At 39.8% G+C, this 60,948-nt stretch overlaps 1 long non-coding RNA gene across 2 annotated transcripts; it reads left to right on the top strand.

The window, feature by feature from the left end:
- The first annotated feature begins 1,453 nt into the window (after nucleotides 1-1,453).
- LOC107974319 (uncharacterized) lies at nucleotides 1,454-28,113 on the top strand. Of its 2 annotated transcripts, XR_010156607.1 has the most exons (5): nucleotides 15,828-18,741; nucleotides 19,648-19,727; nucleotides 20,209-20,436; nucleotides 24,698-24,857; nucleotides 26,715-28,113. It is a non-coding gene; the product is annotated as an uncharacterized LOC107974319 (long non-coding RNA). The 2 variants fall into 2 exon arrangements; XR_001716980.2 differs by lacking the exons at nucleotides 15,828-18,741; nucleotides 19,648-19,727; nucleotides 26,715-28,113 and adding exons at nucleotides 1,454-1,820; nucleotides 26,290-26,393.
- The last annotated feature ends 32,835 nt before the right edge of the window (nucleotides 28,114-60,948 follow it).

Raw genomic sequence — 60,948 nt, 5'->3', positions numbered from 1 at the left:
GGCAGACATACATTGATAAAGAAGGCATAGACAGACAGCGTCCTTAAGAAATATATGGGCTCCTGGGAGATAGAGGTCATAAATATATAATTTATTGCAATGGGATCAGGGGTAGGTATACACAATGCCTTAAAAGCCTAGAGAAGGGAACAATTACTTTTGTCTGGGGGGTCGGAAGAGACTTTATGGTGCCTGTCATATAGTAGCTACTCAATAAATATTTATCAATGAGAAGATGTTTGAGGTGATAGACTTTGAAGTTAGACTGCATGGAATTGGGTCCCAGCTTCATCACTTTATCAGCTGTGTAACTTTGGGCAAGATATTTAAGTTTTCTGTGTCTCAGTTTTCCTATCTGAAAAAAATGGGGTAAATTGTACTGGGGTCAACAGTTGTGAGGATTAAGAGTTAATGTAGATAAGGTACTAAAACAGTGTCTGGCATATGGTAAATGCACTGCATAGGCTTGCGGCTTACTGTGGGCATTGAACTGGAGTTTGCAGGGTACAGAAAAGAAGGACAGATAGTGCCTGGGATCCAGACTAAAAACAGAATTTTTCAATAACTCAGTGAGGAAACTTGCTCTGAGTGGAATTAAAGAAAAGGGGTGGGGCTTGGGGGGCAATGCGGGAGCCCCAGCTCCCTGTACTTGTCCTCCCTTCTTCTCTGCCTCTGGCCTCCTGTCATCTTCCTTCTCTATCTCTGATTTTTTTGTAACGTTTTGTTCTCCTTTCTTTCCTTCTCCTTTTTTTGACCCCAATTCCCTTTTCCTTCCTCCGTCTTTCATCTACTCTCTGCTTCCTCCTCCCCTTTCCTCTATCTCTCTTCAGCCTCCTGAGACCTGCTCTTTGCATCCTCTGTTTCCTCTTTTTTTTTTTTTTTTTTTTTTTTTTTTCGAGACGGAGTCTTGCCCTGTCGCCCAGGCTGGAGCGCAGTGGCGCGATCTCGGCTAACTGCAAGCTCCGCTTCCCGGGTTCACGCTAGTCTCCTGCGGAGTAGCTGGGACTACAGGCGCCCGCCACCATGCCCGGCTAATTTTTTTGTATTTTTAGTAGAGACGGGGTTTCACTGTGTTAGCCAAAATGGTCTCGATCTCCTGACCTCGTGATCCGCCCGCCTCGGCCTCACACAGTGCTGGGATTACAGGCGTGAGTCACCGCGCCCGGCCTCCTCCCCTTTTTAATTTCCCTGTATCCCTGTTCTTCCTCCCGCTGCCTACTCAACCAAGCTGGCTCTACAGATACTTCTCCAAGGCCTGAAAAACCAGACCTTCTTCTTCTCTCTGCCCCACTGCCCCTGGCAAGAAGCATAGTAATAGGCTTAGGACAGACCAGAACAGATAAGTAAATCTTTTTTGTTATTGTTGCTTCTCCGAGAATGATACCAGTGCTTGCCCCTTTGTTCCAACACAGCCAGGGCTCTCTTTATGACATGTGTAGCTTGGGGTGATCGTGGCTTTTGGTCTTCTAACTTCTCACTGTCAAACATTCTAACAGTTTTCAGGGTTTAAATGGCAGTCATTGATATGAACAGAACCACCCCTGCTGACACCCTGAAGGGGATAAAGCCGGAATCTTCAGAAGGAAAAATTCATGAGTTTTCTACACTCAGAAATTAATGCTCAGGCATGAAGAGTAAGCCTGGAGCTGGGGCAGAAGGCCTTTGAGAAGTCTGGCCTGGGCATCTCCTGAGAGGGGCTTTCATTCTTTTTTTTTTTCATTCTACAAATGATTCCTGCACATCGACTGCATTCAAGGGGATGCAACGTTGACAAGACAGACAAGGTCCTTGCCCTCCTGGGATGACTTCTAAGCGGGCAGGTAGACCATAACAAGTCAAAACATGAATAAGTTACATTTACATAATAGCGCTATAGTTACTTTGAAATTACTGGTGCTATAAAGAAATTAAGACAGTTATTAACACAGGGATTTTTATGGGGAAAGAATTTGCTTCAAATCACATAGTGAAGTCCTCCCCGAAGAGGAGCTGTTTGAGCTGGTTCTTCAATAATAGTAAGAAGCCACAGAAAGACCTGGGGAAGGGAATTCCAGCAGCCAGAAGGGCAAGTGCCAAAGACTGGAGATGGGAAGAATTTAGAGGAAAAAGACCCCAACAGGTGGAGAGTAGGGACTGAGTGGGAAGGGTGGTATGTGATGAAGCTGAGGAAGGAGGCAGTGACCAGGATATACAAGCCCTTCTAAGTCATGTGTGTAAGTCCATTTTGTAAGTGACAGAGACTGATTGGCTGATTATATTAGAAAAGTAATTTGTTGAAAGGAGCTTAGGTGTCCCACAGGATTGCCAGGGAAAGATATGGAAAAGAGATCAGATCACAGGCAGTAGCTGGGCACTTGCAACACCAGTGTTGTACTTCCACCCTTGTCATCACTAGACAGCAGCCTTGTTGCCTCTTCCCAACACCTGGATGGAGTGGTGGGAAGATTAACATTCGAATGTTAATCTCATTCAAAAACACCTTTGCAGACAAACCCAGGATAAATGATTAACCAAATATCTGGGCACCCATGGCTCAGTCAAGTTGACGTGTGAAATTAACCATCACAATGAGCAAATGCAGCTAATTGGCTGAGTGGTCATGAGCCTATTCCTTCAGAATGTGAAAGCCTGGGAAAGTGAGTATATAAAGTATTCTTGAGTGAAAAGCAAAGTCCACCACCCAAAACTCAAAAGGTGGGGAATTTCCCAAGGGTAGAAAGTGGATTAGGATTCTGGATAACCAAGGAAATGACAAATGTCCACTTTAACTTAGCAAGAGTTATCTTTTTATTTAAGTGCAATGGGAATTCATTGGAGGACTTTAAACAGGAAGTGATATAATCAAACTTATATTTTTAAAAGGTCACCCTGGTTACAAGGTAGAGAGTAAATTATAAGGGGGCAAGAGTGAAGTCAGGACTGTCCTGCAAGAGATAATGTTGAGAGATGATGTTGACTTGACCAGCATGTCTGCAGTGAAGGGGGTAAGAAATGGTTAGATTCAGGTTTATTGGAGGTAAAGTGAACAAGACTTCCTGATGATTTAAATATAAGGGATTAGGGAATGGGGCTAATCAAGGGTGACTCTAGTTTTCCACTTAAAAGATTTGCTGGATGGTGATGCAAGCTACTGGGATGGGATGGGGAGAAAGAGGAAGATGGGGTGAAAGAGGAAGGGAAAAATCAAGAGTTCACTATTGACATGTTAATTTCGACATGGATGAGGTTCCTATTAGTTATCGAAGTAGTGATATAAAGTACATATATAGATGTCATAGGCTTGACTCGGGAGAGAAGTCAAGGTCAGAGATAGAAAATGGCAGGATGGGCTTTAGAGCCAGACAGCTTTGCTTTGACTTTTGCTTCTGCAAATTACTAGCTGCATAAACTGGAGCAAGTTGCATAATGTCTTTGAGTTACAGTGTCCTCAACTGTAAAACAGGAGCATATTAGTTTTATCAGGCTACTGTAACAAAGTACCACAAATTAGGTAGCTTAAAACAAAAGAAATGTATAGTCTCACAGATCCGGGGGCCAGAAGTCCAAAATCAAGTTGTCAGCAAGGCCAGCCACCCTCTGAAGATTCTAGAGAAAAACTCCTTCCTGGCAATCATTGGTATTTCTTGGCCTGACGCTCCAGTCTCTGACTCTGACATCGAAGGACATTCTCTTCTCCCCTTTCTGTTTGTTTTTGTGTGTCTGTGTTCAGTCTCCTTTCTTTTATAAATATACTAGTCACTGGGTTAGGGGCAACCCCAATTCAGTATGACCTACCTCACCTTAACTTCATTACATCTGCAAAGATCCTATTTTCCAAATAAGGTCACGTTCAGGACTTCAACATATCTTTGGTGGGACACAATTCAACCCACAAGAAGGGATATCTATTTTAAGTGCCTGCTACCGAGTTAATTGCTCAATAAATGCGTGCGCTTATTCTTAAAAATTTTTTTTTTGTTTCCATAGGTTATTGAGGAACAGGTAGTATTTGGTTACATGAGTAAGTTCCTTCGTGGTGATTTGTGAGATTTAGAGCAGACATCACCAGAGCAGTATGCACTGCACCCTATTTGTAGTCTTTTATCTCTCACCCCCTTCCCACCCTTTTCTTCTGAGTCCCCAAAGGCCATTCTTATGCCTTTGCATCCTCATAGCTTAGCTCCCACTTATGACTGAGAACATACAATGTTTGGTTTTCCTTTTCTCAGTTGCTTCACTTAGAATAATAGTCTCCAATCTCATCCAGGTCGCTGAAAATGCCATTAATTTATTCCTTTTAATGGCTGAGTGGTATTCCATCATATATATATATATATATTTTATATATATATATATATAATCATATGTATATAACTGTGGGCATTTGGGTTGGTTCCATGTTTTCGCAATTATAAATTTTGCTGCTTTCGTATAATGACTTCTTTCCCTCTGGGTAGATACCAGTAGTGGAATTGCTGGATCAAATGATAGTTCTACTTTTAGTTCTTTAAGTAATCTCTACACTATTTTCCATAGCAGTTGTACTAGTTTACATTCCCACCAGCAGTGTAGAAGTATTCCCTCTTCACCACATCCACGCAAACATCTACTATTTTTTGATTATGGCCATTCTTGCAGGAGTAAGGTGGTATCGCTTTGTGGTTTTGATTTGCATTTGCCTGATCATTAGTGACGTTGAGCATTTTTTCATATGTTTGTTGGCCATTTGTATATATTCTTTTGAGAATTGTCTATTCATGCCCTTAGCCCACTTTTTGATGGGATTGTTAGTTTTTTTTCTTGTGGATTTTTTTTTATTTCATGTAGACTCTGGATATTAGTCCTTTGTCAGATGTATAGATTGTGAAGATTTTCTCCCACTCTGTGGGTTGTCTGTTTACTCTGCTGATTGTTCCTTTTGCCATGGAAAAGCTGTTAAGTTTAATTAAGTTCCAGCAATTTATCTTTGTTTTTATTTCATTTGCTTTTGGGTTCTTGGTCATGAATCCTTGCCTAAGCCAATGTCTAGAAGGATTTTTCCAATGTTATCTTTTAGAATTTTTATAGTTTCAGGTCTTAGATTTAAGGCCTTAATCCATTTCGAGTTGATTTTTGTATAAGGCGAGAGATGAGGATCCAGTTTCATTCTCCTACATGTGGCTAACCGATTATCCCAGCACCATTTGTTGACTAGGGTGTTCTTTCCCCACTTTATGTTTTTGTTTGCTTTGTTGAAGATTAGTTGGCCGTAAGTATTTGGGCTTATTTCTGGGTTCTCTATTCTCTTCCATTGGTCTATGTGCCTATTTTTATACCAGTAACATGCTGTTTTGGTGACTATGGCCTTATAGTATAGTTTGAAGTCAGGTAATGTGATGCCTCCAGATTTGCTCTTTTTTCTTAGTGTTGCTTTGGCTGTAAGGGCTCTTTTTTGGTTCCATATGAATTTTAGAACTGTTTTTCCCAATGCATGAAGAATGATGGTGGTATTTTGATGGGAATTGTGTTGAATTTATAGACTGCTTTAGGCAGTATGGTCATTTTCGCAGTATTGATTCTACTCATCCATAAGCATGGTATGTATTCCATTTGTTTGTGTCATCTATGATTTCTTTCAGCAGTGTTTTGTAGTTTTCCTTGTAGAGGTCTTTCACCTCCTTGGTTAGGTATATTCCTAAGTACTTTATGTTTTTTTGTTTTTTGTTTTTTTTTTTGTAGCTACTGTAAAAGGGGTTGAGTTCTTGATTTGATTCTCCACTTCGTTGCTGTTAGTGTATAGAAGAGCTACTGATTTGTGTACATTAATTTAGTATCCAGAAATTTTGCTGAATTCTTTTATCATGGGCTCTAGGAGCTTTCTGGAGGAGTCTTTAGGGTTTTCTAGGTAAATGATCATATCATCAGCAAACAACAACAGTCTGACTTCCTCTTTACTGATTTGGATGCCCTTTATTTCTTTCTCTTGTCTGATTGCTTTGGCTAGGACTTCCAGTACCACGTTGAAGAGGAGTGGTGAGAGTGGGCATCCTTGTCTTGTTCCTGTTCTCAGAGAGAATGCTTTTAACTTTTCCCCATTCAGTATTATGTTGGCTCTGGGATTGTCCTAGATGGTTTTTATTATATTGAGATATGTCCCTTGTATGCCAATTTTGGTGATAGTTTTAATCATCATAAAGTGATGCAGGATTTTTGTCAAATGCTTTTCTGCACCTATTGAGATGATCATGTGGTTTTTGTTTTAAATTCTGTTTATGTGGTGTATCACATTTATTGACTTGCATATGTCAAATCATCCCTGCATCCCTGGTGTGCCACCTTCTTCATCATGGTGAATTATCTTTTTGATATGTTGTTGGATTCAGTTAGCTAGTATTTTGTTAAGAATTTTAGCATCTCTTTTCATCAGGGATATTGGTCTGTAGTTTTCTTTTTTGGTTATACCCTTTTCTGATTTGGATATTAGGGTGATACTGGCTTCATAGAATGATTTAGGGAGAGTTCCCTGTTTCTCTATCTTGTGGAATAGTGTCAATGGGATTGGTGCCATTTCTTCTTTGACTGTCTGGTAGAATTCGGCTGTGAATTCATCTGGTCCTGGACTATTTTTTTGTTGGTAATTTTTAAATTACCATTTCAATCTCACTGCTTGTTATTGATCTGTTCAGGGTATCTAATTCTTCCTGATTTAAGCTAGGAGTGTTGTATCTTTCCAGGAATTTATCCATCTCTTCTAGGTTTTCTAGCTTATGTGGGTAAAGGTGTTCATAGTAGCCTTGAGTGCTCTTTTGTATTTCAGTGGTGTCAGTTGTAATATTTCCTGTTTTGTTTCTTATGGGGCCTATTAGGATTTTCTCTCTTCTTTTCTTGGTTAATCTTGCTAATGGTCTGTCAGTTTTATTTATCTTTTCAAAGAATCAGCTTTTTGTTTCACTTATGTTTTGTATTTTTTGTTTGTTTGTTTCAATTTCATTTAGTTCTGCTCTGACCTTAGTTACTTCCTTTTTTCTGCTGTGTTTGCATTTGATTTGTTCTTGTTTCTCTAGTTCCTTCAGGTGTGACCTTAGATTGTCTGTTTGTGCTCTTTCAGACTTTTTGATGTAGGCATTTAGGGCTATGGGCTTTTCTGTTAACATGCCTTTTCTGTGTCCCAGAGGTTTTGATATATTGTGTCACTATTGTTGAATTTTAGAATTTCTATCTTGATTTCATTGTTGACCCAATGATCATTCAGGAGCAGGTTATTTAATTTCCATGTATTTGCATAGCTTTGGAGGTTCCTTTTGGAGTTGATTTCCAGTTTTATTCCACTGTGGTCTGAAAGAGTACTTGTTATAATTTCAATTTTCTTAAATTTATTGAGGCTCATTTTGTGGTCTATCATATGGTCTATCTTGGAGAATCTTCCATGTGCTATTGAATAGAATGTATATCCTGCAGTTGTTGGATGGAATGTTCCATATATATCTGTTAAGTCCATTTGTTCCAGGGTATAGTTTAAATCCATTGTTTCTTTGTTGACTTTCTGTCTTGATGACCTGTCGAGTGCTGTCAGTGGAGTATTAAAGTCCATTTCTTAGGTCTGTTAGTAATTGCTTTATAAACTTAGGAGCTCCAGTGTTAGGTGCATTTATGTTTAGGATTGCGATATTTTCCTGTTGCACAAGGCCTTTTATCATTATATAATGTCCCTCTTTGTATTTTTTAACTGCTGTTGCTTTAAAGTATGTTTTGTCTGATATAAGAATAGCCACTCCTGATCGCTTTTGGTTTCCATTTGCATGAAATGCCTTTTTCCACCCCTTTACCTTAAGTTTGTGGGAGTCCTTATGTGTTAGGTGAGTCTATTGAAGACAGCAGATGGTTGGTTGGTGCGTTCTTATCCATTCTGCAATTCCGTATCTTTTAAGTGGAGCATTTAGGCAATTCACATTCAATGTTAGAGATGTGAGGTACCATTCCATTCATCATTATATTTATTGCCTGTATACCTTGGTTTTCTGTTTTTTGTTATTGTTTTTTAAATTGTATTTTTGTTTTATAGGTTTTGTGAGATTTATGCTTTAACGAGGTTATGTTTTGATGTGTTTCCAGGATTTGTTTCAAGATTTAGAGCTCCTTCTAGCAGTTCTTATAGTGGTTACTTGGTAGTGGCTTCTTTCAGCATGTGTTTGTCTGAAAAAGACTGTATCTTTCCTTTACATATGAAGCTTAGTTTTGCTGGATGCAAAATTCTTGGCTGATAATTGTTTGATTTGAGGAGGCTGAAGATAGGGCCCCAATCCCTTCTAGCTTGTAGCGTTTCTGCTGAGAAATCTGCTGTTAACCTGATAGGTTTTCCTTTATATAGGTTACCTGGTGCTGTTGTCTCACAGCTCTGAAGATTCTTTCTTTCGTCTTAACTTTAGATAACCCAATGACAATGTGCCTAGGGGATGATCTTTTGGCAATGAATTTCCCAAATGTTCTTTGTGCTTCTTGTATTTGAATGTCAAGGTCTCTAGCAAGGCTGGAGAAGTTTTCTTCAATTATTCCCCCAGATATGTTTTCTAAACTTTTAGATTTCTCTTCTTCCTCAGGAACACCAATTATTCTTAGGTTTGGCCATTTAACATAATCCCAGACTTCTTGGAGGCTTTGTTCATATCTTCTTATTCTTTTTTTCTTTGTCTTTGTTAGATTGGGTTAATTTGAAGACTTTACCTTCGAGCTCTGCATTTCTTTCTTCTCCCTATTCAATTCTATTGCTGAGATCTTCCAGAGCATTTTGCATTTCTATAAGTGTGTCCATTGTTTCCTGAAGTTTTGGTTGTTTTTTTATTTATGGTATCTATTTCCTTGAATATTTCTCCCTTTACTTCTTGTATCATTTTTAAAATTTCCTTACATTGGGCTTCACACTTCTCTGGTGCCTCCCTGATTGATTAGCTTAATTACTAACCTCCTGAATTCTTTTTGTTTTTTCAGATGGAGTTTCACTCTTCTTGCCCAACCTGGAGTGCAATTCTGTGATCTCAGCTTGCTGAAACCTCCACCTCCTGGGTTCAAGTGATTCTCTTGCCTCAGCCTCCCGAGTAGCTGGAATTACAGGCGCGTGCCACCACGCTCGGCTAATTTTTGGTATTTGTGGTAGAAACAGGGTTTCACCGTGTTAGCTAGGCTGGTCTTGAACCCTTGACCTAAGGTGATCCACCCACCTCAGCCTCCCAAAGTGCTGGGATTACAGGCATGAACCACTGCACCTGGCCTAACCTCCTGAATTCTTTTTCAAGTAAATCAGGGATTTCTTCTTGATTTGAATCCATTGTTGTTGAGCTAGTGTGGTTTTTTTGGTGGTGTTAAAGAACCTTGTTTTGTCATATTACCAGAGTTGGTTTTCTGGTTCCTTCTCATTTGGGTAGGCTCTGTCAGAGGGAAGATCTTGGACTGAAGGCTGTTGTTCAGATTTTTTTGTCTTACAGGGTATTCCCTTGATGTAGTATTCTCCCCCTTTTCCTACGGATGTGGCTTCCCAAGAGCTGAGCTGTAGTGATTGTTATCTCTCTTCTGGATCTACCCACCCAGCAAGTCTACCAGGCTCTGGGCTGGTACTGGGGGTTGTCTGCACAGAATCCTGTGATGTGAACCATCTGTGGGTATCTCAGCCATGGATACCAGTAACTGTTCTGGTGGAGGTGGCAGGGGGCTTGAAATGGACTCTGTTAGGGTTCTTAGCTTTGGTGGTTTAATGCATTATTTCTGTGCTGGTTGGCCTCCTGCCAGGTGGTGGCGCTTTCCAGAGAACATCAGCTGTGGTAGTATGGGCAGGAACAGGTAGGGGGGCAGGGCCTAGAAATCCCAAGAGTATATGCCCTTTGTCTTCAGTTACCAGGGTGGGTAGGGAGGGACTATTGGGTGGGGGCAGGGCTAGGCGTGTCTGAGCTCAGACTCTCCTTGGGCAGGTCTTGTCGCAGCTGAGTATTTGGGGTGTCTCCAGGGTCCTGCAGGAGCAATCCACTTCCTTCAGGTGGTCTGTGGGTCCTCTCAGGTTTCCCGATTTATTCCTGCAGTCCTTCCGGAGCAAAAATTCATAATGCAAGCCTCCACACGCTGCTCTGTCTGTCGGAGTGGGAGCTGCAATCTAGTCCTGCCTCCCGACTGCCATGATCCCCTCGTGCACTTACTCTTTTTGTCCTTTTTGGTATGGATTCCACAGGAAGCTGTTATGATAAGATTGTGCTGAATATATTAGTAGAGGGCAACAACAACAACAAATAAAATACATGCTTCCTTAGCATGGTAATTCTGGATCATTAAGAGTTAGGAAGACAGAACTCTCAGAGCTTTATTGTCTTTGTATACAGTGGTCATTTGGAGTCTATTGAATTGTATTAGAATTCAGCCAATAAGCATTCATAAAATAAACATTGTTTGAATTAGAGTGTTTTTATTTGCCTTTTTATGTTCCCTTTAGGAGTTCAGGTAGCATATATTTTCACTACCTTCACTGCCTAAAACAGGGCCTGGCACATAGTAGGTGTTCAGTGATTGAACTGACAAATCATAAGAAAAACTATGCAAGCGTCACTGGCTTTATCTCTCCTCGAACTTAAGGAATATTACAAATGACTTGCAAATCTATGCTAATTCCATATGACAGGAGTCTGACAGGGTTGCTGGGGACATCCTTCTCATTAAATCTATCTATATGGCTGGGATTGGAGTACTTCTCAGTAACTAGGTAGAATGGTCTGTGCAGGCTTTTCATTCATTTATTCAACTTATCTGTAACACTTGCAAACTCAAAAACCATGTCAACTAGTCTCAGTGCAGTGAAGTTGTCCAATAAACCAATGCAGTTTTTTAAAGTAATTTATTTGAAAATAACTTTTAACTTAGAGAAAATTTGCAAGAATAGGAATAGTACATAAAACACAACTAAGAGCCTTTACCCAGATTCACCTGTTTTTAATATTTGCCTTGTTTGCTTTCTATTTGTGCTTTGTCTCTCTCTCTCTATATATACATATGTGTATATATATATATATACATATGTGTATATATATACATATATATACCCACAAATACACATGTACATATATATATATACCCACACATACACATATATACATGTATTATATAATATATTTTTCTAAAGCTTTTGAGAGTAAGTTGCATTCCTCCTGGTTCTTTATGCCTAAATATTTTAGTGTACATGTCATAAAAATACTACTCTGTTGTCCATTTAGGTAAATCCATCCAATAATACCTTTTATAATTTTATTCCTATGTGCAGGATCAAGCATGATATTTAGCTGCTATGTCTCTTTAGTCACCTTTGATCCGGAATGTTTCCACAGCCTTGCATGGCATAGACATTTTTAAAGAATATGATTGTCTTTCCCTTCTTTAGATTTTTTTCCTCATTTTTGGTTTGAGTGATGTTTCCCATGGTTAAATTCAGATTTTGCTTTTAGACTGGACTGTTACATAACCAAAGTGATCTTCTCAAGACACACTTCTGAAGGCATAGGATGGCCATCTGTCCCACATTGGCAAAGCAATTTTTTAATAAACATTTTAATTGAAGCATAGTATATACATAGAAAAGTGCACAAATAATAAATTGACAGCTCTGTTAGTTATCACAAAGTGATCACACTCATCAACTTATCAGCTCAACTGTCCTTATTAGTAGAGTTTTTTAATAAGTCTGGATGTATGGTAAGGTAAGTTCTCTATATTTGAACTTCTTCAAAATTTTTTGGGGGGCTATTCTTGACCCTTTGTATTTCATATAAAATTAAAATTTGCCTCATTAATTTTTAACAAAATTGCCTGCTGGGATTTTGATTGGCATCACATTAAATCTGTAGATCAATTTGATGAGAATTGACATCTTTATAATATTAATCTGATTCATGAAAACTGGCCTAGCCTTCAATTGATTTAGGATTTTAAAATTTTTTTCAGGAACATTTTATACTTTTCAGCATATAGATCTTGAACAGCTTTTATTAGATTTAGTCTTAGGTATTTGACTGTTTTGATGCTATGGTAAATTATATTTTAAAGGTTTTATTTGTTTGTTGTGGCTGGTGTATTAAAATATAAATTATCTCTTGTTGCTCTTATACTCAGAAATCTTACAAATTAACTTATTATTTATAAAAATGTATATGTAGATTTCTTAGCTGTAGATACAAATCATGCCATCTGTAAATAAGAACAGCTTTATTTCTTGACTCTTAATCCTTTTACCTTTCATTCTTTTTTACTACATTATTGCATTTTTTACATTATATTGGCTAGGACCTCTAGTATAATGTTCATCAGAAGTCATGATAGGGGCATCATTATCTTGTTCTTGATCTCCGTGTTCAGTAGAATTTTTGCAGATAGTCTTCACCAGATTAAGGGAGCACATTTCTATTTCTAGCTTGCTACAAATTTTTATCCTGTGTGGCTGTTAAATTTTGTAAAATGTTTTTTCTGTTTCTATTAAGATGATTATATGATTTCTTTCCCCTTTGTTCTAGAAAAGTGGTAAATCACAGCTACTGATTCTCAAATGTTAAATCAACTTTGCATTCTTGGAATAAACCCAGCTTAGTCCTGATATATTTTCTTTCTTATATTCAATGTGCTAACACTCTTTTTGGAATTTTTGGAATTTTGCATCTCTGTGAGAGACTCTGGCCTGCATTGTAATGTGGTTCTTAGGATTTAGTGTCAAAGTATTGTTGGTCTAATAAAATCGGTTGGGAAATGTTTCATTTTTTCCTTTTCTCAGGAAGAGCTTGTACAAGATTGATGTTTTTTCTTCCTTAAATAGCTTAAATATTTGGAAGAATTCACTGATGAAGCCATCTGGGTTTGAGTTTTCTTTGCAGGAAGGATTTTACTATAGGTTCAATTACTATAACAGATACATGGCTGTTTAGATTTTCTTTTTATTCAAGGATACATTTTGGTAGGTTTTGATTTTTCTATTTGCTTTTTTCTTATTTTTTTACTTTATTGGCAAAAATTGTTCATGATATTCTTTTATTATATTTTCAAAGTCTGTTAGATATAGAATGACATTCACCTTTTTATTCTTGATATCGGTTATTTTACTATTACTTCTTTTTTCTTAATTAGGTTATCAAGAAGTTTATAACATTTTTTAGTCTTTTCAAAGAATCAGCTTTGAATCCTTTGTATTGTAAATGGCTTTTCTTTCATTAATTTATACTCTTATCTTTATTGTTTTCTTCCTTCTACTTTCTTTAGTTTTAATTTGCTCTTCTTTTTCTAATTAACCTTTTTACTCAATTTCTAAACATTTGAAGTTATTTTTATTATTGATCTCTAGCCTAATTCTTCAGTGGTCAGAGAATGTACTCCATATGATTTCAATCCTCTGAAAATTTTGAGTTTTGCCCAGCATTTGGACTCTAAAGAAATGCTCCATATGCATTTGAAAAGTACATGTATTCTACAGTTGTGTGTGTGTGTGTGTGTGTGTGTGTGTGTGTGTGTGTGTAGGTCAACGTATCTATTTATACATTTATTTATATCTATTTATATTTATAAATTAGGTAAATGTTATTAGTAGTGTTGTTCGAGCCTCTTATGTCTGTATTAACATTTAGTCTGCTTATTTTATCAATCAGAGGAATGTGTTAAAATCTCCCACTTTGTTCATGAATTTTCCTGTTTCCTCTTTTAGGTGGGTCAGATTTCGCTTTATGTATTTTGAGAATTTGCTTTTACTTCTGCAGGCAGTTACGGGGATTGGATCATCCTGACCCAATGAGCTGACTTGAAGCTGGATCTTTGTAAGAGCTGGTCTGTTCCTATTCATCCTCCCTGCTTAATATTCCAAAATATAAGATTGTTCATACATGAACAATACTTCTTGCATATCTACTATATACTAGGTACTATAATAGGTGCTGAATCATCTGTGTTATTTTAAGGGTTATGAAGAGAAAACAACTGTCTCTGAGAAGGAATCACCACCACTAAGGTACTTCCTATTTTGTCTCCTAATTTCTCAAGGTTTACCACTTGAATCCATCCTACAGTCTACTGCCAGACTAATTTCTCAGAAGCCACTTTTTTACTTCATCACATATAAACTCAAAAACTTGCCTTTGTTTTCTAGTACCTGAAGAATAGAAGTAGAATGGAAGTCTTTTTCTAGTCAGATGGGAGGATATATGAGGTGCTACCTTATATTTTACCAGGGGTCTTAATGACTTTCCTAGCCACATACTTGATCTGAATTTACCCTGAGGCCATTTTAACTGGTAGTGTCCTAGATTTGGTCTTTGCTTAAGAACATCTCTTAATTTAAGAACCTCTTTTCAGACTATAAAGACTGTTCTGAGCTTTCTATATTTCTTTAAATCCTGCGTGAGAATTAGACAGTTCTTTCTTTAGTTAATCTCTCTCTTCTTATATGTTATAGGCAGCTAGATAAAACAGACTGATACTTTTAACATTCTTTCTGGAAATTTCCTTAGCCATAACTAGTAATTAATTAAATATCTTTTCTGTTTTCTCAGTAGCTGTGGGAGACAGTTTTGGCAAACTTTCTGTAATTACATAACAAGGGTTGCCTCTTCTCCAGGCTCCAATAACATTTTCTTCATGTCTGTCCAGTGTTTACTGAAAGTATTCTCAAGGCCTTCTTAGCTTCTACCTGTCATTTGGCCCCACTGCCACATATTTTAGCTTTTTGTTATGGAAGCATCTTGCTGGCTGTAGCAACTTTTATTTTGATTTCTGTTGCTGCATAACAAACCACTCCACTAATCAGAGGCTTCAAACAATAACAATGTATTATTTCTCATGTTTCTGTGGTTGAATGGCATTTTTTTTCCTGCTTTTTTTCATGGAGTTCAGCTGTGTCTCTAGTCACGTTGGGGGTTTGATGGACTGGAATCTCCAAAACTGGCTCATTCACATTTTTGGTACCTTGGTGAGAATGGCAGGAACATTGGGCTCAGCTGGGATGCTGGAATAGCTGGGCCATTCTCCCACTCTCCATCTAGTCCCAGAGCGATTCCCTCTCCACATGGTCTTCCCAGCAGGGTAGCTGACTTCTTTCATCTGGCTCACGTGCAAATGGCACTTTATTTGCCATGGCCCACAGATTCCCTATGAAGGCTTTTTTAGATCCCACTTCTCTTGGCCACCAATGAAAGAAGCAACAGGCACACTGGAAAGAAAAATGCAGTCGGCTTTTCCAGCTTCTGCTTTGAGAATAATTCTATAGATATTTAAAGATTACTTGGGACATTCGTGGCTCCTCTCAGTTGCTGATATTTGAGACATTTTCTAAAAGTATTTCCACCTTCCCAAAAGTGAGTGAACAAGGTTGAAAAGAGAAGAGAAATGGGAATCTGTTTAAATGAATTTGTTTGCAACCCTAAGAAAAGGTTTGGCGAAGTGGATAAATTATAACTATTAACTAAATGATGCTTTGGTATTTTCTCTGCTTTAAAAATACCCTGTACTTATATAGGTCTTATTTTCTAACTGGCAAAGCAGTTTATCATTAGCTTTTTAACATCCCTAATAGGAGAGAGAAGGTATTTTCATCTTAATTCTGTAAGTCTGGTAGAAGAAGAAAAGCTAAATAACTTCCCTAACGTGATTGGGGTAGTAAAATCATTCATCTATCTAGTCATCAATTCATTTAAGAAAATTATCCATTTTTCTAATACACTTCAGGACCCCCCCTGCAGTTTCACTTTCTGCAGTTTCAGTGACTCACGGTCAACTGTGGTTCAAAAATAGGTGAGTATGGTACAATCAGATATTTTGAGACAGAGAGAGAAAGGAGAGAGACCGCATACACATAACTTTTATTACGGTATATTGTTACATTGTTCTGTTTACTATTGTTGTTATTAATATCTTACGGTGCCTAACTTATAAATTAACTTTACCATAGGTATGTATGTACAGGAAAAAGCATAGTAGATAGAGGGTTGAGTACTATCTGTAGATTCAGGCATCCACTGGGGGGTTTTGGAATGTTATTTCATAAGGAGGAACTACTGTGTATTCATTGATTACTACTATTTACCAATTACCACTTTCAACGTATATTTCGTGATTCCCCAGGTACTAAGTATACGGTAGTAAGAGACCATTCCTGAAGCTTATATTCTAGAGAATGAGCAGAAATTAATCAAATAGTCACTCATACTCAAATTGGATCATGACATGTAACACATAAAAGCAATCATGAATACATGTTTTAGAGATCTGTGATCTATCTCAGGGGTTCAGGAAAAGCTTTTCCGAGAAGTGCCATGGTGCTTCTCAGTAGATTGAATTCTAGAAGGATGTTCAGGCAGAAGGTAGGTTGTGTATAAGGCACTGAAGCAGGAAGGAGCTACATCTTTGGGAAGTGGAGTGGAAGCCAGTGTGGCTAGAGGTTAGCCAACACAGGCCAGTAAGTCTGGAGGAGGCTGAGAAGACCGAATGAGACCCCACATCTTAAGGGCTTTTGGAGGTCACACTAATAAGCCGTATGACTTTAGGTAACCTTTCTAAGCCTCAGTTTTCTTACAAGGGAGATAATTTTCAATATCGATATGGTTTAGCTTTGCGTCCCCATCCAAATCTCATCTTGAATTGAAATCCCCATGTGCTCGGGGAGGGAGCTGGTGGGAGGTGATTGGATCATGGAGGCAGATTTTCCCCCATGCTGTTCTCGTGATAGTGAGTGAGTTTTCATGAGATCTGATAGTTTAAAAGTGTTTGGCAGGTCCTCCCTCCATCCCACTCCTGCTGCCATGTAAGATGTGCCTTGCTTCCCCTTTGCCTTCTGCCATGATTGTAAGTTTCCTGAGGCCTCCCCAGCCATGCAGACCTGTGAGTCAACTAAACCTCTTTCCTTTATAAATCATCCAGTGTCAGGTTCTTTATAGCAGTGTGAAAACGAACGAATACAAATATGCTAAAACTCAAGCCCTGACTTTTCCTCTGAGCTCTAAGTCATCCAATGCCAATTTGATGTATTCATTTTGATACCAACAGGCATATTCAACTCATTTTCACAACAGAATTTCTGATTCCTGCAGCTCCATGCCCTGAAGTCTCCTCCTCATCTACCTTCCCTCATTTTAGTGAATGTCTCCATTCTTCCATTGCTCCAGTCAAAATCTCAGGAATCATCCTCCCTTTATCACTGTCCCTCATTTTCCATATGAAGTGAATCTTGTTGGCTCTGATGCCAAAAGAGATCACAAATTCAACCATTTCCACCATCTGCACTATTGTCACTGTAATCTCAGCCTACATCTCTTCTCATCTGTATTACTGCAGTAGCCTAGCTGTCTCCCTGTATCTACTCTTGTTCTTTTATAATCCATTATCCACTCAGAAGCCAGAATGTGCTTTTTATAATGTAGATTTTCATGTCACCTCTCTATTTAAAATACTCCTGTAGTTTCTCACTACACTTAAAATGAAGTCCAAACTCCTTAGAATCACTGAAGATCCTTGGATGAGCGGTCTCTGCCTGCCTTTCTGATAGCCTCTTGTACCTCCGCACTCAATGTGCTCCAGACATGCTGGCCTTCTGTTTGTTTCTCAAACATGGCAAGCTCACTGCTGATCTTTATGGTATCAGATCCTGCTCATCAACTGGTCTTCTGCCAAAAAACCATATTCTCAGAGAAGCTTCTCTGACCACCTATCCCCAGCCCTCTGGCTGGATAGTCACTCTCCCATTACCTCATTTGAGTTTCTCAATAGCAACTACCATTCTCTGAAATTATGTTTACTTATGTCTTGCTGCCCTCATTCCAACTTCCAAATATAAGCTCCGCAAGAGCAGGACCTTGTCAATCTGATCCTCCTTGCTTAGCAAAGTGGCATAGAGTTGCAGTGCAATTCAAATATTTGTTGGCTAAGTGAATGAATATGTGGATGAAACCACCTTATAGGGGTCCCATTCATCTCAAGAGTCAGAATCTGTTTGCCTGGACTGCATAATCTGGTTTCATGGATAAGACACACTGAAAGCTGTCAGTTTTTGACTAGACAAGTATTTCATTAATGTAGACCATTTCAAGGCCCAAATCCATTTCAAGTTTTGAGGACCCAAGTCCATTGCCTTTAGTGCAATTCGGGGACTACTCTCAACATCATAATCTGTATCAGTAAACTCATCCAAATTCAGTTATTTCACCCTGCTGTGAGTTCCATAATAGTGGGTAACTTATTCCCATGATCAACTTAAAACAAACATAAAAGGACTCAGGAAAACCATCTGTCAGAGAAGCACATAAACTTTCAAGTAATGGTTTAAAACATCTATTGATTGCGCAATGGATGATTTGTAATTACAGAATACGCATTTGGTAAATAGGTCTTTGTGGCCCTTTGAACTCTTTTTATTGGGTTAACAGATAATTAGGGTCTGCTGTGTAGATGCTCCATAATTGCTCCTTTGGAGCAGTTAAAGTTTGCGGAATGGATCCCCAGCTCTGCTATTTCTTTGTTGCATCCCTCCAGCTCCTAATAGAGCTAGTGAGAAGAGCTGGGAGAGGCTCAACCTGGTATTTAGGAGGCAGCTGTTTTGCATTCAAGGTAGATCCCAGAAGCAGCAACCTGGGTGGCAGGGAGGGCAGGAGAGAGAGTTGGTTCTATAATCCCGGAGGCTGTCCCAGCTGCCCCCGCCAGCCAGCCTTGGGCATAGTGTAAATTGCTGCTGCTTTCTCACCATGTGTGGACCACCAACCTGAGCTGTGTGAGCCTCAGCACTTTCTTCTCTGGGTAAGTCACATGTTTTTCAGATTTCAGTTCCAAGTATCTGTTCCCAGGCTGGTGCTGCATCAACGCTACCTCTTTTCTCTTCTTTTCTTTATGACTCCTACTTTGAGAAGTAGTTTCAAATACTCATTATCAAGTTCTGTTCGTCTTTCAGACTCAAAAGGTTTAGAGGCTGGGCTCTGGAGCCTGATCCTGCTTGAGAGGCTGGGCTCTGGAGCCTGATCATTCTGGGTTTGAATTCAGGCTCTGGAATTTACTAGCTATGTGACCTTAGGAAGGTTGCTTAACCCTTTCTGTAAACCAAGAAGAATAGTAGTAGTTGCCACCTTTTAGTGGACACTTGCTAGGTGCCAGGTACCATGCTATGTATTTTCATACATCTCTCTCTTTTAAAAAAATAAGAACTAATTTTTTTTAAAAAAACTATTATCTATCTCCATTTTGAAGGTGACAAAAATGGCTTGGGAGTTAAATAACTTGCTGAAGGCTAGAAATCTTCTAAGTGGTAGAGACAGGGTTTAAGCTGAGGCCTAACTCATGTGCTTAACTGTTATGCTCTCCTCTCTCCTGACAGTATCCATTTCCTAGAGTTATTTTGATAATTTGATAAGATAACATTTGTAAAACACTTTAGCTCAGAGCTAAGTAAAAGTTCACTAAACATGAGCTAATGTGATTGGTCTTCTCTTCTTGTGAAGCTTTCCTTTGCTCCGCCCTGGCCAAATTAGTTGCCCCTTTCTCTGGCTTCTATCACATTTATACATTTTGTCCTCTGTAATATCTGAACTGTAACTACTTGTTTACCTGTCTGTCTGTTCTACTGCCAAGTACAATGTTAGGCGCAATGAAAGAGCTCCAAGAAAATGTTTTGAATAATAGTAGTGAGAAGGTGAACTTTATAATTCACAGATATGTAAAGACCTAGAGTCCCAAGAGAGCACAGCCTGTTCAGGACCTGCTGCAAGAACAGCATGCCTGAAGAATAAGAGGTGGGCCGAGGTGGATGGTGAGATATGGGAAGAATTATACGAGATGATGCTGGTGAGGTAGGAAGGCCTCACGGGCCATGTTACAGTGTGGACTTTACCTCCACAACCATGGAGAATGATGGAAGAGATTCAAGCAGGGTTTGTATGATTAGATTTGTTTCAGAAAGATCACTCTGGGTAAAGTGTGAATGGATTGGGGGTGAAGTGGAGCAGGCACCAGACCAGAAGCAGAAAGTCGCTTAGGAGTCTCTTGAAGTGGCCCAAGCAGGAGATGATGGGGCCTAGGTCAGGGAATGGTCGTGGAGTGAGATTTCACATGAGTGAAGAAGAGAGGGTAAATTCCCCGTGTCTGGCAGACCCTGGGACTTTTATTCAAGCTTGGAAAAATCCTGTCTACCCCTCAATACCAGATAAGAATCCCAAATGGCTGTTGTTTTTGGAATACCACTTATAATGTGAATTACTTTCTCGTTTGTTTCAGAGACTAACCTATGAAAAAGCAAGGGCTATGGATCAAGTCTTCTTTGAAGTGCCCTGTGCACTTCATGGTTCTGGAGAGAATTAGAAAACTTCCAGGAGTTTCCAAGAATGCTGATATCCAGTTCACCACTTTACCCACTGGTGAGGAGAAGAAAGTCAAAGGAAACCATATGTCTAGACCTTGGTCTCCACTGGTGACCTCTGTCCACCTTGACCCTTTCTCTATCAGGTGACCTCTCTTTTCTGACCTTTCCCCTAACATAGTTTTAGATATTATTGCTTTTTCAAATCCAGATCAATAAGAAGGAAGAGAGCTTTCCCCAAAATCCCTGGGAAAAGTTCTAGGCTGCATCAGACACACCCTTCCTTCCAAACAACTACAACAGTTAAGAAAGTGATGTCTACTTGGAGTATAGATGATAGCCAGCCATGTGTGTTAGGTCCCTGCAGAACTTTCCCATATTTTTTCCCTTAAAATAATCCCAAGTCACTAAGATACTCAAGGATATAGGCTCTGTTGATGCACATGACTTTGCATTTCCTTTCTTTTTCTTTGTGCTTTGAGTGAGAAGTCAGTCAGAAAAGAGGACAAAAAACCAGATAGATGGCTGTGTTTATGATGCACAAATACACAACATAAGCATACCAGCTTAGTCAAGGGACCGATGCACCCCTCGGGGGATGAGCTGGCCCTATTTCACTCCTTGCTGAGCCTCTGAGTGCCCTGGGCTTGAAGCCCAGTTAAACGCCTTGTGAAAATTGCCCACATGCTGTCCAAAGTCTGCTCCTTCTGCAAGTTTAGCCTACTAAATTGGAGGAAACACCCTTAGCTTCATTGGGGTGATACTGAATTTAAAGTTCAAGATTCTACAAGGTTTAACAATTTATGAAGCATTTTATATATATTAGCATACATCTTCTCCATGTAGATCCTGTAATATAGGTATTGTGAGCCCCATTTAACAGATGAAAAGACTGACACTCAGAGAAGAAGTTGAATATGCATTTCCAAAGGTCACACAGCAATTAGGTGGTTGATAAGGAATCAAACTTAGAGTCACTCAACTTACCAAATATTTCACTGGCTTCTAATATAGTCAGGCAGTGTATCAGGCACTGGGAATACAATGGTAAATGAAGAGATGAAATTTTCCCTCATGGATCTTATAGTCCAATTGAAGAGACACTCATTAGACAAAGTACTCAAAACAACAGAAAACTGTAAATATGGATAAGAGCTATGAAGGAAAAACAGGGTGTAATTTAGATGTGGGGTGTGTGTTTGTGAATGTGTGTGTGTATGTGATTGAACACCATTTATAACATTTAAGAGCCGAGAAATAGGAGGAAGGAATATGGGAGAAGAGCAGGAGTATGAAGTTTCAACAGGAGATGATAGTATGTATAAAGGCAAGAAGAACTTGGCGTGTTTGAAGAGCTGGAAAAGGCTGAGTGAGTGTGGCTGGAATAGAGTGGGTTAGGAAGAGCGTGGCATAAGATGAGATCAGATTACTGGTAAGCTAGGCTAAAACATTTAGCCATGGGTTTTATTCCAAGGGGGCAAAATGAGAAGCAAGGAGAACAATTAGGACACTGCAATAACCCAGGAGGAAGATGACAACTTTATGTTTCCAAATTTTGTAATTTTTGGTATGGTATGTGCTATAGTTGTGATCTAGAGAACTGTCTGACAGTTGAGAAAGGTTGTTCTTTGCCATACTTTAAAAATCACCCTTAAGTTTTCTTTACTTACAAGGTGTTGAGAGACAGTAGAGCCCTTGGTACATTCAAGAATTAGCAAAGATTTTAGCCACACGGTTCTAGAATTAAGAAGGCCATCTCTTCATGATCAAACAGGCTGCACAATATGCCACACAAGTGACATTTGAAAAGGAAATTGACCATCGGAACTCTTAATAACTGGTCCTCCCCAATAAGAGATGCTCCACCATTCTTACTAGCGATGTGACAATGGGCATGCTACTTAAACTTTTTTGAACCTAATTGACACCATTTGTGAAAAAAGGATAGAAGTAGTACTTTACTCATAGAATCATACTGAAATGGGATTAAATTTAGAATTGGATTCATGGGAAGATTAAATGAGATAATACACGCAAAGCACTTAACACAATGCCTAACAGGATAAGCATTCTGCTTTCAATAAATAATAGCTGTCATAATTATTAATAATGATACTTTTACAGTATAAATGTAATAAGATTAGATACCAGCATCACTTCTGTGGAATAATTAATTTCTGTCCCTAGGCAAAGTATTGACATATGTAGCTTAATTTATGAAAAATATATATCCTGTGTCTCCAAATTATTTTAAAATGCTTTGAAATGCTTGGATGAAAGAAATCATAAAAACATTACATATATTATTCCAAAGAGAAATTGTATCCTACAGAGCTAGACTTTCCCTAATGACTACAGGCCATCTTAAGAATAGCCTGTTTTATTATCGAACTGAACAGTTGGCAGTATTGGACACAATTACAGATTCTGCTTTAGAAAAACCAACGTTAATTGGATTTCTGAATGCCATTTGAACTATAGAGAGAGAGAATTCTTCTTCTAGCTCCGAAATCCACTTACTTTTAGCAGAGCACACTACATGGAGTTTTAGCTCTCCTAATGGCTTCAGGTAAACCCAGAACTAGAGCATTAGCTTCTCAGTGGAGGAAGGATGTATCAAGTATCGAATGCACAGGGCTGCGATTTATCTCTCTCCAATTCTGCTAAAGCATATGTCCTTTGAAAAATGCATCTGATGAGAGTGCATTGTAAGGGAGATTCCTGAAGATCATCTCCCTTTCTAAACCTCTTTGATCTGAGATTAATCTGAAGATGGCTCAGAAGATCTGAGAGTTACCTAAACTAAACTCCAGCGTGTAGCCTGTGTGCCTCCTTGACCATGTGCCTCAGTTTCCAGAGATTTATATTCACAAACTTACAGATCAGTCAAAAGTAATGAAAAAGGAATTTAGCCTCTAATTTCTATGTCTTAAGAAGAAGTTATGAGGATGTAACTTACCAGCTGGCAACACTTTTCATATGTCCTTTTCTGTCTCCCCAACTCTCCTGGACCCATGTTGCTCCACAGCCCCTGTTTACTAACACCTCCCACTCCCACCACGGAGTGCTCCTCCATCTCATTTAGCTTTTTGTCTCTTACCCAGTATTTAGATTAACTTGCCCTTTCTCCCTGCCTTCTTTTCTGTAACCTGAACCTGTGATTTTTCTTTCTTTGCCCATTGTCCAGTTTCCAGTTCTGTGTTATGGATGTCAAGGGGTCTAACTGACAGAGGCTCAGTCTCCATATGGAATAATGTTCATTCTTCTTTTTTTGTTTTTTTGTTTTAGACTGGATCTTGCTCTGTTGCCCAGGCTGGAATGCAGTGATGCAATCATGGCTAACTGCAGCTCAACCTCCTGGATTCAAGCTATCCTCCCACCTCAGCCTCCCAAGTAGCTAGGCCTACAGGTGCATGCCCCATGCCCAGCTAATTTTTTTTTTTTGGATTTTTTGTAAAGACAGGGCTTCACCATGTTGCCCAGGCAGGTCTTGAACTCCTGGACTCAAGTTATCCACTCAACTCAGCCTCCCAAAGTGTTGGGATTATAGGCATGAGCCACTACACCCAGCCAACATGTTTATTCTTAATAAGGGCTTTATATTTGGTTCTGTGAACTGCTCTATACAGTGCTGGATTATAGTGTGCTGTGGGGGTGGGACTTGGATCATCGGGTTCCTCGTTGGTTGTATTCACTCCCAGTTTGGACACAATCCCCAAGTTCTCCTTGGAAAGAATTGGAGTGGGACAGGGAGGGAGGAGGGGAAGGGAAATGTGAGTGAATCTGGCTGTGTTGATACTGATGCAAGCTTAGAAATATGAAAAATAGTATCTGCCATCAGCTGAGGTGCAGAGAAAGGAAAAAATGGAGGGAGGAGAGATTGGTAAGGCAGAAAAGGGATGAAGGTAGAGGGCTTCAGTAGGTGGGGCAAGAAGGAGAGCGGGGAAGACATAAGATGCAGAAAGAGGCGAGAGACCTGTCAAAAAGTCAACAATCCAACTCCATTGCTCTGGCAGTAGTCACTTGATTCACGGTCCAGGGAATTGATTACAGGGGCATGAGTGGTATGCCAGGAGCCTGTTTCTGGATGGAGATTTGGACTCTGATCAAAAATGTTTCTTGGCTGTGAATAGTTGAACTAGCCTGCTAGGAATATGGCCCCAGATAATGAGCAGGTGGGATACACTCCTCTGTTTTCCACATCCATTTTATTATGCTTTAAGCACAGGCCATGGCCATGGCCCAGCTTTTGAGAGATCCTAACCCAGAATATATGCTTCTGTGGTGAGCTAATAGAGATTAAGCTGAGGTTTTCTTAGATGTTGCCTCTCATTCCAAAGTAGGTCAAGATTTCATGATTGCCATCCTTGAATGGACTGTCTGCCTTTTTTTTTCTTTTTTTGGAAGGTTGGAAGAAGCCTTGGAGAGCACACAGAAGCACTTCCTCCTTTTACAAACAAGAAAAGGGACAGAGTGACAACTTTAAAAAAATCTACATCTGAAGTTAGTTCTATAGTTTCCTATCTCCAGAAGAGGCAGAAATGAACTCCACCATGCCTAAAGTTTGGTTAGTAGAACACAACTAATGACAAATAACAGAATACAGAGCACCTCATTTTCCATTGTCCTTTTCCATACTCAGAGCAATACTATGACAGTACAAGTGGGGCTGATCTATTTCACAGAAGAAGAAACTGAATTCAGACTGTCTAAAATCCACAGACAAGGCAGAGAGGGACTTCCTGGTTCAGACACACTACTCCAGAGGAAATGCTTGTGCCACTCTAAAAGGCAGCCTCCTCCTTAATTGTGTAAATGGCTTTACTTAGTTCCAATCTCTGTGGTGCTGCTAAAGTTGAACAGGACAAAGTGGAGCCTTGTTGACTCACTGATGCTCAGTTTTAATATTGATAACAGAGGTCTTCACGGTATCCACCATCTGTAGAGCCACTCAAAGTGCAAATTGCACAGTAAAGAGATGGGTTAAGAGGACAAGAGGAATGGTGAGAAAGAAAAAATTAGGCCATCTTTTTTCTTGCCACGGGGTCTTTTGTCCTGTTTCCTTTCATTGCTGTTTCCTCTAGGGTGGACCTTTGGTGACCACATTAGTGGGAGCATCGAGAGGAAGATGCTGTGGTATGTCAGTACCCACACATCGCCTGGCTGCTGGCTGGTAGCTATCCACTTAGGAAAGGGAAAATCGCTTCCTTCTTTCACTTAAGTGGGACTCCGGACTCCTAGGGATAAGTCTTTAGCACCTACTGTCTGAATGCCTCAGACACTACAAATACCAGGCAATTTCAAGAGGAGTCTGGTCTATATCTCCTTTTTTTTTTTTTTTTTTTTTTTGAGACAGAGTCTCTCTCTGTCACCCAGACTGGAGTGCAGTAGTCCAATCTCGGTCACTGCAACCTCTGCCTCCCGAGTAGCTGGGATTACAGGTAAGTGCCACCACGCCCAGCTAATTGTTGTTGTATTTTTAGTCGAGACAGGGTTTCACCACGTTGGCCAGGCTGGTCTCGAACTCCTGGCCTCAAGTGATCTGCCCACCTTGGCCTCCCAACGTGCTGGGATTACAGGCGTGAGCCACCATGCCCGGCCTGGTCTACATCTCTTCTGATACACATGACAGGATCAAAGCATTGATCATGTGTAAATGGTTCTAGAATCTCTCTTAGCACCACCCTCCACAGAGGATGCTATCTTTGACTGCTCAGTTTCTTCCCTCTGCCATGTTGACCACCTTAGGAGATCAGTGAGAGTCTCTGCCTTATCTTGAATCATTCCCAAGCTCCAAAGACTACCCACCTCCACATTTAAATACTTGTTTCCCCTGACTTCCTGATTGGCTTGCTTCTCCCAAATTTTCTACTTTCTCCTCCAAGTTATAATTCTTCTTTTTTTTTTCTTTTTTAAGTTATTAGGTCACAATTCACTTTTTTTAATGGGCAAGTGTAAATGAGGAAAACTGGTAGATTTTTTTTTTTTTCCATCCACAGCCAAGTACAGCTTCAAGACAGCTCAGTGCTGGTAGTGAAGGAGTGCCTGAGAGAATGGGAATGAACCTCATCCAATAAAACTGGGCTGTTGTTTTTGGATCACATGCTGTGAATTGATTTATTGTTTAAAGTGATGAAAAAGGTGTTCGGAGACTTGGAGGAGAGTTTTGCTCTGCGGTGATGCCCCCGCAGTCAGGAAACAGTCTTCTGAGCCATTCAGAGCTAGGAAATATGGGGTTATTTTGGTAGCTGTCAGCAGGAATTGGCTACAGTCTGTATGTTAAATAAATACAAACTGCCTATTTAATTATTTAACAATGAGAACAAACGTCCCACTGTTGGCAAGAGGAAAACAGTCAACACTCAAACTATGTAGAATCCCATCTCATTCCCATGATGTGATTTGACCCTGTTTGCACCCACAGGCTTGGCTGCAACCCTCCAGGGCATCTTATCACTGTTTTATTGGAGTTGGAACGCGGCTGGAATTGGAGTACAAATTTCCTTCAGCAAGGAAATGCTGGAGAAACAAGAGCAAGTTAACCTCCAAATGGGTTCCAAGGCAACCGCTGTGTTGAAATTTCACTTGGGTTCCCCTGGCTCTTTTTTACCTGCCTCTGCCAAATTGTTGATGCCCTCGCCTGTTGGAAATGGATGACTTTGAACAACGAGGGGCAAGGAGCCTCTCTTTTACTTCAGAACTACTACAGCAAGAATTCAAACTCTTTGTTTTTGAGAAAATAGCTCCTAATGCTGTGTTGATTTTATCGTGTGCTTCAGAAAAAGACCCTTAAGGCTAATTGATATGAACATATAGAGGCAGGCTGAGCTTACTAGAATTTATATTACCTGATGTGTTAAGCATCAGGAAGCTATTTATGCTAGCCTATAGCAGCAACCCGTTGTATTTAGTGTGTTTGTGTGTACACACATACCTGTGTAAATCAAAATGAAAGCTTGCTTTTGTGATCTAGCACAAGTTTTGCCATATCATATATACATTTTTAACTTTTGGAAGCTAGAAGACAATTGATAGGCATTTAACACGAAGAAAACATGCATTTATAGTCAATATTAATAGAATAGATGGTACTAATCTATAACAGTGAAAAATAAAGAAGGTAGAGGAAGGAGGACAAAGACAGAGAGGAGACAGGGGGGAAAGGAGAAGACAGAAAAAAGAAAACATCAAAACAAGGACTGCTCTGAGAGCCACAACTGAGTTTTATGCTTCTTGCTGTCATCTTTCTCTAACCTTAAAGGGCAGAAAGCAATTGGGAGAACTAACCTGCACTTAGATTTCAGCTTCCATAGGATGTTACATTCTCAGGGTCTATTAAATCGATTGGACTTTGACCTTAGCTTCCACGAAGTCCTTACCTTTTGACTGGGGCTGAGAGGTCTGATTTAACCTCATGGAATTTGTATTTTTTGGAGGAACTCCTGCCTCGTCCGTACATGGTGAAACCCCCAACAGCAGCATTTTTAATTTCCAGATTCTCAGCAGACACAATGCACAGACTGTAGAAAACACCTGCTCATCCGGACCGCTCAGCTCACAGGCTCCTTCCTCAGGGGAGCATCTGATGCTCCAGACAAGGCAGACCCTCTTCTTATACTCTTGTGACCTCTTAGACTTTTCTTTTGTAGCACTTACTGCAGACTCTAATCATATATTTATGTTGTGATTGTTTATGCAATGGTTTTCTTCCTAACTAGGCTCTGAGTTCCATGAGAGTTGCAATGTCTGCATCCCTTACGCTTGTTGATATACTGCACTGTGCCCAGTACCTAAGTAATTGCTCAATAAATATTTGTTAAATGAATGATTATAATAGTATGCATATATGCATATATAGTATGATAATATATATAAATATGTGTAAAACAGTATATATACACATGGTATATTAATAGCACATCATGTAATATTGTATGTCTACACACACATACATTCAGTATTTACTCAGTTTTTCTGAGGCTTATTTACTCATTGGTGAAGTGAAAGTGAATGTAAGGCTCTTTGCAAACCCCAAAGTGCTAGACCAGTAGGAAAGATCGGAATAGCCTTTCATATTAAACACTATGAAGCCAGGAGCTGTGGCTCCCAACTGCAATCCCAGCACTTTAGGAGGCTGAAGTGGAAGGATCACTTTAGCCCAAGAGTTTGAGACCAGCCAGGGCAACACAGGGAGATACCATCTCTACAAAAAAAATTTTTTTTAATTAGCCAGGCATGTGGTGCTTGCCTGTGGTCAGGTAGCCTCAGCTACTCTGGAGGCTGACGCATGAGGATCACTTGAGCCCAGGAGGTTGAGGCTGCAGTGAGCTGTGATTGTGCCACTGCACTCCAGTCTGGGTGACACAGTGAGACCTTGTCTTCAACGAACAAACAAACAAGCAAAAAACACTATGGTAGAGACCCCAATAAATGCCTTCCATGCTTATAAAATACATTTAAGTATCTCTCAATCAAGTTTTCAGTATTCTCAAGTCAGTCTTTCATTCTAAATTTAGAGTCATTTCCAAATATAGTGCATTTCCTGTCCCATTCCTTCCCTGAAAGACAGCCGTGTCCAACTAGAAGTGGGCCTGACGCCTCTTATTAGCCCGGTTGCATTTCTGTCTCGCTCTTGGCTGCAGTGTGTGAGCTGATGGGCCCCACGTGACTGTGTTCACGTCCAAGCTTAGTAGAATGAATTTTTCCAGCATGATTTGCAAGTCACGCTATCACATGCCTCCTGAGTCCAGCTGTGCTGCAGCTGCCGCCTCCCCTGCATCCGCTCATCTTGCACTTGGATCAAAAGCACGAGCACATTTGCCTGAACCGATCTGGTCTTGGCCCAGCTGTTTGTTCCCCATTGTCATCAGGATGTTTACAGACCTGCTGTTCTTGCTGTACTTGTTTCATGATCACACTTGGGTCTGCAGAGCATTTTAACACATGGCTGTGGCCGAAGCTGGCAATTTGACTAGCTTTTCTTGGTCACTGAGACTTCTCTAAGGCATTTCCTTCAAACCTTCCTAACTATGTGTATGCTTGCACATTTCCACAGAGGCAACAAGAAAAGGAACCAGGGCTATAAATCCTGTTAAAGATGGGCCATGAGTGTCCTTCTGGCCTACTAATTTTATCACGATTAGTTTCTAACTGGACAAGAGAGCATTTCCAGTCTGAGACAAAGCCAGATTAAAGGAAGAAATCTATTCTTCTTACTCTAATTTGGTAAGTTGGGAAAATATAGTTTACCTTCTTAGGAAGTTGTCTTGACTGCTCCTAAAGTGTGCTGATACCTGTCACAAGACAGGTATTTTCTTGGCAAGAATTGTGCTGGAATAGCAGTTGGCAGTGATTGTGGTGAGGGCGTGGAAAGGTGTCTAGTGGGTCCAAGTGAGGTTCTAGGTCTAGCTGACCCCTAACTATGAGAAGAACATGAGTGAGTCACTCATTCTCTCTGGGATTCAATGTCCTCCCATTAATAACAGGCGCCACTTATTATCATATTAAAACCTGTACTTAAAAATCTGTTTTCGAGACTCACCCCAAAGATCCTGATTCAGTAGGCTGAGGAGGGGCCTGAATGTCCCTATATTTTGATGTATCACAGTGCATGGTCAGCAATTCACTGTCTCCCCTGCAACTACAGTGCCATCTGACCTAGGATATTTTATACTTTTAATCAAATGCTCTTTCATGATAAATAACATGGCTCTGATTTCCCAATAGCTCAAGCGTTAAGAGAAAGACAGTTCTGCAATGCAAAGCATCCTAGGCTCATCTCTGTGGGCTGAGGCCACAGAGCTGCACTGTCTACTACAGTGGCCATGACCACATGTGGCAACTGAGTACTAGAAATATAGGTGTCTCGAACTGGGATGTGTTGTTAGTATAAAATATGCAACAGTTTCCAAAGGTTTAGTATGAAAAAAGGACTGTGAAAATACTTAATAATTTTTATGTTGATTACATGCTGAAATGATATTTTTAAATATATGACAGGTTAAATAATATATAGTACTGAAGTTAATTTGATTTGTTTTTTAATAGTTTTATTGAGATATAATTGATATATTAAAACTATGTACGTTTAATGCATATAATTTGAAGAGTTGGGACATATGCATACACCTATAAAACTATCACCACAATCAAGGTAATAGACATCTCCATCACCTTTAAAAGTTTCCCTGTGTCCTCCCTCCACTGTTTTTTCTTCTTTCTTTGTTTTGTGTTGTTTGTTTTTGGCAAGAGTGCTTAACATGAGATCTAACCTCATAACAAATGTTTAAGGGCATAATACAGTACCATTCACTATGGGTGCTATGCTGTACAGCAGATCTCTAGAACTTATTTCTCTTGCATAACCAAAACTTTATATCAACTGAACAAGTCCCAACCTACTCCCCCCAGCTCAGCTCCTGGTAGTCACTTCTATTTTCTGCTTGTGTGAGTCTGACTATTTTAGGTACCTCATAGAAGTGGAATCATGCAGTATTTGTCTTCTGTGACTGGCTCATTTCACTTAGCATAATGTCCTCCGGGTTCATCCATGTTGTCGCAAGTGACAGGATTTTCTTCTTTTTAAAGGCTGAATAATATTCCATTGTATGTATATACCATATTTTTTTATCCATTCATCTGCCAGTGAACATTTTGGTTGCTTCCATGTCTTGGCTATTGCTAATACTGCTGCAATGGACATGGGAGTACAGATATCCCTGCAAGATTCTAATTTCAATTCTTTTGGGATATACCCAGTAGTGGAATTGCTGGAACATATGGTAGTTCTATTTTTTATTTTTTGAGGAAACTTTATACTGTTTTCTATATTGGCTGCACTGTTTTACATTCCCACTAACAGTATATAAAAATTCCCATTTCTCCACAGTCTCACCAACATTTTAATCTTTTTTGTCTTATTTATTTATTTATTTTTGAGACAAGGTCTTGCTCTGTCACCCAGGCTGGTGTGTAGTGGTGTGATCATAGTTCACTGCAGCCTCGAACTCCTGGACTCAAGCGATCCTCCCACCTCAGCCTTCCAAGTAGCTGAGATTTTACGGGCACACCACCATGCCCAGCTAATTTTTTAATTTTTTGAAGAGACGGGGTCTTACTGTTTCGCTCAGGCTGGTCTTGAGCTTCTGGCCTCAAGTGATCCTCCTGCCTTGGCCTCTCACAGTACTGGCATTACACATGTGAGCCACTACTCCCAGCCTTGTTTTGTTTTTGACAATAACCATATCAATGGGTGTGAGGTGATATCTCACTGTGGCTTTGATTCACATTTCCCTGATGATTAGTGATGTTGAGCATCTTTTCATACACCTGTTGGCCATTTGTAAGTCTTCTTTGGAGAAATTTCTATTCAAGTCCTTTGCCTGTTTGCCTGTTTTTAAATCAGATTATTTGGTTTTTTGCTACTAAGTCGTAGGAACTTATTTATTTTGGATATTAATCCCTTATCAATATATATATAGAAAATACTTTCTCCCATTCTGTAGGCTGCCTTTTCATTCTGTTAATTGTTTCCTTTGTTGTACAGAAGCTTTTTAGTTTCATGTAGTCACATTGTACAATTTTGCTTTTGTTGTTTGTACTTTGGTATCATATCTAAGAAATTATTAGCAAGCCCAGTGTGCTAAAGCTTTTCCTCTCTCTAGGAGTTTTATGGTTTCAGGTCTTAGTTTGAGTCTTTAATCAATTTTGAATTAATTTTTATGCATACAGTAAGATAAAGATTTAATTTCACTATTTTGTATGTGGATATCCTGTTTTCCCAACAACATTTGTTGAAGATACTGTCCATTCCCTCTTATATATTCTTGACACCCTTGTCAAAGCTCAGTTGAATGTATACCTGTGAGTTTATTTCTGAGCTTTCTATTCTGTTCCATTGGTGTGTATGTCTGTCTTTATGCTAGTACCATGTTTTAACAACTGTAGCTTTGTAATATATTTTGAGGTCAGGAAGATCATTTGTTTCTTTTTACTTTTTTTCTTTAGTGTGGCTACTGGAAAACTGAAAACTATATATATGTGGCTTGCATTATGTTTCTATTGGATAGTGCTGCTGTGGAGCACCAGGCAATTTTTTAGAGACAATGACATCCTGAGGATAAACCATACTATTACCATATCACAGTATCCTTACAAAGTGACCCAGAGTAACCCTGTTGGTCCTGATCAAACCCTAGCTCCCAGTTTCCATTTTGACTGATAAAATTTAGAAGTGGAAGCTTGAAAAGGGATTGGACAGAAAGTGGGAATGTACTGTTTACTAAGTCCGTGAGTGCTGCTCCTTAACTCATATAGCCTGCTTGGTTCCAGTTGTTACTGAAAAGCATAGAAGCTTTATCCATTCCCATTATAGACCAGACTTCCCCATCCTCCCAGTACACTCTTCTCATTCTCCACTTCACCCCTTGGCAACCAAACATAAGACTATCTTCTTGATGCTTTGAAAACTATTAAATTAGAAAAAAATTCAATAATAGTACCCATTATAGGTAAAGATTTGGGGAAATTGGGACACTTGTATACTATTGGCGGTACCCAAAATTATAACTTCTTTGGAAAGCAATATCACATCATCTTTTAAGACCCATAAAAATATTCTTACACTTTGATTTTGTAAAGGGTAGGAATTTTTCTCAAGGAAACATTCAACAGAAGCAAGATAAATGGATAAGGATATTCAGTGTAGCATTATCTATACTACAAAATTAGAAGCCATTTAAACACCTAGTCATTAAGGAACAGTTAAGAAAATTATACTGCAACAATTCAATACAATTTTATATATTCATTCAAATTTATAATTGTGAAGAATATATAACAACATAGAAAAATGTTTACCAGATAATGTTAGATTTTATAAAGTAGAACACGTAAATTGTATGTAGATTATGATTGCACTGTAACAATTATGCATGCATAAGGAAGAGGGCTTAGAATAAATGCACAAAAATGAAACCTCTGTGTTAGGATTATTAAAGAATAAATCAAAGCATTTTAGCTAGGAGACAATGGCCTCTCATGGGACCCAGAGATGGGCCCCCACAGTGTCCATAAAACAAGTGAAAACATACCATATTTTGTGTGGCTGTGCATATGTTTATTTTTTTGAGAAGTACGAGCACAGCTTTCATCAGATTCTCAGAGGAGTTCGATGATCACCTCCCTCCCAAGTTAAGAACCAGTGCTTAATGATGGTGCTATTACATTATTGTTTCAATAATTAAAAGGAAGTGAGTTGTCTCCTCTTTTGGCCTATACTCAAAGGTTAATTCACCAGTGGGCTTGAGGAAGAATGAGAGCCCTTAGGAAAGAATGAGTCTGGCCCTGGTAGCTTGTGGAAGAAACAGTAACCCCTTAGGGGCCCCCACACCTTCCCATTTAAATTTCTGCTCTCATCCTCACTCAGCCCCTTCTGTCTCAAGGCCAAATGCTGGTCAAAATGCTCTCCCTTTTGCCCTCCTCTCTCCTTCCCCTCCTTCTCTATTCCTCTCTAATGTTCCATATCAGACTAACTCTCCCCAACTTCCAGGCCTTTCTAGTCCTCTAATCTGAGACACACATCTATGCTGAAGGACCTGCCATGCTAATGGATTACCCTACCAGGGACACTTGCCTTTCAACAGGCGTGTTGGGCAAACAATACCTTTACTCCATAGCAGGTTATGCAGATAGGTGTTCAAAAACCAGGATGGGGCCAGAGCCAGAATCTGTGTGGGAGGAACCACTGCGCTGCACCCCTCAGATCATATCAGGGCTGCCCACGTCACTCCACATAGACGACCACTGGAAGGATTCTTTGCATTTGAGAAACATCCATTGGTGAGTCCTGGCATTTTTCTCCCCTCAGGGCCAGTTAAAGAAAACTCCAGTCAGGGTTGTTTTAAGGGACCTCCCCAGAACAAAAATCTGGTCAAGGACTTTGCTTTCGGGCAAGCTTTAGGTATTTCTCTCTTATTCATCTACCTTACCAGTGTGTGGATCTGTTCACTCTCCACCCCACCCCTCCTTCCTGAGGCCCCAGCTCATCCCTTGCTGGCTTGGAAATTGATGTTCTCTCTTCATGGGAAGATTTCTTTCTTCTGAGATTCTTTCTTCCAACACCCTATGCAGTCTCCAGGGTTTCCTTGAGCTGCAGGCTCGGCCTCATTCATCGGAGTGAGACTTCTTTAATGTTTTCTATTTAGATCCTTTGCCTGTAAAAGATTAGCTATTCTATAATGGACACCTACAAATGAGCTGAATAAAAAGAGAGAGAAATGAACATTTTTTAAAAAGTAGCCCAGCAGCTTCCCCTCTGAGAATTGCCACCAACTTTATCCCCTGTTCACTTATTAATGCCTCTCTTCCCGCACTTCTTTTTCCCCTGACATTTTGGTGAAAGCTTTTTTTTTTTCTACTCTAGTCTAACATTTATTCCTTCAACTTTTCTGACAGACTTCTTTTTCCCTGGAAGCCTTTAAAGATATGACGATCATTATTTTTGTTTTTTCATGTAGATAAGCCCCTTTCTTTCTCATCACAAATTCAACAGAGGCCTAACTTTCAGGCGGAACGGCCCTCCAAATACACCCCAGACTGCTGTCTCTTGCTTATCCCTAAGCATCTCCTAGGGATGGCAAGGTGACATTATACTGTACTTTAGGATTCATTTCCATGCATCACTGTGGTGAGACTTAAAACATTCTTCTTCATATCTGGCTTAAGAAATTGCAACCAAAGTTGATGTCTTTCATCAGATAGCAGTGGACATTTGGGGGAGTTTGTCACCATCACCTTGAGGTTCCTGGACTGTGTAAAGATCAGTCACTCTTACTTGTTAAGTAGAGAGATTTTAGGATCCATGAGAAACTGGGGGTTAGGTCAATCTGAGCTGTATATCCCTTGAAGAAGAAACAAAAGCTCAGTTTCCCCACCAGAAAAACAAACAAACAAACAAAACAGAACACAATAAGGACCCCTGTTTCAATGATCTCTGCGCACATATTGCACATGGTATAGAGACCAATTACTGTTACCAAATGTCTCCTTTGTCTTCTGTGCTCTATAATAGAGTCTTGGATACTTAGCTGCATTCTTATTATCCTGGAATAAAGATTGTTTCCCAGTCTCCCTGGCACCTAAGTGTGACCATGGAGCTAAGTTCTGGTCAAAGAAATGCAAGTGGAATAGGTATATGGAATTTCCTGGAAGTTTCTTTAAAATAAAGGCTTGCACTTCTCTATTCTTTTGTCCTTCATCCTGGATAGAATTGGGACACAATGTTGGGAGCTCCTGCAGCCATTTTGGACAACTGAGGATGAAATCCACAAATGACAATTTAAAAAATAGAAAGAGCTCAAGTCCCTAACATCATAGAGTACCATAACTGCCCTAGGTTGCCTCCAGCTGTTGGCTGGAAAGAGAGAAAGACCTTTTATCTTATTTAAGTATTATGTTTATTTCTGTTGCCTGCAGCCAAATATAACCTAGACAGGATCCACACTCAATAAGTACTTAATACATGATTGTTGTCACTTAAGCCATCACCTACACATTTTGGAGAACCACTTCTCCCACCACGTTTCAACCCTCCCACAATATGGCAGAACTTTCAGATGCATCTTCTATAACTCTAACATATACTGAGTATTAATTATGTCCCAAGCAAAGTAACAAATGCTTTATGTGGAATATCTCATTTAAACTTTACCTCAACTCTATGAGGTAAGTACTATTTTTTAATCCTTAATTTACAGATGAATCTATTAGTTTGTTAGGGCTGCCATATCAAAATATTAAAGCTTGGGTGGCTTGAACAACAGACATTTATTTTCCCATCTTTCTGGAGGCTCAAAGTTCAAGATCAAGGTGTCGACAAGTTCGGTTTCTTCTGAGTCCTCTCTCTTTGGTTTGCAGATGGCCACCTCTTACTGCTTCCTTGTGTGGTCTTTATTCTATGCCTGCATATTCCTAGTGTCTCGTTTTGTGTCCAAATCCCTCTTCCTTATAAGGACACCAGTCACATTGGATTAAGGCCCACCCTCATGGTCTTGTTTTGTTTCTGTTTTTGAGGTTGTCACCATTTATTGTTGGCGAGGACTTCACAGCCTCATTTTGACAGAATCACCTCTTTCAAGTCCCTATGTCCAAATACAGTCACCTTCTGAGGTACTGGGTTAGGACTTCCACATATGAATTTTGAAGAAACACAATTCACCCCGGAACAATGAAGAAACTGAATCAAAGAAAAATTAAATAATTCAATAACTTTGCCCAAACCACAGTTAGGAGGTGGTAGAGATGGGCTTCAAACCCAGGAAGTCTGGCCCCTGAGCCCATGCAATCAAATGCTGCAGTAGACTGCCTTCCATTCCTTGTTATCATCTGTATGATATTTAGCTTGACAGTAAGCCTGGATTCCCAGAACTGTTTGTACGCTTAATGGTCTAAGTTATGTTAGTCTATAAGCATAGATTTGAGCTTATAGACCCTTTCTATTCAGTGAAGTGTGCCTAGGTGATGGACTAGGGACCCAGCTCACCACACCACACTGCCTTATGACTCTGAGTGCTGCAGGAATTCTGAACAGGAGCTGTCAAAGAGTAACCGGAAGGTCCAGAGTTAACTTAAAGAGAAACTGGCACTTATATTAGATTTAAAGTTTATATTATGGTATGAATATAAGGATTCCAGAAATATGTGAATTTCGAAGCTTGGAGGGGTATCTTTATGTAATTACCCTTATCTTTTGTCTTAATTCCTACTTGTCACCTGCTCTTTGTACTGGAGACCTTTGCCCTATGTCACCACAAGGGTCCTGGTTGCTTTGTTCCTCCAGCTCCAAGGGAAATGCATGCACTTGAACACTCCACCTTGTCTCTTCTGGCATCCTTTATACAATGTTACAGGAAGAGGCCTAACCATGTCTGCAGATGTCAAACAGACGCTACAGTATTCCTCTACACTGTCTGACCTGCACCGTCATATGGGGTAACCCTGGAAGCTTGCAGTGTTCCCAAACCCCAAGACTCGAATCTCTTTTTCAACTCCAGGATCATTGATGGGAGGCAGAGTGTCCCTGTGTCCCCAGCACCATGGACCCTGGGTGCTGCCCGATGCCATTGCTCCCTTTCCTGATCTTGTATTGTTCCCTACCAGACACTTGGCTTCTAGTGCTCCACGGCCTGTGTCCTTCATGGGGATCATTGCCCTGGCACTTCCTGGAGCACAAGTCTCTTTGGCATCCCTGTCACTTTCATCACCACAGCTTTCTCCTCTGCCACTTCCTGTTTGTCCTAGAAATGGAGAATAGTGGATCCTAAGTGCTTTACATATATTAACTCCACGAATCTTCACAACAACACTAAGTTACTTTCCACTTCTACAGAGGACGAAACTGAGATACAGAGAGGGTAAGAAGTATGTCTGAGGCCACACAGCAGGTACATGGCCAAGCAAGGACTTAAATCTATGAAGTCTATCTTCAGAACTCAGCTCTCAACCATTACACACTGGTCTCCACTGATCACAAATCGAACTCTCTTTTTCCCCAGGGAGGGTGCAGATGCAGACCCACAAATACATATACACACACGCCAAGGACTGGCCTTGTTGGATGAGTCTAACAGGAACCCATGCACCTAATTCATCAAAAGAGCTATATACAAAGCTTATTGCCCATGTACCATTACTTTATATCCAACAATTTTCAAAGCAGGGGATGCTCTCAAGGTCCCAGAACCATGCCGGGTACTTTCATGCCTATTATCTCATTTATCCTTACAATAGCATTCTGAAGTAGGTACTATTATCTCCATCTTACAGGTAAGAAAACTGAAGCTCAGAGGGGTTAAGCGACTTGCACTAGGTCACACAACTAATCAGGAGTGAAGCCAAGATTTGGACACAACCCTTTCTATTCAGTGAAGGGTGCCTAGGTGATGGACTAGGGACCCAGCTCACCACATCACACTGCCTTACAACTCTGAATGCTTCAGGAATTCTGAACAGGAGCTGTCAAAGAAGAATAACAGGAAGGTCCAGAGTTAACTTAAAGAGAAACTGGCATTTATATTAGATTTAAAGTTTGTATTATGGTATTAATATAAGGATTCCAGAAATATGTGAATTCCAAAATAAACTTGAGCTTATCTCTGGAGTCTCACCTACCTCTTCACCTCTCGCTTGCTAAAACACATCCAATGAGGAAACTCAACCTGAAACATCTCTATAAAGTATTTGGGTTGGAAGTCAATTCCATAAAATCTACACTTACTAAAACCTTTTCTCTGAAAATGTACTAGTAATATACGGCTAGAACTTGCAGACAATGTCATCATTGTTATGGAGATTTGTAGCCAAAATATTCCATTTTGTAGAGGTTTTGTTATTGCCCAGTGATGACATTTTTTGGACAATTTTTAAGAGAGGCAGATGTTCATCTATTTGCTGATTTTTCCTAGCTTACAAAGCCAACAATGATTTAGACCCAAATTGCTTTTGATCTTCCCAAGTACCTCATTTTTACTATTAAGGGACTTACAGTACAAACGATCTGTCATTTGAGCAGGAACACCCATATGTCAGATGTGGTCGGTTTGATTAGTGGTGCTAAACCCCTGCTAGCAGTTAAAAGAGGTGACTTGTAGAAGTCACAGTGTGGTTAAAGAATTCTGGGGGGGCTCTCTTTGAGAAAGCCCAATACACAAGAATTCTAACCAGCAAAGTAAGTGAATTGGGGGTGACTTCCTGCTGGGTTCCAGTGGTGATGTAAAAATACACAGAACTGGCATTTCATTGTGGATTCTAACCCAGATTCTGCTTCATATCAGCTGTGAGGCCTTGAACAAGCTACTTAGCCACTTTAAACCTCAGTCATAACCTCTGGGCACATTTAATATTTATGTTTTAAACTGTTATGGGGTAACAAATTTTGACGTACCTAGTATGGTGTCTGGCACAAAATAGCTATTGAAAATATTTTTCAGTCTTTTAATCTGAAAGACTAAATCTTTCAGAGTCAATTCTGAATTTGCATTTTAAATAATTTTTCATCTAAAAGGGCAAAAGCTTAATTTACATGCATTTCTCTAAGAACATATCTGTTCATCAAAGTAAAAAGGGAAATCCTGAAAGTCTGTAACAGATGCCAGGAATATGTGAAATCCTATTCTCAATTTCCAGGCAGTTGCCTGCCTAACGACTTGGTGTTAGTTGGCCATGTTTGATACTCCCTACTAAAGACTTCAGGGGCTGTGGGGTTTACTAACTATGAGGTGAGCAGACCACCCCCTTACTCCGTATCGCCAAGGAGAAAATGTAAATTGCCCATTGTCATTGCTTAGTTCAGTTCAGTTTAGTTCAATGATCTATGGGCAAGACAATGCCTGAGGTGAAAGATACAAACATGAAAGAGATATGATTCTTAGCTTTGAGGGGTTCGAGGGCTGGTGGGAAGACAGATGGACACACTGAGAATTTTGTGTGAGCTGGTCAACTCTGTGATTGGCATATGAGCATGGAGCATATGGGCTTGGAGAAGTCAGAAACAGCTTTCTGGAGGAGGTGATGCCTGGGTTCAATCTGGAAGAAGCCATGCATGCATGCCTCCATCCTTCCATTTCTTTATTCAGCAAATATATTTCAAGTGCTAACTACATGTCAAACATTGTTTTAAGCATTGAAGTGAGAGTGGTGAACAAGACAGTCTCTCCTCTTGTGGAAATTACATCCTACTTAGGGGTGACAGAAAACAAAAAAGCAAATAAATATATAAACAGCTTTAGACAGCAATACAAATGCTAAGAAGAAAGTGAGGAGTGAGAAGTAATGGAGGATGTGGGACATGGAACTGGAGGAGGCTATTTTAAGTAAGACTCTCTGAGCAGATAACATTGAGTCAAGACCTGAATGATGGGATGGAGATAGTCATGAAAAGATCTAGTGTCAGAGCCTTCTAGGCAGAGGCAATGGTAAAAGCCCCATGGTAAGAACTACTTTGGTCTATTCACAAACAAAACAAAGTTTAAAACACCAGCTAGAAACCAGTGTAGCCAGAGAGCAATGAGAGAGGGAGAGAATGGCTTGAGGTGAGGGCGAAAAGGAAAGTCTCTTTGCCTTATGATCCATGGTAGACAGAGTCCCCTGTGCATGGGAAGCCACTGGAGGGTTTAAAGTGGGAGAGGGGCATGATCTGATTTTAGGATTTAAAAGATGTTTGCAGCAGGAGGTTGGCAGCGCAAGTCCAGAAGAAGGCAATTCCAGGCAGAGGTAGAGTGTGCCCCTTCCACATGCGTACTTCCTCTGGTCAGGGTTGTCTTCCTGCCGCCTCTCATGTCTCTCCTTCCTGTCACAGCATGCATGAGGGCATGGTCTGTGTACACAACCAGGGACCTAAGAGATGCCACTTTTGGACAGTAATCTGTGGATAATCCCCCCTACTTCTAGCAATTCTGGCCCAATTGCTAGTCACCTCATGTAACACCAGTGAGGGCTCATATCCATTTAGTACTCATACATTCTTTTTGCAGCATTTCTTCATGATTATTTGATTTTACACAGGAAGGTAAAAACATCAGGCAATTTTTTAAATCATCATGTGACAGATAAAGATGTTGATGCACAGAGAGGTGAATCAGTATGCTCAAGGTCACACAGCTAGTTGGTGACAGTTAGGACTAGAATCCTAGTCCCCTGATTCACAGCCTGTATTTTTGTCTACAGTGGTTCATAGTGGAAATGCTATTGATATTTGGTGGAGTGGCTGGTGGCTGTGAGCAGTTCTCCATTGTATTAGACTGTTCTAGACATTGTAGAACATTTTGAATCCTTGGTCCTTGCCAGTAACCTCCAAGCAAGAAGCCTTGTGGCAACAAATAAGGCCCCCATACATTTCCATACATCTCCTAGGGAAGGCTGGTGCTACTGTGGTGGGAAACAGTGGAGTCCAATCCTCTCTTGTTATAGATAAAAAGGCTGAGTCACCAGCAGCAGCAGAGACTTAGCAGGTACTTTCATATTTTTAACAAATAGTTTCTGATTGCCTAGTATGTAAGTGTTCTGTGTTATATGCTGTGTATTCAGTGTTGAAGAAGGACGTAGTGCTTGTCCTCAAGGAGTTTACAGCATGGAGAGGGTGAGGGTGAAGCACAGGATGCTAATGAACAATTACAAGGCAATGAGTGGTCAGTGTCATGGTGGGTTCATACAGGTAGCGTAAGGACATAAAGAAGGGCACCTAGTCCCAGTTTGGAGGCACAGGGAAGGAGGAATTTTCCAACACCTATAGCTTTCCAGAACTGGGTTGTAGTGGAATCTAATAAGCTTGCATTAATGAAGATGTTTAAATATGATCTGGATTATCAGATGGCTGGGAAAATGTTCAAAAGTACCTAAGGGAGGTCAAACTCACTGATGATTAGTGTCCTTTCCAGCTCTGCAGCCTGGAATTTCTGTTGTATTCAAGAAGACCATAAACAGAATGTAATTCCATTTGATTCCTACAATTTATGTGGCAATGAGGTGATCCCATGTTAAACTGGTTGTTAGGGCCTGAATGTTTGTGTCCCTCCAAAGTCATATGTTGAAACCTAATCATCAGTGTGATAGAATTAATAGATAGGGCCTTTGAGGGGCTTTGCCCTTACCAGTGGGACAAGTGACCTTATAAAAGAAGCCACAGAGAGAAGCCTCACTCCTTTCACCATGTGAAAACACAGCTAGATGTCATCTGTGAACCAGAAAGAGGGTCCCCACCAGACAACAACCAGACACCAAATCTGTCTGTACCCTGATCTTGGACTTTCCTCCCTCTAGAATGGTGAGAAATAAATTTTTATTGTTTATAAGCCACCTTCTTTATGGTATTTTGTTATGGCAGTCCCAATAGGCTAAGCCACTGGGTTATAAAGAGAATAAAATACTAAGAATAATCTGCTTTCCCTCAAAGTGATTTCTTTTTTCATTATTATTATACTTTAAGTTCTAGGGTACATGTGCACAATATGCAGGTTTGTTACATAGGTATACATGTGCCATGTTGGTTTGCTGCACCCATTAACTCGTCATTTACATTAGATATCTTTCCTAATGCTATCCCTCCCCAATCCCCCCACCCCATGACAGGCCCTCATGTGTGATGTTCCCTGCCCTGTGTCCAGGTCTTCTCATTGTTCAATTCCCACCTATGAGTCAGAACATGTGGTGTTTGGTTTTCTGTCCTTGCGATAGTTTGCTTAGAATAATGGTTTACAGCTTCATCCATGTCCCTGAAAAGGACATGAACTCATCCTTTTTTATGGCTGCATAGTATTCCATGTTGTATATGTGCCACATTTTCTTAATCCAGTCTATCATTGATGGATATTTGAGTTGGTTCCAAGTCTTTGCTGTTGTGAATAGTGCTGCAATAAGCATACGTGTGCATGTGTCCTTATAGTAGCATGATTTATAATCCTTTGGGTATATACCCAGTATTGGGATCACTGGGTCAAATGGTATTTCTGTTCTAGATCTTTGAGGAATCACCACACTGTCTTCCACAATGGCTGAACTAGTTTACACTCCCACCAACAGTGTAAAAGTGTTCCTATTTCTCCACATCCTCTCCAGCATCTGTTGTTTTCTGACTTTTTAATGATCGCCATTGTAACTGGTGTGAGATGGTATCTCATTGTGGTTTTGATTTGCATTTCTCTGATGACCAGTGATGATGAGCATTTTTTCATGTGTCTGTTGGCTACATAAATGTCCTCTTTTGAGAAGTGTCTCTTCACATCCTTTGCCCACTTTTTGATGGGGTTGTTTGATTTTTTTCTTGTAAATGTGTTTGAGTTCTTTGTAGATTCTGAATATTAGCCCTTTGTCAGATGGGTAGATTGCAAAAATCTTCTCCCATTCTATAGGTTGCCTGTTCACTCTGATGGTAGTTTCTTTTGCTGTTCAGAAGCTCTTTAGTATAATTAGATCCCATTTGTCTATTTGGGCTTTTGTTGCCATTGCTTTTGGTGTTTTAGTCATGAAGTCCTTGCCCATGCCTATGTCCTGAATGGTAATGCCCAGGTTTCCTTCTAGGGCTTTCATGGTTTTAGGTCTAGCATTTAAGTCTTTAATCCATCTTGAATTAATTTTTGTATAAGGTGTAAGGAAGGGACCCAGTTTCAGCTTTCTATATATGGCTAGCCAGTTATCCCAGCACAATTTATTAAATAGGGAATCCTTTCCCCATTGCTTGTTTTTGTCAGGTTTGTCAAAGATCAGATGGTTATAGATGTGTGATGTTACTTCTGAGGCCTCTGTTCTCTTCCATCAGTCCATATCTCTGTTTTGGTACCACTACCATTCCTCAGCAAATGTAAAAGAACAGAAATCACAACAAACTGTCTCTCAGACCACAGTGCAATCAAATTAGAACTCAGGACTAAGAAACTCATTCAAAACCTCACAACTACATGGCAACTGAACAACCTGCTCCTAAATGACTACAGGGTAAATAACGAAATGAAGGCAGAAATAAAGATATTCTTTGAAACCAATGAGAACAAAGGCACAATGTACCAGAATTTCTGAGACACATTTAAAGCAGTGTGTAGAGGGAAATTTATAGCACTAAATGCTCACAGAGAAAGTAGGAAAGATCTACAATCGACATCCTAACATCACAATTAAAAGAACTAGAGAAACAAGAGCAAACAAATTCAAAAGCAAGCAGAAGGCAAGAAACAACTAAGAGCAGAACTGAAGGAGATAGAGAAAAAAAAAACCTTCAAAAAATCATTGAATCCAGGAGCTCGATTTTTGAAAAGATTAACAAAATTGATAGACCACTAGCAAGACTAATAAAGAAGAAAAGAGAGAAGAATGAAATAGATGCAATAAAACATGATAAAGGGAATATCACCACCGATCCCCCAGAAATACAAACTACCCTCAGAGAATACTATAAACACCTCTATGCAAATAAACTAGAAAATCTAGAAGAAATGGATAAATTCTGGACACATACACCCTCCCAAGACTAATCCAGGAAGAAGTTGAATCCCTGAATAGACCAATAACAGGCTCTGAAATTGAGGCAATAATTAATAGCCTACCAATGAAAAAAAGTCCAGTACCAGATGGATTCACAGCCGAATTCTACCAGAGGTACAAAGAGGAGCTGGTACCATTCCTTCTGAAACTATTCCAATCAATAGAAAAAAGAGAATCTTCCCTAACTCATTTTATGAGGTATCATCCTGATACCAAAGCCTGGCAGAGACACAGCAAAAAAGAATTTTAGCCCAATATCCCTGATGAACATTGATGCAAAAATCCTCAATAAAATACTGGCAAACTGAATCCAGCAGCACATCAAAAAGTTTATCCACCAGGATCAAGTCAGCTTCATCCTTGGGATGCAAGGCTGGTTCAACATATGCAAATCAATAAATGTAATCCATCACATAAACAGAACCAAAGACAAAAACCACATGATTATCTCAATAGATACAGAAAAGGCCTTTGACAAAATTCAACAGCCCTTCATGCTAAAAACTCTCAATAAACTAGGTCTTGATGGAACGTGTCTTAAAATAATAAGAGCTATTTAAGACAAACCCACAGCCAATATCATACTGAATGGGCAAAAACTGGAAGCATTCCCTTTGAAAACTGCCACAAGACAGGGATGCCCTCTCTCACCTCTCCTATTCAACATAGTGTTGGAAGTTCTGGCCAGGGCAGTTAGGCAAGAGAAAGAAATAAATGATATTCAATTAGGAAGAGAGGAAGTCAAATTATCCCTGTTCGCAGATGACATGATTGCATCTTTAGAAAACCCCATTGTCTCAGCCCAAAATCTCCTTAAGCTGATAAGCAACTTCAGCAAAATCTCAGGATACAAAATCAATGTGCAAAAATCACAAGCATTCCTATACACCAATAACAGACAAACAGAGAGTCAAATCATGAGTGAACTCCCATTCACAATTGCTACAAAGAGAATAAAATACCTAGGAATCCAACTTACAAGGGATGTGAAGGACCTCTTCAAGGATAACTACAAACCACTGCTCAACAAAATAAAAGAAGACACAAACAAATGGAAGAACATTCCATGCTCATGGATAGGAAGAACCAATATCGTGAAAATGGCCATACTGCCCAAGGTAATTTATAGATTCAATACCATCCCCATCAAGCTACCATTGACTTTCTTCACAGAATTGGAAAAAAACTACTTTAAAGTCCATATGGAACCAAAAAAGAGCCCGCATTGCCAAGACAATCTTAAGCAAAAGGAACAAACCTGGAGGCATCGTGCTACCTGACTTCAAACTATACTACAAGGCTACAGTAATCAAAGTGCTTTCTACAAAGTATTGACCCACTAAACCTGACCTTTATTCCATTTGTCCACTCATACAGAGGGTTCTGTTAGGACTGAGCAAGCCCCAGCTCTGGGTGATGCGGGTGGACTTTGGGGAGGACAGGGCAGGGCAGGACAGGTCCTCTATGGAGGAATTTCTAATTGGGCACTAAGAATTTTTTCTTCCTAGGTAGCCAGAAGAGCTGAGGAGAGCCTCTTAGCTCCAATTTATGCTGCCTTCTGCTGATCCAGGGAGACTGGCAGTTTAAATGTTAGCTGGGGACAGTTCACTAACACCTCTGTGACAGGGAAGAGAGTCTCAAGGGACAAGGGTGCCCAAGAACCACAAACCTCATTCTGCCTTCCAGGAAGTGAAGTGTCAGCTTTCAGCAAACGTTCCCTCTGCACAAGGACAGAAACTGCCATCTAGAGAGCTGCTCTAACTGGGTTAAAAGTCATGTTTGTGTCACTTGTGTCAAAAGGACATGGCTTAGAAAAAGGACTCAACCACTAGACAGGGAGATGATTGTGGATTGCTGATGGCTTAGATTTAATCTTCAAAGGATAAAGCTGTCAGTGTTAGCTTTTCTTGTTGCTTCTGTATTTCAGATTGGAAAATTTTTACTCAAACCAGACGTATGTCAGCTATCTATGGGATAATTTAAAGAGAAAAACAATGGCTATTAGATTTTTTTTTTCAATTCTCTCTTCTCTGTCCATCATTCATGTTCTATTTACCATCTAAATGCTTCCTCTAATTTCAAACGTTCACTCCAGTTTGGCTTTAACAAATCCTTTCATGAGGGCTCAACTTTATCTTACCATCAACTTGGTTTTGATGGAGGAGAGGCATTGAGATAAATGGGCTATGCTCTTTAAGAATCTAGATTAATTCACTTTCTGTGTTCAATGTTCAGTTTAGGATTCCAAAGATATCTTGTTGTGGTTAATCAAACTCTCCACTGACCTCTGGCTCAGAACCATCAACACATTTAGGAAAAATTCTTGTTTTTGGGAACTCCTCAATTTTCAGAAGTGTGTATTTTAAGCTCCATCTTCCTTCTTTCTCATCCTCGCTTCCTGTTCTGGATGGCTTGGGCTTCTGTTTTTATCTCCTTTCTTAAGTTTTCTCCCTTTTTCTTCATTGTTTCCTTCTTTGTTTTCCCCAATTTCACTCAAACCCCACCTTCTTTTGACTCAAGAATTTCTCTCCAGCAGGATGCTCTCCTTAGGATATAGTTTAAGATTCCAAGGCTCTCCACATATTCAAATCAAAAGTTATTCTAGGGTCTTTTCCCTAAATAATATTAAGTAATTATTTAACTAACCTTTGTTAGAAATTCATGGTCCCTTATAGAAAATGTAACATGCAACCCAAAAAGTAAAAACTACCTATGATCCTCCTACCTCAAAATGAACACTCGACATTTTGGTGTATTTTCTTTCAAATATGTAGATGTATATATTCTAAGCAAAACACTTTTTTCCTTAATTAAAAAATCATAAAAGAACATTCCAAATTCCCAGAAATGCAGAGGTATGATGAGTCACTCCATGGAGATCTGGGCCAAAGGCAGCTGGCAGAACTCATTCCAGATCCTCAACAAACAGAGCTTGTGATTGTCATTCAGCATTCATGGAGAGTTTTGCTTGATTTTTCACACCCCTCAACTGTGCATCAGCATCACCTGGGATGACAGAAAAAAATACAGATGTCTGGTTCCCACCTGCAGAAGTTTTGTCTCAGTTAGTCCAGGATGAAGCCGTAGCACCAACACTTTTGTTTTCCAATACCCCTACATAATTCTGAATTATAGCTGGAGTAGACAATGGGTACCAAGAGTCTGTGTTGGGCTCTTGCACCATGGTGAACCATACCTGAAGATGCCATATAAGTTGGAGGCTTTGGGAGCTTATGAGTTGCCTCTCTGCTTGATGTGGAAAGGTATTGTGGTGGTGAGGCGGGCATGAAAACTTAGCTTTCTAATGGCCAATTGGCTGGAAGACTCTGAATTGTTTTATGTTGTCATTTCATTCCTCCTCACCCTTGTAGGGTCCAAGGGAAAGCTTCTTCCTTGACTATGGAAGGTTTGCTGAACAATCAACTCGCAAAAGGCAGGTTAATTGGAGAAAGGGCATACAAATTTAGAATGAATGAATACAGAATGAAGATCCAATGGTAAAGGAGAAACTGTTCATTTTTATGCTTAGGTTCAACAAAGTATGGACAGCTATGTAGACCTATATTTGGACAAAAAGGTTATGATCTGATGCTAGAGGACTGATTGGGGAAGCCCAGTGAGGCCTGTCAGTCTAGATTCCTCTTGGCTTCTGTGTGTCATTCCTTCCTCCTGGGTATGAAGGGGTATGAAACAGGGCCTTCCCTGGAATTGGGGTCCCATGACCTAGAGTCAAACAAGATGGGTCACGTCATTTCTCTATGGCCAGTTTTTATACAGAAAGGCAGAAGGAAAGTTAGAGTAAGATTTTTATGTTTAATGGCTGGCTTTGGGGACAAGGAGTTCTAGTTTCTATGACCTGCTCTAGAGACGAGGGATTCTAGTTTCTTTGGCTAGCCTTGGGGGAGAATGACACTAACAGACAAAAGGGCTGGAGAAGGTCAGAGAAAAATTTTTGCTTCTGAGGCCTTCATTTTGGCCTCAGAACCCCAGGATGTTTTCTGAACCCCAACACTCTCTTCATTTTCCATTTTCCAGCATATGCCAGGTACATGAACTGAACTCCCTTCATGGCCTCCCTGTCCCCTCCCAACAGGTCCTGCTTCTTCCTTTACTCAAGTTCTCCTCACTCCCATGGGCAATGACTGGAGGATTGCAGATGGTTGGCTAATGCTTACAGTCTTTTAAGTTGTCTTCCTGAGAAACTACTGGCTATATAGCTATAAAGAAATGTATACATAACAAGATAGAGATAGTGAAATCTTGATTAATCAGAAGCTTCAATTTTCAGAAAAATATTAGCTCTATTCAATTTTTAGGAGGGAGCAGTAATCATAGGAAAATAATTTGAGGGTCAAAGATTTCATTGACAACAAAACCAAGCAGTCAACAGATTCCTGGGGTTTCTTAACCTAGGATCCATGGATAGATTATAGGGATATTATGAACCCTGGAAATTGAAGGCAAAATGATGTGTGTGTGTGTGTGTGTGTGTGTGTGTGTGTGTGCACATGCATGTGCACATGTATTTTTCTGTGAAAAGGGTCAGGATTTTTTCCAAAGGGGTCCTAATTCAATACAGTTTAAGAATCACTATTTGAAGGTGTATTTTGCTGTGTGGTTTCTATACTCCAGCATTACTTCTTATCCTTCCATCTTCTTTGCCTCTCACATCAATCTAATTTGTGTCTTGTCTCCATTCACCCCCCAAACCCACTTCCCTAGGCCAGGCCCTTTCCACCTTTCACTCTGAAATTGAAGATGTCTCTCGACACAAACAAATGAAAACACATCCCATGCTTATGGATGAGTAGAATCAATATTGTGAAAATGACAATACTGCCAAAAGCAGTCTACAAATTCTATTCAATTCCCATCAAAATACCACCATCTTTCTTCACAGAATGAGAGAAAAAACTCCAAAATTTACAAGGAACCAAAAAAGAGCCCACATAGCTAAACCAAGACTAAGCAAAAAGAACAAATCTGGAGGCATCACATTACCTGATTTCAAAGTATACTATAAGGCCATAGTCACCAAAACAACATGGTACTGGCATAAAAATGGCAGATACCCCAATGGAACAGAATAGAGAATCCAGAAATAAACCCAAATACATACAGCCAACTGATCTTCAACAAAGCAAACAAAAACATAAAGTGGGAAAAGGACAACCTATTCAACAAATGGTGCTGGGATAATTGGCAAGCCACATGTAGGAGAATGAAACTGGATCCTCATCTCTCACTTTATGCCAAAATCAAATCAAGATGGATCAAATAGTTCAATCTAAGCCTGAAACTATAAAAATACTAGAAGGTAACATCAGAAAAACCCTTCTAGACATTGGCTTAGGCAAAGATTTCATGGCCAAGCTCCCAAAAGCAAATGCAACAAAAACAAAGACAAATAGGTGGAACTAAATTAAACTAAAGAGCTTTGCACAGCAAAAGGAACTCAGCAGAGTCAACAGACAACCCACAGAGTGGAAGAAAATCTTCATAATCTATACATCTGACAAAGTACTAATATCCAGAGTCTTTAAGGAACTTAAACAAATTAGCAAGAAAAAAACAATCCCATCAAAAAGTGGGCTAAGGACATGAATAGACAATTCTCAAAAGAAGATATACAAGTGGCCAACAAATGTATGAAAAAATGCTCAACATCACTAATGATCAGGGAAATGCAAATCAAAACCGTGATGTGATACCACCTTACTCCCACAAAAATGGCCAGAATCAAAAGATAGAATAATAATAGATGTTGGTGTGGATGCAGTGAACACTGAACACTCCTACATTGCTGGTGGGAATGTAAACTAGTAAAACCACTATGAAAAACAGTGTGGAGATTCCTTAACTAAAAGTAAAACTAACATTTGATTCAACAATCCCACCACTGGGTATCTACCCAGAGGGAAAGATGTCGTTATATGAAAAAGGTACTTGGACATATATTTATAGCAGCACAATTTGCAATTGCAAAAATATGGAACCAGCCCAAATTCCCATCAATCAATAAGTGGGTAAAGAAACTGTAGTATATATATATGTATGATGGAATACTATTCAGCCATAAAAAGGAATGAATTAATGGCATTCACAACAACCTGGATGGGATTGGAGACTATTATGCTAAGTGAAGTAACTCACGAATGGAAAACCAAGCATTGTATGTTCTCATTTATAGATGGGAGCTAAGCTATGAGGATGTAAAGGCATAAGAATGATACAATGGACTTTGGGGACTCAGGGGGAATGGCTGGGAAAGGGGTGAGTGATAAAAGGCTACAAATTTGGTTCAGTGTATACTGCTCAGGTGATGGGTGCACTGAAATCTCAGAAAGCACCACTAAAGAACTAACTCATGTAACCAAATACCACCTGTTCCCCCAAAACCTACGATTGGACAAAAAGAACATTAAAAAAGAAAAAGAGAAAAAGAAAGAAGGAAGGAAGGAAAGAAGGAAAGAAAGAAAGAAGAAAGACAGAAAGAAAGAGGGAAAGAAAGAAAGGGGGAGGGAGGGAGGGAAAAGGGAAGGAAGGGAAAGGGAAGGAAAGAAAGAAAGAAGAAGGAAAGAAAGAAAGAAAAAAGAAAGAGAAAGAAAGGAAGGAAGGAAGGGAGAAGGAGAGAGGGAGGGAGGGGAAAAAGGAAGGAAGAAAGGAAGGAAAGGGAAGAGAAAGAAAGAAAGAAGAAAGAAAGAGAAAGAAAAAAAGTTGCAGAAGTCTCTGATCTAGATTACTCTCCCTGCTTTCTGCCTTCCTTTCTTTGCTCCTTCCTTTACCAAACATCTCTCCCCCATCTAATTCATTTCATGGCTACAAGATACTCTTTTAAACCCAGATCTGATCAAAGCCATGCTCCAACTTAAAATGTGTCCTCAAAGTGCCTACAGGAAAGCAATTATGCCTATTGTCAGGTAACTTAAGTCCTTTTACACTCTGGTCCCAGCTAGCTTTCTACCACTCTACATCCCCACCTCTGCACCTTGACATCTTCTATGCCCTCCACCTGAAATGATCTTTCCTTTCCTTCTCTTATTATACTCTAAACATTAATTAGCATCTCTACTATTGACCCTGCCATAATTCCACCAGTTCCCACCCTGAACTCCCAAGAATTTTGCCTGTGCTGGAATACTCCAAATATACTGTGGGTTTGGTTCCAGACCACCACAATAAAGTGAATATTGCAATAAAATGAGACACACTTTTTTTTTGTTTCTCAATATATATAAAAGTTATGGAGATTCCATTCCAAGATGGCCAAATAGGAACAGCTCTGGTCCACAGCTCCCAGCATGATCAACGCAGAAGATGGTGATTTCTGCATTTCCAACTGAGGTAACTGGTTCATCTCATTGGGCCTGGTTGGACGGAGGGTGAGTTGAAGCAGGGTGGGGAATCGCCTCACCCAGGAAGTACAAGGGGTTGGGGGATTTCCCTTTCCTAGCCAAGAAAAGCCATGACAGACTGTACCTGGAAAACTGGGTCACTCCTGTCCAAATACTGAGCTTTTCCAATGGTCTTAGCAAATGGCACACCAGGAGATTATATCCTGCACCTGGCTCAGTGGGTCCCACACCCATGGAGCCTTTCTCACTGCTAGCGCAGCAGTCTGAGATCAACCTGCAAGGCAACAGCCTGGCAGGGGGAGGGGCATCTACCATTGCTGAGGCTTGAGTAGGTAAACAAAGTGGCCAGGGAAGCTCAAACTGGATGGAGCCCACACAGCTCTGCAAGGCCTGCTGCCTCTGTAGACCCCACCTGTGGGGGCAAGGCATAGCTGAACAAAAAGGCAGCAGAAACCTCTGCAGACTTAAATGTCCCTGTCTGACAGCTCTGAAGAGAGCAGTGGTTCTCCGAGCATGGTGTTTGAGCTCTGAGAATGGACAGACTGCCTCCTCAAGTGGATTTCTGACCCCTATGTAGCCTAACTGGGAGACATCTCCCAGTAGGGGCTGACTTACACCTCATACAGGCGGGTGCCCCTCTGGGACGAAGCTTCCAGAGGAAGGAGCAGGCAGCAATATTTGCTGTTCTGCAATATTTGCTGTCCTGCAGCCTCTGCTGGTGATACCCAGGCAAACAGGGTCTGGAGTGGACCTCCAGCAAACTCCAACAGACCTGCAGTTGAGGGACCTCACTCTTAGAAGGAAAACTAACAAACAGAAAGGAATAGCATCAACATCAACAAAAAGGACATCCACACCAAAACCCCAGCCTTAGGTCATCAGCATCAAAGACCAAAGGTAGATAAAACCACAAAGATGGGGAGAAACCAGAGCACAAAAGCTGAAAATTCTAAAAACCGAGCACTTCTTCTCCTCCAAAGGATTGCAGCTCCTCGCCAGCAATGAAACAAAGCTGGACAGAGAATGACTTTGATGAGTTGACAGAAGTAGGCTTCAGAGGGTCAGTAATAACAAACTGCTCCTAGCTAAAGGAGGATGTTCAAACCCATCGCAAGGAAGCTAAAAACCTTGAAAAAAGATAGGACAAATGGCTAACTAGAATAAACAGTGTAGAGAAGACCTTAAATGACCTGAGGGAGCTGAAAAACATGACATGAGAACTACGTGATGCATGCACAAGCTTCAATAGCTAATTCAAACAAGTGGAAGAAAGGGCACCAGTGATTGAAGATCAAATTAATGAAATAAAGTGAGAAGAGAAGTTTAGAGAAAAAAGAGTAAAAAGAAACAAACAAAGCCTCCAAGAAATATGGGACTATGTGAAAAGACCAAATATACGTTTGATTGGTGTACCTGAAAGTGACAGGGAGAATGGAACCAAGTTGGAAAACACTCTTCAGGATATTATCCAGGAGAACTTCCCCAACCTAGCAAGGCAGGCCAACATTCAAATTCAGGAAGTACAGAGAACACCACAAAGATACTCCTTTGTGTGTATCTATGAAGGGCAACCCCAAGACACATAATTGTCAGATTCACCAAGGTTGAAATGCAGGGGAAAATGTTAAGGGCAGCCAGAGAGAAAGGTCGGGTTACCCAGAAAGGAAAGCCCATCAGACTAACAGCAGATCTCTTGGCAGCAACTCTACAAGCCAGATGAGAGTGGGGGCCAACATTCAACATTCTTAAAGAAAAGAATTTTCAACCCAGAATTTCATATCCAGCCAAACAAAGCTTCATAAGTGAAGGAGAAATAAAATCCTTTACAGACAAGCAAAGGCTGAGACATTTTGTCACCACCAGGCCTGCCTTACAAGAACTCCCTAAGGAAGAAGTAAACATGGAAAGGAACAACCAGTACCAGCCACTGCAAAAACATGCCAAATTATAAAGACCATCGATGCTAAGAAGAAACTGCATCAACTAATGGGCAAAATAACCAACTAACATCATAATGACAGGATCACATTCACACATATCAGTATTAACCTTAAATGTAAATGGGCTAAATGCCCCAATTAAAAGACACAGACTGGCAAATCTGATAAAGAGACAAGATCCATCAGTGTGCTATATTCAGGAGACCCATCTCACGTGCAGAGACACACACAGGCTCAAAATAAAAGGATGGAGGAAGATCTACCAAGCAAATGCAAAGCAAAAAATTCAGGGGTTGCAATCCTAGTCTCTGATAAAACAGACTTTAAACCAACAAAGATCAAAAAGACAAAGAAGGCCATTACATAATGGTAAAGGGATCAATGCAACAAGAAGAGCTAACTATCCTAAATATATATGCACCCAATACAGAAGCACCCAGATTCATAAAGGAAGTCCTTAGGACCTACAAAAAGACTTAGACTCCAACACAATAATAATGGGAGCCTTTAACACCCCACTGTCAATATTAGACAGACCAACGAGACAGAAGGTTAATAAGGATATCCAGGACTTGAACTCAGCTCTGCACCAAGCAGACCTAATAGACATCTACAAAACTCTCCATCCCAAATCAACAGAATATACATTCTTCTCAGCACCACATCACACTTATTCCAAAATTGACCACATAGTTGGAAGTAAAGCACTCCTCAGCAAATATAAAATAACAGAAATCACAACAAACTGTCTCTCAGACCACAGTGCAATCAAATTAGAATTCAGGACTGAGAAATTCACTGAAAACCACACAATTACATGGAAACTGAACAACCTGCTCCTGAATGATTACTGGGTAAATAACGAAATGAAGGCAAAAATAAAGATGTTCTTTGAAACCAATGAGAACAAAGACACAACATACGAGAATCTCTGGGACACATTTAAAGCAGTGTGTAGAAGGAAATTTATAGCACTAAATGCCCACAGGAGAAAGCAGGAAAGATCTAAAATCGACATCCTAACATCACAGTTAAAAGAACTAGAGAAACAAGAGCAAACAAATTCAAAAGCAAGCAGAAGGCAAGAAACAACTAAGATCAGAGAAGAACTGAAGGAGATAGAGACATTAAAAAAATCTTCAAAAAATCAATGAATCCAGGAGCTGGTTTTTTGAAAGGATTAACAAAATTGATAGACCACTAGCAAGACTAATAGAGAAGAAAAGAGAGAAGAAAGAAATAGATGCAATAAAAATGATAAAGGGGATATCATTGCCAATCCCACAGAAATACAAACTACCATCAGAGAATACTATAAACACCTCTATGCAAATAAACTAGAAAATCTAGAAGAAATGGATAAATTCTGGACACATACACCCTCCCAAGACTAATCCAGGAAGAAGTTGAATCCCTGAATAGACCAATAACAGGCTCTGAAATTGAGGCAATAATTAATAGCCTACCAATGAAAATAGTCCAGGACCAGACAGATTCATAGCTGAATTCTACCAGAGGTACAAGGAGGAGCTGGTACGACTCCTTCTGAAACTATTTCAATTAATAGAAAAAGAGGGAATCCTCCCTAACTCATTTTATGAGGCCAGCATCATCCTGATACCAAAGCCTGGCAGAGACATAACAAAAAAAGAGAATTTTAGACCAATATCCCTGATGAACATCGATGCAAAAATCCTCAATAAAATACTAGCAAACCAAATCCAGCAGCACATCAAAAAGTTTATCCACCAAGATCAAGTAAGCTTCATCCTTGGGATGCAAGGGTGGTTCAACATACACAAATCAATAAACGTAATCCATCACATAAACAGAACCAAAGACAAAAACCACATGATTATCTCAATAGATACAGAAAAGGCCTTTGACAAAATTCAACAGCCCTTCATGCTAAAAACTCTCAATAAACTAGGTCTTGATGGAATGTATCTCAAAATAATAAGAGCTATTTAAGACAAACCCACAGCCAATATCATACTGAATGGGCAAAAACTGGAAGCATTCCCTTTGAAAACTGCCACAAGACAGGGATGCCCTCTCTCACCTCTCCTATTCAACATAGTATTGGAAGGTCTGGCCAGGGCAGTTAGGCAAGAGAAAGAAATAAATGGCATTCAATTAGGAAAAGAGGAAGTCAAATTATCCCTGTTTGCAGATGACATGATTGTATATTCAGAAAACCCTATTGTCTCAGCCCAAAATCTCCTTAAGCTGATAAGCAACTTCAGCAAAGTCTCAGGATACAAAATCAATGTGCAAAAATCACAAGCATTCCTATACACTAATAGCAGACAAACAGAGAGTGAAATCATGAGTGAACTCCCATTCACAATTGCTACAAAGAGAATAAAATACCTAGGAATCCAACTTACAAGGGATGTGAAGGACCTCTTCAAGGATAACTACAAACCACTGCTCAGTGAAATAAAAGAGGACACAAACAAATGGAAGAACATTCCATGCTCATGGATAGGAAGAATCAATATCGTGAAAATGGCCATACTGCCCAAGGCAATTTATAGATTCAATGCCATCCCCATCAAGCTACCATTGACTTTCTTCACAGAACTGGAAAAACTACTTTAAAGTTCATATGCAACCAAAAAAGAGCCCACATTGCCGAAACAATCCTAAGCAAAAAGAACAAAGCTGGAGGCATCGTGCTACCTGATTTCAAACTATACTACAAGGCTACAGTAACCAAAACAGCATGGCACTGGTACCAAAACAGATATATTGACCAATGGAACAGAACAGAGGCCTCAGAAATAATGCCACATATCTACAACCATCTGATCTTTGACAAACCTGACAAAAACAAGCAATGGGGAAAGGATTCCCTATTTAATAAATGGTCCTGGGAAAACTGGCTAGCCATATGTAGAAAGCTGAAACTGGATCCCTTCCTTACACCTTATACAAAAATTAATTCAAGATGGATTAAAGACTTAAATGTTAGTCCTAAAAACCCTAGAAGAATACCTAGGCAAGGACTTAATGACTAAAACACCAAAAGCAATGGCAACAAAAACCCAAATAGACAAATGGGGTCTAATTAAACTAAAGAGCTTCTACACAGCAAAAAGAGTGAACAGGCAACCTACAGAATGGGAGAAGATTTTTGCAATCTACCCATCTGATGAAGGGCTAATATACAGAATCGACAAAGGACTTCAACAAATTTATAAGAAAAAAACAACCTCATCAAAAAGTGGGCAAAGGATATGAAGAGACACTTCTCAAAAGAAGACATTTATGCAACCAACGGACACATGAAAAAATGCTCATCATCACTGGTCATCAGAAAAATGCAAATCAAAACCACAATGAGATACCATCTTATACCAGTTAGAATACCATCTCACACCAGTTAGAATCATTAAAAAGTCAGGAAACAACAGATGCTGGAGAAGATGTGGAGAAATAGGAACACTTTTACACTGTTGGTGGGAGTGTAAACTAGTTCAACCATTGTGGAAGACAGTGTGGTGATTCCTCAAGGATCTAGAGCTAGAAATACCATTTGACCCAGCGATCTCATTACTGGGTATATACCCAAAGGATTATAAATCATGCTATTATAAAGACACATGCACACGTATGTTTATTGTGGCACTATTCACAATAGCAAAAACTTGGATCCAACCCAAGTGTCCATCAATGATAGACTGGATTAAGAAAATGTGGTCCATATATACCATGGAATACTATACAGCCATAAAAAAGGATGAGTTCATGTCCTTTGCAGAGACATGGATGAAGCTGGAAACCATCATTCTGAGCAAACTATTGCAGACAGAAAACCAAACATAGGTGGGAATTGAACAGTGAGAACACTTGGACACAGGGCAGGGAACATCACACATGGGGGCCTGTCATGGGGTGGGGGCCAGGGGGAGGGATAGCATTAGGAGAAATACCTAATGTAATGTAAATGACAAGTTAATGGGTGCAGCAAACCAACATGGCACATGTATACCTATGTAACAAATCTGCATATTGTGCACATGTACCCTAGAACTTAAAGCATAATAAAAAAAGTTATGTTTACACTCTATTGTAGTCTATTAAATGTGCAATTGCATTATGTCTAAAAAATGTACATGCCTTAATTTAAAAATATCATATTGCTAAAAAGTACTAACACAGAAACATGAAGTGAGCACATGTTCTCGGAAAAATGGCACGGATAGACTTGATTGACACAGGGTTGCCACAAATCTCAATTTGTAAAAATGCAATATCTGTGAAGCGCAATAAAGCAAAGCCCAATAAAATGAGGTATATCTGCGACTTGTCTTTTTATGCAAGTAAAAATCATTTCTGTACATGTTTCCATTTCCCTTGAGGACAATGCACACATGATTTATCTCTGTATCCTCTACAGGTACTAATATAACATTTTGGCATGTAATTAGTGCTCTATAAATGTTTGTTTAATATTACCCTCTGTATTAGTCAGCTTGTGTTACAAAATACCAAAACCTGGGTGATTTATACAACAGAAATTAAGTTCTCACAGTTCTGGAGTCTGGAAGTCCAAGATCAAGGTGCCAGAAAATTTGGTTTATGGTGAGGTCTCACTTCCTGATTTGTAAGAAGACTGCCTTCTCAGGATGTCCTCATGACCTCTTTGCCTCTTCTCATGACCTCTTTTCCATGTGCACAGACAGAGAGCACGCACTCTGGTTTTGTCTCCTCTTCTTATGAGGTCACCCGACCTGGTACATTAGGGCCCCACCCTTATGACCTCATTTAAACTCGATTACCTTTGTAAAAGCCCTGTCTCTAAACCCCATCTCTACTAAAAATAAAAAAAATTAGCCGGACATGGTGGCGGGTGCCTGTAGTCCCAGCTTCTCGGGAGGCTGAGGCAGGAGAATGGAGTGAACCCAGGAGGCAGAGGTTGCAGTGAGCCGAGATTGCACCACTGCACTCCATCCTGGGCGACAGAGCGAGACTCCGTCTCCAGTTAAAAAAAAAAAAAAAAAAGCCTGTTTCTAAATACAGTTACATTGGGGGTTAGAGCTTCAACATATGAATTTTAGGGGCACACAGTTAAGTCCATAACACCCTCTTTGTTCTCTATCTGTATCTATCTAAAGTACAAATAGACAGCCTCTGATGTGCTTGATAAGGATCCAGAGTCTTTGTTGGTTTCTCAGTCAACAAATAAGAAGCTAGTTGTATTTAATGTCCTTTATTTACTAAGAGGAAAAGAGACACCACTTGACACTTTAGCATGTTGTTTTCCAAACTCTAGTCATCTGTACATCACCATCATGATTTTTGTCATCTCATCATGCCAAATGTACCACTGTTTACATAGAATCACTCTTCACATTGGTTCATGTTTTTACTTCAGCATTTTAGAAAATACTATATGTGAAATCATAGGTTTGATTACATTTCCATAATATACATTAAAACAAATATATTATAATTAAAGTAATTTGTTCAGAATGTTTGCTACTCTACCCCACTGAGCCCTACCACTGTACTGGGATGGTCTCATTTCCATCTCTGTTGATGTCAGGCTCAGTCACTTGACTGGCTTTGTCCAGTGATGTTTGCTGCTCCTAAGCAGAAGATTTAAGTGGCATTTCCTGGACTGGTCACAATTCTTTCCCAGCCTCAAGACTCTACTTTAGCCTAGTACTGAAAAGAAGAAAATATGAAACAAAGCTGAAACCCACTGGCAACCTACAGGTTTGGGAGTGGGAGATAAATGTTTTTCATTGTAAGCCACTGAGATTTTCTTATAGGTCATTCGTTACTGCAGCCTAACTTAACCTATGCTGACTAATCAAGTGCTCATTCTATATTACCTAAAGTCATCTTATATAATAACACTTTGAGAAATACTCCTAAAGTGTCTTCTGCGGACTTGAATTGGGGAACAACTGTAAAGTACTGATGCATTTTTCAAATGACTCATTGCTTTCATCTTATTGAGAAATTATTTAAATGGAATGTTTTTAAACCTGTGAATGTTCCACATCCTTACAAATCATGGCCTATAGATTTGCTGTCCCACTGGGTCCCTGCTCTTGTAGCATCCATAGCTCATGATGGCAATTCTTTCACAGAAAGGGGGAAACCATTGCACTTTCAAAATAGCCTTTAGTCTCAAGAAGTGGTGATGGAGACTTGGCACTCAGATGACCAAAAAGGCACTGCTTGTCTCAAATCCTCCAGTTTCTCCCACAGATACTTCAAAGACTTTAAAGGAAGCTGGACTTTGGGAAGTGCCAGGCCTTTGAAGTTGGGCACAGAGCATGTGGGAATGCTTTTCAGGGCTAAGACAGGTGGATGATTTTTAACATAAGAGGACTGAGGATTAAAAAAAAAACACACACACACAGAGTGTAAAAGTATTCTTTATCTGTTTGCCCATTATCTAATCCATATAATCTTCTACAAAATACATGTTTTCTGCTATGATCAGGGAATGGCAATGAAGTGATTCATGAATATTCAGGTTTTAAAGAGTTGCCATACCTGCTATGTAAGAATAACACAATTTTAAAGAACCACATCATCATTAAAATAATATATAAATAGAAGACATAATTAAACCATTATTTAATTCGAAACATACTTCTTAAAGCTGCTCTGGGCCTCTGTGGGGAACAACAACCATCTTTTGACTTCTGTTCCCCTCCATTCTTCTCCATTCTGCTGCCCTAGGTAGTAATTATCTCCTTTTTGCCAAATAAGAAGTCTTTCTTAGTTCTCTTTCTCTTTAACTCCTTGGCTACATTTAACAATTAACCTCCATCTTGAATTTCACTCTAATCCAGTATTCTATGAAAGTCCACTTTCCCAATTCTTCTTTGAACTCCTAGAAAATTTTTTTCACTTTCTCAGCTCATTTTCTTCCTCTTATGTAAGTGAGCCTGCTCCTTCGAGATCCTTTGACCTCTGTTTTTGTCCTGTTACCCTCTTTGCTTTAATAAACTTACCCATCACTACAGTATCATTTTGAGGCCGTCATCTCCATCCGTGGCAAATATTTTGCTCCCAGGATTTGTAATTTCTGCCAACTCAGAGGTCATATCTACTTGGATGTCCTACTATCATTTCAAACTCAACATGGACAAAACCACACTATCTTCTGACCAATACAATCTACCTTTTTACTGCTCACCACATTCCCATTCTCCTAGGAATCATCATTTATTCATCCCTCTTTTTTAGGACCTCAATTCAATCTATCTTCAAGTAAGTTATTTTTATCTTTAAAGTATTCTTTGGATCTTTTTATTTTCTTCTAATTTCTACTTTGAATATCCTTGTCCAGACTACATAGCACCCT

The sequence above is a fragment of the Pan troglodytes genome, chromosome 3, assembly GCF_028858775.2.
Source record: "Pan troglodytes isolate AG18354 chromosome 3, NHGRI_mPanTro3-v2.0_pri, whole genome shotgun sequence".
In the NCBI taxonomy this organism is placed as follows: Eukaryota; Metazoa; Chordata; class Mammalia; order Primates; family Hominidae; genus Pan; species Pan troglodytes.
This window is presented reverse-complemented; position numbering and strand designations above follow the sequence as displayed.